Source organism: Lissotriton helveticus, chromosome 1_2 (genome assembly GCF_964261635.1).
Source record: "Lissotriton helveticus chromosome 1_2, aLisHel1.1, whole genome shotgun sequence".
NCBI classification, from domain to species: Eukaryota; Metazoa; Chordata; class Amphibia; order Caudata; family Salamandridae; genus Lissotriton; species Lissotriton helveticus.
In genome coordinates, this window is record NC_136058.1 from 349,350,851 (window position 1) to 349,422,939 (window position 72,089).

Below are 72,089 nucleotides of genomic sequence, written 5' to 3' on the forward strand. Positions count from 1 at the left end.
ATTGAACCCTGGTCCCGGGCTGACCTCTGTTTCCAGGTCTGCCTCCTCTAACCAGTGAGCCACACTTCTCCACTGCCTCTGTTCATCAGACCTAGCATGGTATGCGTGCAGCATGAGCTCTCAGCTCTGGTCGGTGTTAGCATGGGTGGGCAGCCCTGCAGTGTGCTTGGAGAACAGCAGTTCTGAAAACACCTGTTTGTGTATATGTGTACAGCAGGTCCAATGCTGCTTTATGTAAGCACGAGCTGTGTGTAGAGGGCAGCGGTGTGTGTGTGTGTGTATGATGCACAGCCCTGACCTCAGAGCATGGGAAACAAGCATTTGCAATGCAATAGGGCTCACATTTACGCAAGACCTGTTGCATCACGGACAACTGGAGGGGGGGTGAAAGCGCAGACAACAGGAGTGCGGGTGGGGAGGAGGGGGGAGAAAGTAGTGCTCACAGTCTAAATAACACTACCGTACTGTGTAACCCTCAAAGTAAAGAGGTCAGTAGCCATTGGGGTTTTAAATGACGACTTGGCCAAAATATGGAGGGACTAACAAGCCTCATAATCAATCAGACTGCAGCATTTACGAAAGACAATGACACAAGCTAATCGAAAATATGGGTGGAGAGTGGGCGGAGCTTCCACTCCATACTGTATACTGCATGCCTCACAAAGCAAGCAGCGCATGCAAGATACCACTATAGGTTCATCCTAAAAAAAGAGGGTCCATATGACCTGACAAATTAAATGTTTATCCCTTTTTAATGTGAAATGGTTTTCTCTCTCACCAAATGTAATTTATATGACATAATTTGAACTTTTTAGTGAACCTTTCTAATTATGTGTACTTTTAACCTGGACTGTATATCAATTATGACCGATTTTCGCGTAATGATCATGTACTATTTGGTTTTTACTCATTGGATAATTTTAATATACTTTTATGGTTTTAAATAACCAAATAAAGTGACTGATATCCAGAGAATCTGTTTTCTGGCATATTTCAAATCATATAAAAACTGGATTTGTAAAGCGTGGGTAATCACCCGTGACGCGCTGCTTCAGTACACAGTTACATCGGTACTATATACACAAGCAACCCCTTGTCAAAATAACTTCCCTTGCTTTTAGCTTACCATTAACAAAAGATTACGGTGCATTATAACTTCTCATTTGTTGTTTTAAGTGAAATCCATTTTTCAGAGAGATTGTATTGCCTTACAATTGAAGGCTGACATTTTTATTTGACTTAATAGCCATTTATCATGCGCCCTTGGTTCGACATTAGGTGCAGTCTTGTAGCGCATACTCATTGTTTACATGTCTTCTACCTCTGCATCTGGAGGTAGCCTAGAAGGTGCTTCTATTCCCGAGTCCCACATATTGTCAAGATGTGGTGGGTGCTGATCATTGTAGCACTTTACTGCAGTTATTTCTTCATGTAGTGTGAGATGAACAGTGTCAACAGCCTGTTACTTCCCCCTAACCAAGCACACTGACTGAGAGCCATAAAGTAGAAGGAAAATACGTTTTAGATCGAGCCGACTAGAGAGCGCATGCACTGGCTATTGTGAGGCATATTGTGACATACCAAGAATATGGCGGGCCTTGGAGCAAGCCCATTGCTTACCATTGGTTGGCGTTCTAGTCACTCATTTGTCTGCTTCTTATGCGTGTCCCAGTGTGCCAGTCTTGTACTTGTCCCTCCTATGGTGCATTCCTGCTTTACCGTCTCTTTAATTGGCTGCAATCTCTGCTTTTACTGCTTGTATTTCAAGCACTATTTTTTCTTTTATTAAGTACTTTATGAGTGTTTTCAAGCTGTCTCCTTCTGGAACTCCTCTCCCCCAGCACTCTGTGTTCTTGTCTGCGGCCATAATGCTTCTCCTCGCCCCATCCATGTTGTTTTCTCCTCACCTGTGTCCTTCTCCTCCCCCCTTTATTATTCGGCTCCCCAACCACACACTCATATTGCTTGAACCCAATCTCCATGTTGCTTTTTTACCTCTCCCACCCTTTTTTAGAGTGGTTTTGGTGTCGCCCCCACCCTCCAATGTGTTGCTTTGGTATCCCCACCCTCCATTATATTGCCTAGGCACCCTCTTGTGTTGCTGTTGCTTCTGTTTTTCCCTTCCTCTTCTGTGTTACTTCTGTCGCCTTATGCAACAATGGTGGAGAGATGCACACCTCTGTACTCCTTAGGTTTATGCTCACTTTACTCCACATTGAACATTGTCGGCGTGCTCGCTCTCCGCGCTCCGCCCATTTGCGCTGCAAATCAGTAAGAGCACAAAGGGAACTGCATTCTGGTCCCCGTCAGGCTGCACAGCCTATTATAAATGAATTTAATGAATTAAATTCCTTTTCGACCATTAATTTGTTCCACCATTTTAACCATTATTATTTTCCTTATTCTTAGTTGCTTCAATCCATTACACTCATTTCCTTTTCTTTTTCAAAAAACACAGGAGCATCGCTGATTCCACATGCCACGTTTTATTGTCAGTCACCCAATGCATTTCGGGAATCAATCCCTTCTTCGGGGGTTTCTAAAGTACAAAGAAATAATCCTGATCAGTTCCGTAATCCTCATTAAACACGAATATATGAACCAATATTCTCAATTTTGCAATAAGCACTAAACATAAAAGAAGAAAGAATAGCTCACATTGTCAATTATTTCATAGAATCGCGCACTTCCTGTGCTAGATATCTGTACTCGCAATCCCTTTACATATTAAAAACCGAACATCTGAGCAATTTAGTCCGTTACTAAGCATGGGCGGATTTTGCGGATTCGCAATCCGCGAATTTGCGGATTTGCGTATTCGTGGATTGCGAAAATCCGCAAAATCCGCGAACTCTCTCAGATTTGCGTATTTTTTTGGGGGTGTGTGTTCGCACGGGTTTCTGCAAGTTCGCGAGGGTTTTGTACAATTTCGCAAATTGCGAACTTACTTGTCGGGTCGCCAGTTTTGCGAACTTGTTGTTTCTACGTGCCCAGCCTGTTTGCAAGGCTTTCTTCATCACTGCCACCCTCTGTCACCACTGGCACTCTCTTTGGTCACCCATGCCACCCTCTGGCTCACCCATGTCACCCTCTGTGTCATCACAGCACCCTTTGGTTCACCAGTCTACATTATTGGGGCTAAGCAAAGCACTGCCATCCTCTGTCAACACTGGCACTCTGGTTCACCCATGCCACCCTCTGGCTGGCACACCCATGCCACCCTCGGTGTCATCACAGCACCCTCTGATTGACTAGTGAGTGTACATTATTGTGGCAAAGCCAAGCACACCTGCACTAAGTTTTGCAAACAACAACACCTGCCCTGCCCCAACTGACATTAATGAAGGCTGGCACCTGCTTGTCTGCTCCCTTTCCTTTTTGTTGCAATAACAGGATGCAATGGCATACTTGTAACTATTCTGTGACTGTCAGAGCAGGGTCACACAATAGTTGCAAGTAGGCAACCGGATTCTGGAGGGCCCCTTCAGGAAGCACTACAGGTAAATGGTTACAAATGATGAGCTCGAACTTTTGCACCTGCTCGTTGGTTTTGCTTTTGCAAAACTCGTTTTTCGGTAATTTCGCCCTATTCGCGAGGCGCGGCGTCGTGCGAACTCGACCGTGGAAGCCGCGAACTCGTGCGAGTTACCCCAAGGTTGAGTATGGGCGCCGCCATTTTGTTTGCGTGACGTATTTCCGTTTCCGCCCGCTATGTGTAATCTCGCGCAATGAGCGCATTGCGAATGCAAGTTCGCACGAGTTCGCGATAGAAATCGCGTGCGAACTTACTTATGCGCACGTGATCGGGCCGCCATCTTGTTTCTCATTCATTCCTATGTGTCTGGGTATGGTGTTTCTATCCTCTGTATATCTCTGCCATCCTTTGCTTGTTTTAATATTTTTTTGATCTATTTAACTTATTTTCTATCCCTCTATTTTTTAGGTCTATATTTTTGTGTTTTAGGCTACTTTTGTTTACTTTTCAACTACTTTTTTAAACTTTTATTTCCTTCTTCCCTACTCTTATTCTTTTTCATTTTGTCTCCTTACTACTAACACCTGCCCAGAACATGGTGAAGACAGCTGTCAAGCTGCCCAAGACGGGCACCGCAGCCCGTGCCCGGCTCCCGTGTGGCCGCTTGAGGGCGGAAATGATGGTGCCCCGGGAGATCTTCAGCCCTGAGGAGGTGGGCGCACTCGTTTTTTATGTGCAGCGCCGTCTCCCCAGGACCATCGCGGCAGGCGGCAGGATCGCTGCTGGTTATACCAACAGCCAGGAGCGACGGAAGCGGTGGGGGCAAGTGTGCCGGGCCCTTTTTAAGATCACGGGGGTCCAGCGCACCTACAATCAAGTAACCCACCGCTGGACCGATATCCTGGACCGGGAGCGCGACCTGCTCGACCTGCTGGGAGTGGAGGTCCCCGGGCTTGGTGAGTAGTAGTAGCAATTTTTTCATCACTCACTACTCTGTTTTTTCTCCTGCTCTGTGTGTTATATTGCAAATGTTTGTTTTAACTTTTTTACAAAGAGCAATAATGCTGCTGATTACATTGATAAGAGAGGTAAATTAATATTTCAAAATCTTCTGTGCATTTCAGGTGCACTGTTCTCCTTCTCTGTGGCGGTGCCACTGCTTATTTGTTTTCTATTTTGTGTTCATTTAATTGGGCTGAGTAATGTATGAGTGTATTTTACAGAACTGCGTAATGCTAGACACAAAGGGGCAGATTTACAAGCCCCTTGTGCCACGTTTACGCTGCCTTACCTGACGCACAGCGACGTAAACGTGGCGCATCCCTGCGAGTCATGTACAACGTGATGCATCTAAGGAGATGCGCCACGTTAAGGCCTGGGCCTGCGCCACAATGGGTGCGTTCCCACGCAGGGGGGGGTATGGGGGTGGGGGGTGGCGGTCAGGCAGCTGTGCGCCTCGTAAAAATGCCTGCGTGAAATCTACAAGATTTAACGCAGGCACTTCCGCGACGCTGCTACGTCAATTCTTTATGCCTGCTTGCTTGAAGCAGGCGTAAGGACTGATAAGGTATGTTGAGTATTGGGCAGCCCTGAGCATTGCTATAGTTGCATCGCGCCTGCGACGCGACTCTAGAGATGCGCCTCTCTTTCGTCACGAGATGCGTCACGCATCTGCCTACCCTTGCGCCAGGGTTTGCCGCATTGTAATTGCGGCGCATCTGCCGTGACGCAAGGTTAGTTTTGCGTTACGCATTTGTTCTGGTGCACATCTGGAGGTGTCCAGCTCAGAACTCGTAAGTATGCCCCTAAGTGTCAGATTAGCAATTACCTGCGCATCCCTGCAAAGTGTACGGCACGCCAGCACCACCCATGGTGCGCCGTATTTACAATGCGGCACACCATGGTCCCAAAACGTCACCGAAGCGTTACGCATCGGTGCCGTAAAGGCGGCTCATTGATGGAGTTGCGTTGCAACGATGGCGCAGCTCCAGCAATGCTGCGTCAAGCCGTAAGTCTGCTTCATGCAGGCGCAGGGTTTCAGTGACGCATCATTGTCCTAAATGACTGATTGAATTTTTATATATTCCCCATAGCCACTTTTAGCATGCGTTCCTGCGCAGGAATGCCCTCCCTTGCGCTGGAACGCTCTCTTATGGCGCAGGGCTTTAGAATGGGATGCATCTCCCATATGCGTCACGTTGTTAATATACGCCACACCATGGCGTCTCTCTTGTTGTGGCGCTGCGTCACAAAAGTGACGCAAGAACGGAGCAAAAGAGCTGCAAGGGGCTTGTAAATCTGCCCCTAGAGTAGAGGCTCAGGTGCAGTCCTTCCTTTGTAGCCCTCTTTTTGGCTGAAATAGTTGGTTCTTGTTCTTTCTAAATGTTTGATTTGGTTGACAAGGACATAGGCAAGCAGCAATCATCAATGTTTTCTGTTCATTCTTTCATGTTGTACGTCCGGTCCGCCCAGGGGCAAGCGGACAGAAAAAACGGATGCAGTGGCTCCAAAGGAGGAGGATGCAGGCCAGGGCGGCGAGTGCTCCTTTGCTGGCCCCAGTAAGTTTTCATTTAAATATAGAGGACATTTTGTTGTCCAAGCGTTCCTAATTTAATTTTTTCGAAATAGTGTTTAGATAGGAGCAAAATCAATAATACTACTGTTGCAGGGACAATTCTCCACAAACCGAACTATGGACACCAAAGACCAGAGTAATAATATTTCAGAGTGGTGTGTTTGGCACACTGTATAAACCTGGTAGTATCAGCGGCACGGACTCCTCCTTGCAAAAATTGCAAAACCTTTCGCTCAGTCACTCTAGTCTGGAGGACCAAAAACCACAGAGTCTATTCAAGTTTAAAAGCTTTATTAAAAGTTTAAGTAAACACATATATTAAAATAAAGTTAGTTGGAAATGGAAAAGTGCTTGGTGCTGAGTTGATGAGTAATGGAACACATTTCTTGTGGTCGAGCCGAGCTTTCACCTGGTTTGAAGTTGATGTTGCTCTTGTCCTTAGAAGTCCAGTTTCTGTCTGTTCAGAGAAAAATGGTGTGTGTTAAAATTAATCAAGCATTCATCAATTATGACAAAAAAATGCAGCAAGACAACAGCCTTCCCTGGAAGGAGGGACATTTTTACTTTAGACTAGAGTAGACAGTCAATTAATTTTTCTGTTTTCACATTTCTTCATTCATAGACCAAATACTAGTGAGTGGTGTAATCTAACATTCTTAAATCTACTTTGTAGGTGGAACATCTGGTGGCGGGGCCAGCTCGGATGTGGTGGTGATCATTGACTCTGAGTCCGAGGATCACTCTGGGGAGGAGGCGGCGCAAGAGGAGTCGGACCAAGAAGTACAGACTGTGAGGAAGGAGACAGTGGCGGTGGCGAGTACAGGTAAGCTGGATCATGGTACTATCTGACTCTTAGATAGGATATGATGTGTATCCAGTGGTGGCCCAGTGACAAATTACAATATGGTAATTACAGCAGGCTGGGACCGACAGACAGATAGAGGCAGAGACAGAGAGAGAGGAAGACAGAAGGAGAGAGAGAGAGGGAGGGAGCCAGAGGGAGGGTGAGGGAGGGAGACAGAGAGAGAGAGACAGCGAGGTAGAGGGAGACATAAAGAGGGAGACAGAGAGAGAGAGAGAGAGGGAAACAGACATATCGCCTGGGCTTCTGCCAGATCTCTTTCATATGAAAGAGCATCAAACCAAGGATACAAGTGAGTTGTGGGAAGGGAAATGGTGATTCAAGCGCCCCCCCTTGCCCCTCCCTGCGGACACCCATGATACTGGCCTGAATAGTTTTGTACTGCGCTGGCTAGTTGCTAGTTGTACTGTGACACAACTTCCTGCTGAATTATTTTGTGTTAATCATATTCTTAAAGAGCATTGGTTACATATTATGTCTTTCTTTCTTCATATAGTTGGTAATACTAAAACCTCAAAACCGACGAGGAGTATGCTGGCTGTACTGGCCCGGCAACGGAGGCTGGAAGCAACTGTTGCCCAATATCGGCGGCTGGTGGAATTGGAGGGGGACGACACGCAGTCCAGTGCATCAACATCTGCATCCTCCTCCGTGACCCCACGTTCTGCCGGTAAGCGCAGTGCTCCAGCCAAACGGAGCCGTGCTGGCAGACGCCACCGCCAAGCAGCAAAGGCTGCACCTCACAGCAGTGTAAAGGCTCGCTTGCGCCGAGCACTCCGCAGAGTGTCCGACCTAGAGGCGGAGGTCCAGAAATGGAAAGACTATCAGAATGTGGTGGAGGGCCTCCGCTTAGATCACGCCACCCTCCAGGAGAAGTCCGATGCCCTGTCCCTAAGGCATGATGCCCTGGAGGCCAAACTCAACACTGTGCATCCCTAGAGTGTCCCTTTTTTAGAGACTTTTGGGGGGTGGGAATTGGGAGTTGGGTTTTTTGGGGACTTTTGAATGACTATTTATTTGTTGGGGTTAGGGAGGGTCTTGCGGGAGATTATTTTGTTAGGGATATAAAAATATACTTTTTCAAACTTTATCTGAGCATATCTGTTTTTTTACTACTTTTGAGCTTGGTGGGTGGTGGATTTGCAGTAAGTTCATTTAACTGAACACTGTCATCGTGTTGGTTGACGTGTAATAGGCCAAATGTTTTCTAAAGTAAATGCCTGTCACAGAGTTTGTTAATTCAAGAGCCCTAGGACTTTACTACTAGTACCACTGTCACTCTCTCGCCTCTCCGAATACTCCATTATACTACCTCCCATCCAAACGCTTATCTTACCTGTAATTTGTGTTTGAGGGCTGGCTCCACATGGAATTCACAGTGTCCTAAGGCGTTCTGCAGCAGGGCCCCAACTGGAGTTTCCCGGCGTGGATTTTCTGCAAAACAAAAGCAATCAACATTAGAAATATGGCAGCGGTGCTCACAGACCCCAAAATCCTAGAAGCCCCACAGACAGCACCCCTAAGACAGGCATGCGAGCAATAATAAATAACGCCTAAACGTTCATGTGTAATTGGCCAAATGTTTTCCAAAGTAAATGCCTAACCAATTTCATCCCTTAATAGACCTTGCCAGCAATGGCCCAGCCAAGACCCGTAAACCCAAGCGCAAACAAGTTTGACACCCCCCAAACAGCCAAAAAGCAAATCGGGGAAAAAATGTATTTAAATGAGGACTCACTACTTCCAGTCCCTCTTTAGGGGACTCGTCAACGTAAGTTTCTTCATTGTGCAGATTCCAGGCATCAGCATTACGGGAAATGGATAGGGTGAGTCTGGAGGAGGAGGATAGATGACCAGGACTGAGTTCTTGTCAACTAACTGTTGTGAACCTGAGGAATGCTGCGGCATCAAAATCAAGACAGTTCTGCTGATGGGCTTGTTGTTGCTTGTGATGGGGTGATTACAGTTTTGTTGTGAATGTGATCAAGCACTTGCTAAAAAAAGAAAGACAGACACACAGGAATAAAAGTGAATAAGGACTAATGTTAAAGTTAATTAATTATTGACTCATTTTCAGAACTCGCTGTCAGGGAAGCAGAACTCGTCCTCATACTCTGCAAATTCAGTCGGTAGTACTTCTGGTAACTGAGGAGAACTTTCCTCAGGTAGGTCAGTGTCCTCTTCTTCCTGCGTGCATTCTCGTACTTTGTAATCTGGTGGTATGAAGTGCTGGTTCATCTTTATCATGGTGAGCCGCTCCACATTTGCGGGCAAGAGGCGGGACCTTTTGCAAGTCACAATGCCACCAGCAGAACTAAAAACACGTTCTGAAGACACGCTTGCGAGTGGGCAAGACAAGTAATTGATAGCCAGGTTGGTGAGCTCTCGCCATATGTTTCTTTTCCCATGCCAATACGCCAATGGGTCCTCAGTAATATTGACCGCTGTGGAGTCATCCAGATAGGCCTGCACCATAGAAACAATGTTCTCCCGGATTCCTGTACTTTGCACTTCTGTGTCCTTTCTGGGACAAGGAAACCCTAGCTCACTTAGCCAATCCGCTTCAGACATATCGCCTGGGCCTGGTGCAGATGATACGGTTGTTGGTGTGGTTAACGGCTCAGAGGAAAAGTTACTCACTTCAGCCACAGGCACAGATGCAGAAGTGTTTTTTTGGGACGCCTGATGGCCTGCTGATTCACTAGTAGTACTGTCTTCAAGTTCTCCTACAGTTTCCTTCCGCTCTCTTTCAAAACGAATGGCTGACTGAGCTAGCCAACCTTTGTACTCTGTAACATTTGATGTTTCAAAAGGAATTATTACTTTGCCAAACAATGGCTTTTTGTAACGTGGATCCAGAATAGTAGCACAAATGTAGTGCTGTTGTTTCTTGATATTTACAAGCCGTTTATTGCTAACTAGGCGATGTAATAATCTCTGCGCCAACTCATATGCTTCATTCTTTCCAGCATCTTTTAATTCTGAAGACACCACCTTGACTTGGTGCTCGAGCTTCAGCAACAATGGGATAGCTTTGCTCAAAGAACAGTCCTCCCTGCTGACGTCACGCGTGAAGACCTCAAAAGGACGAAGCATGTCTGTCAGGCTTTTAACTAGCTGCCATTGCTCCACCGCTAGCATCATTTCTGTCGTATCACCACCCAGGTTGTAGAAATACTCATTGACTACTGGAAACAGCTCATGCAGACGCTCAAGCATGTAGAAGGTTGAGTTCCAACGTGTTGCCACCTCCTGGATAAGTGCTTTCACTGCCATTCTACGTACATTTTGCTGGCGCCTCAGCTCCTTCCGGGCCTTAAAAGAATGGTTGAAGTGTGTGCATATTCTTCTGCAGATGGTCAGTATTTGGTCGACTGCAAGTTCTTTTTTCAAGAACTTTTGCACGACAAGGTTCATACAGTGCGCCAAACACGGCACTCTGAAATAGTAACCGTCCTCCATGGCCCTAACTACATTGCTGCCATTATCAGTTGAAACATAACCAACCTTGCAATTTCTTGGGGGCAGCCATTGCGAGACCTTTTTGTTAAAGTCATCCAAAATGTTGACTGCAGTATGACTTTTCTCCATGCCAAACATGGCTAATGTTGCATGTTTACGAGCACCCTTAAAAATCTCGACCAAGTCACCACCTGCATTTATCTGTTGTGCAACCCCTGAAAAAGAGACCCAGTGTGCAGTGATGCACATGTAATCGAGGGCTTGGCAACTGGTCCACATGTCTGTTGTCAGGTGTAAAGTGTGAACAGCACTCTTCTGCAAAGCTGCCCCAACCAACTCAAGCACCTCTTTATGTAGTGCTGGAACAGCAACCCTGGCAAAATAGAACCGGCTAGGAACCTTCCATTTAGGGGCCAGTGTTGCCACGAGTTCAAGAAAACCCACATTTTCGACAAACGAAAAAGGGAGAAGGTCCACCGCTAGCATTTTAGCCAGCTTAGTGTTATACAGGCGTACAATTGGGTGGTTGCGTTGAAATTGCACATCTAAGGAGAACATGGCTGAAATGGTGCGCTGGACAAATTTACTGGATGATGCTGATGCCTTCTTCGACCCACTTCTGCTCAGTGTTGACATTTTCCGCATTGGTGTGTCTCCCAGACTCTCAATGTGCCTCCTATGTGTTCCGGAGGGTGTGGTGCTGCCAGGGGTACTGGGTGCAACCGGACAAATGTCTGACGCTTCTTCTACCTCCCCGTCATCTTCAGATGAAACACCTAATATGGGTATATTTTGGCCACTTGCCCTTTGGGATTGCTTTCCCTTGATGTTTGCTAGGTGCCCAAACCATTCGATAGCGTGCCTTCTTTCAAGATGACCTATCTGGCCTCCGGTTCCATAGTTGGTACCAGTCTTACCACAGCTAACTCCAGTCTTACAAATGCAACAAACGGCTATGTTATCATACTTTGCATGGACACTAAAAAAGTTCCAAACTGGGGACGGGAAACTTCTGGTTTTGCCGCACAAGATGATACTGCCAATGCCAGATGAAGCAGTGGTGGATGAGCCTTGCAGACATCTACTGGGTTGTGCAATTATTGCAGCAACCCTATTTGAGGGAGTCGAGCTGGATGGAGTCCCCCTCTGGGGAGAAAATATGGGAGCTGTAGGTTTTGTTGAACTTGTTGTACTACTTGACTGCGTTGGTGGTGCTACCAGTGCCATGTCGCCAGGGTCACGCTCAGCATGACGTCGGGATAGGGTATAAATGTCTGTCTGCTGCATGGCCGGTGTGGCTGGAATGACGTGTGTGATGACTAGGTCATTGCTGTCATCCTGTTCAACAACATCAGAATGCACCACTTCATCAAGTCCGACGTTCGGATCCATAAGTATGAGCTTTCCGGGGCCCTTCCTTTTAACATTTGATACCTTTCGCTGCTCATGGTGTGTCTCCCTCTCAGACGTCAGAGATGGTTGCCAATCTAGATCCAGATCATCATCTGATGGAGCGGGGCTTGAAGAGGAACTTCTACACACACTCCTTGATCTTTTCCTTGGTGGGGAGCTGGGAGAAAATGAATCATCAGGAGGAATGCCTTCGTCTTCCTGACATGATACCCCGGCTCCAAAGTCAATTTCCTCCTGTGCCCCTACTTCTGGAAGAACAACCATTGTGGGCACTTGCACCGCTCCATGCGCCGCTACATGGGCCTCTTCACTGACCTCTACTTGCAACTCTCCATGGACCTCTCCTTCTCGGCCTTCTCCTTCTCGGCCTTCTCCTTCTCGGCCTTCTCCTTCTCGGCCAGCTCCTTCTCGGACAGCTCCTTCTCGGACAGCTCCTTCTCGGACAGCTCCTTGTGCATGTACTTGTGCTTGTACTAGTAGCCCATGCAGTTGTTGTTGCGGCTTTGGTTGTTGAATAGTACTTGTGAGATGAGTTACAACCTGTGTTGATGGTGTGCTGCTACTTTCTTGCGATGAGCCAACATCACTGGTCGTTGGTGATTGAACTACTAAACTGGCTACCTGTGCAGCACTCATGGTGGGCCTTTTTTTTTCCCCAAAATGTAGTGGTCGAGCCATCAGTCTCCTTGGTAAGTGGTGCCACTTGCTTCTTCTTCTCCTTAGTAGAGACATTTTTCTTGCAAGAGGAGCTACGGGCACCTCTTTTTGGAGCCATCTTCTTCAGATGTCGGAACAACAGGCCGCAGCAGGACTTCTTCCTGGCACTGATGCTCAACGATGATGCGGAGTTATTGACTTTGTGCACCTAAAAGCAAACGAAGACAGAGGAACATCAGTAAAGATATGTTGCATATGTAGCGCTTCAATAAATAGTTTGCAAGTAGGCATTTATGAATACACACATGCACACCACACAATATGGAAATTTCAAAATTAAGATTTGCTAAATTTTTGGGAAACAGGAATTTAACATTGCTCCAAGAGAGCACACACAGAGAGGGTTATAGTTTCATGTACCACTGACTCCCCCTGGGCTAAATGGGTGAAAGCAAGGCAAAATGGGTGCAGGCCTATGCACAAAGCTCACTGCCTGCCTTCAAAATGGCCACTTAACCCCCATCCACATGGCCAGGACCATGCCTCAAAATGGCCCCCACCAACATAGCCAGCCCCCAACCCCTACTCCAAAAAGTCAAAAAACACAACACCAATCAAATCACCACAATCCAATGCCATCCATCAAGTTTCAGAAGGTTTATGCTGCCTGCTGGTGGTTTTCTGATGCGAAATTGCAATTTCTGCAATTTCGCGAGTGCGAGATTGTTGCTTCACAACGCGAACGTGGCGAATAACCAGCAAAATCCGCGAACAGACGGATTCTGGGCCCCCTGGGCATGATAAAATCACAGCACACTGGGTGCAGGCCTATGGTACAAAGCACACAAACTGGCTTAAAAATGGCCCCTAAACCCCCACCCACACGGGACCAGGCAATAAACTGGCCCCCACCCACATAGCAAGCCCCCAACACCACCCCAAAAAGTCATAAAACACACAAAAATCACAACAATCCAATGCCATCCATGCCCTGGCCAGAATAATGTTAAAATTAAAGAAACCAGTTGTATCATGCATGCACCCATAACTAAGCCTGGTAGTTTTCAATTCATGTGCAGAATTGTAATTTTTACAATTTCGCGAGTGCGAGATTGTTGCTGCGCGGGACGCGAGCAGTGCGAACACAGGCAAACATTTTTTTTAAAATCCGATTTTCGGGTAAGTTAGAGGCCCCCTGGGCATAATGAAAGGAATCAGAGCAGACTGGGTGGGCATAGGGCACAAAACACACTGCCTGACTTCAAAATGGCCGATTGACCCCATCCACATGGCCAGGACCTGCAGGACCATGCCTCAAAATGGCCTCCCACACATAGCCAGCCCCCAAACCCACCCCAAAAAGTCAAAAAACACACACAAAAATCACCACAAACAAACAACATCAACTTATCAACTTACTTGTAAATCAAATTTCTAATCAAAAAGTAATCCAAAAGGCCTCAAAGCCAAATCTCCAGCAGCATCCACAAAAAGTAATCCTTCCCAGTCAAGATCGAATTCAAAGTGGCCAGGAAATGGACTAAGCAATGGGAGGAGCTTGCTGGACAGGAAGAGGAAGTTGGAGACTGGGTCACTTCCTTCACCCCTCCCCAATTGTAATTTTTGTAATTTCGCGAGTGTGAGATTGTTGCTGCCCGCGCCGCGGCCCGCGAGCAGTGCGAACACAAGCAAAAAATCCGCCGCGCGCGTATTTTCGCCACATCCGCGAGGTTCGCGGATTGCGGATTTACCGAAAATCCGAAAAATCCGCGAGCTGAACGGATTTTGCGCCCATGCTTATCCGTTACTAAACTATTCTGTTCACCCCTGAGGCTTCATGCCGCGCTCACCATGACATTTGGTATTATAATCCTCTCGTTCAGCCACTAGTCATGATTTTCGGCCAAACTTCACTGTTTTTCAAGCGGCTAAATTCTGCTTCCACTCTTCAGCCCAGAATGCCTTCATTTAAACCGCGTAAATGGGTAGTCGACTTTATTAACCCCAAATACCTGCAGCTGCACTGTCACTGGCAGATTGCTCCCACTCCATTTCGAGAACGGACTCCGAAAAACGGCCCCATCATTAATTCTGCAACTACTCTACCAGTGCACTACATTACCCAGAGAGCCTGAGTACACTGTGTCGCGAAACTCTGAAAAACCGGACTCCCCACCCAAACAGATATCCAATAATCTTAGACCGAAATAATTGAAATGTGATTTACAAAATTGGCAATGTTCACAAAATAATTCATGAATGCAAGTGCATTTCAGAAAGAAGCTGCAGAAATAACCAAGTAACATGCATCATATCACTCCTGCTATTGATGAAAGAGGTTTGTTTTCATTGCATCACCGACTGGTGCAGTTTTGAAGGGATTATTTGAATAACATTATTTTTATTAATCATTTACTTTCTTTTAGGTTGCAGACTTGCCCAATCTGGTCATAAATTGCATTTCCAGTGTTTATTAAATAGCACGAAAGCCCAACCTTGGATGTGTGTGGCCGTTCACCAGTGGCATGTGAAGTAACAGTAAATGTTGTAGTAACCAGCATAATATGCTGCATGGCTAAATAGACCCTAAAGACGAGACCTATTGGCTATGCCAATGCTTGTTCTTTTTTGTCAAAGGTTGAGCCTGTGGTTTCCGTGCTCCTGTCAACACTGGCACTTATGACAGTCTGCCACATGGTGGCGCTGTGTGATCAATTCTGAAATAAGCACAACAACTGTTGTATATTAATTCAATATACATCAAAAGGGACTCATACCTGGCGCCAACCTATTCTTATTGTGCTGGCCACCTAAAATAGTCAGAATTGTTACACTTGTAGGAGTGTGATTGTCAGTAGTTTTGTTGATATTGTCATTGGCAGCTGGCATCACAACGGTGATGCAAGATGCAGTGGCCTCCAGACAAGGGCCCTGGCACCATTTTTTTTTTACAAATTAAGCACTGTCAGAGGTCAGCACTGTGATAGGCCATATTTTTAAAGCGGCAAATGTTATCATTTTTGTGGTAAAGCTGTATATCTGTGCTAATTCAGTGGCCATTTCAATGAAAAAAGGTGGTGCATGTAAATGACGGTGTTCTAATGCACAATGCTTTAGTAAAATATTGAGAACAGTGAGCTCCAAAATGCACCACAAACTACATACTAAAATCTTATGTGGAAAGGATAGTTCTCACACGTGTGTGATGACAATAAGTTGTTTTATTTCCTTCAAGTTGAATTCAGTGAAGAGAAACGTCCCATCCACCTCTGAGACCACCAGACCACCTTCTACTTCCTCCTTTCACAGGATGCACATACCTGACCCTTCTCCAGCTCTCCAAGACAAGAGATAGAATCCTAAGGTAATCTAACCTCTTAAACCTATACTAACAGCTACACCACACATCTCCCCCATCGTAACAAAACAATAATAAAACATTAGAGACTTAAAAAACTGTAAACGTGATTATTGTACATTAGACATAATCTTTCATGAAACTAGGTTTCCATGTTACCCTCTGACTTTTTCAACCCTTTTTCTCTATGTTAATTTTTTCTTTCCTCCATCCTTCTGAACAATCCTCTCATCACCCCGACAATGATGAAACACCATTATCCTACTCATACTCCATGTTCAATTATCCTCCAATTTTACTGCATTTTGAAATAATTTGATTGCGCGAAGTGGACTTGAAAACGTAACTTTACTGCCTACGTTGGGTTTCCTTACTCTCGGAAGATTACCCACTGTTACTGAGGTTGAAAGCCCTCAGTCTTTTAAATCAAACCCTTCTTTCCTCCTTTCCACCCTTTCTTTTTGCTTCTTTTCCCACTCATCTTTTTCCATTCTGACACCTACCTCTTTATGATTCATTCAGGACGGACACATCAGGGAATTCGGCCTTCTACCTCTGAACCAACCAAAAGGCACCTTCCTCGAGGCTGATTGAGGCATCAATCGATACACCACCATCCTTTCCTGAAAGGCTTTGTTCTAATCAGTTTCTTGACTTTTAGCTATTTGAACAGACTCCTTTAACACCCTGTTAAACCCTTCTACAATACCATTAGATTCGGGATGGTAAAGGGAACATTTCTTACGTTCTAGTCCCTTCCTCCCTAGAAATTCTTCCATTTAATTATCTGTAACAATGCATCCAGGAATTCCTTCCCTGGCTATTAAATCTGCAAAGAAATTGTTATGTTATGTGTTATGTTATGTTATTTATTTTCTTCTAAGCGCACGGCTACTCAAAAGAGCATCCCGGCGCTTTGGCGAAGAGAACTGAGTACAGAGTAACAACACAACAGCTAAAAACTGAAAGGAAAACCAAAACTACTATTAAACAAAAAGCCAAGTTTTCAGTTCTTTCCTGAAGGCGAGAAGGCTGTTAGCCTTTCTTAAAAACAGAGGTAGCTCGTTCCAGCCCCGCGCGGCCAGATACCGGAAAGACCGGCCTCCAATTCTGGAACGCTTAATGACAGGCATAGCCACTTTAGCCAGAGAAGCTGACCGCAGAGCCCTGCTAGGCACGTAGAAAGAAAGACGTTTCCCAATATACTTGGGACCTACGCCATGAAGGGCTTTAAAAACCAAGGTCAGACTTTTGAATAAAATTCTCCTGGAAATGGGCAGCCAGTGTAAGGCCTTGCGTAACTCGGCGGCACTGGCCCGTCTCTGGAGCCCAAAGATGGCTCGAGACGCGGAGTTCTGCACCACTTGCAGGCGGGTCAAAAGATATTTAGGTAGACCCAAGTAGAGGGCGTTCACATAGTCCAAACGCGACCCTATCAAGGCCTGCACGATGGTTTTTTTGTGGTGGAGTGACAGCAGAGGAAGAAACTTCCTAAGCATCCTGAGAATGCCAAAGCATTTCCCTGAGAGCCCGATGATATGGGGTCTAAAAGATAAGTCAGAGTCAATCAGAATTCCAAGATTTTTCGCCTTAAGAGAGACATTGTCCGGAGGAAACATGTCCTGTGGCCACCAGGCCATCCAGCCGGAATCAGGGGCGCAGCCAAAAAAAAGCAGCTCCGACTTGTCGGAGTTGCATTTTAGGCCATGCCGCCGAAACCACTCGAAAACAGCACCTAGACAGTCCCTGATCCGTATGCCGTCGAAAGCCCCACCCCTGTCACACGTGAACAGAAGCTGGGTATCGTCAGCATAGGATATGATCTGGGCGCCGAAAGTTTCCGCCACCGCCGCCAGAGGGGCCATAAAGATGTTAAAAAGCATGGGGCTTAGAATGGAGCCCTGAGGCACCCCAACCTCTAGTGGCGACATATCGGCAGAATAAGGGGGCGCCCAGATCATTTGCCGGCGGCCGGTAAGAAAAGATTTAAACCAGCTCAACACCGTCCCACGTAAGCCAATTTCCCAGAGTCTTAAAAGGAGGCCTTCGTGGGGAACGGTGTCGAACGCTGCCGACAAATCAAGCATAACCAACATGGCCTTACCTCCAGAATCTAAAACCTCCCTGATGGCCTCGGTGACCTCGAGAAGGGCAGTCTCCGTGCTAAAATTAGCACGGAAGCCAGATTGAGACATGTGTAATAAGTCGTTCTCCTCGATGAAATTGGAGATCGACCGATGCACATGCTTCTCGGTCACTTTCGCCAGCGCAGGGAGGAGAGAGATCGGCCTGTAGTTTGCATGAATGAGAGGATCCAGGTTAGGCTTTTTAATCAGCTGTAAAATCAAGGCGCATTTCCAGGCCTGTGGGACCTCACCGGTGGCCAAAGAGGCATTAAGAAGTGGGTTCAGTAAGGTGTTGAGAACTGGCGCCACTCTCCCTAGACACTTCGCCGGACAAGGATCCAGCGGCGAGCCAGAGTTCAGCCGAGACAAAAGGTCTAAAGATATGGCAAGGGACATAGGGGGAAATTCGCAAAGAAAGGGGCCATTCCCATCCAAAGGAGGCAGGGAATGGCCCTACATTACTTGTTTCTATTCCATGTGAAATACATATTTCTGGCCATCTTGAATGAACATCAATTAACACCATGGAACTGACGAGCTCGACTTTGTACTGGCCCTAATATGTCCAGTGCAACATCCTTCCATGCTTTCTCCAGATAATTTCTAAGCAGCATAGTTTGTACCCTTGCTTTGAATATTTTGTCACTTGACATGCATTATGAGCATTCACAAATCTTTCTCTCCACTTGAATGTCAAGACCGCACCACCAAAAATGCAATCTAATCCTTTCTTTGGTCTTGCATATGCCTTGATAACCTACATGCGACAGCTGAATCAACATTTATCTGACCCACATGGGAGGTATGAGTCTTGTACCTCTCCACAACAGAGCCTGTCGAAGCGACAATTTATCACTCACATTCCAATACTTCAAACATTTCTCATTTATGCCTTTTCTTAATTTCCGCCCATTCTCACCTAAACCCACAACCTCTTGTAGACCCACATCATCCTTAACAAATATTTCCCACTCTTCATCATTTATCATTTCCTCTGTGATCTCACATACTTTAAAATTATCAGGGTCCCACTTCAACTCTTCTTCCTTTTCATCTTGTGTTTCTGTGACCAAACAAGACAGGCAATCCGCCGCTCTGTTTTCAACTCCTGGAAAATACTCCACTTTAATATGAAATTGATTCACCTGCAAATTCTGCTGGATATCTCATCTATCTAATTTTTGAAAACACTTCTCAAAACAGCGTGTGATTTGTTTGCAATACAAAATTAGTGCCACACCAAATGTATCGCCCAAAAAATACACAAAGCCTCTTGTTCTATGACAGAGTATCTATTCTACAGTCCTACTTACTGCCTTGAAATAAACATAATAGTTATTTATATGCCAGCTTTTCCTAATTTTAAATCAGCACCAAGTCCTTTTGACCCACATCTGTTACTAAGATTGAACTTTCTAATGTGTCAGAATTCTGTAATGATGGGGGCGTGGCTTAGCGAGCCATCATGTCGGACGTGTGCTAAGTGAGCTCCGTCCAGCCTTGACTTTTATCCGGCAATATCCTGCTTCTCTGGTCTGTCTCTGTGCCTCAAAGCTGCCCAGGAGGTGACACGAACTGGTGCTGCACACTTGGGCCGAGTCCCGACCAGCAATGTGGCCTGGAGCGGCAGTGTGGAGTCGGCCAAGGGAAGGGCTTTTTGGTGTTTTGGTCTCTCAGCCCAGTGTGAAGCCAGAGCGTCGATTGGGGCGTTACCCGGATCCCCCGGTTGAGGGCGGTGCTGCTGGGCTGGTGGCTGCGTGGGTGAGGCTGGTCGATTCCAGGAGGGTGCCTCCTGGCCGGGTGGCCAGGCATCTCCCACCGGGGGTTGGCTGTCCCTCCACTTCTACAGCATCCGCAGGGTGAGCCTCATTGATCGGCGGCTGTGTCGGGCCGCGGGGGAGAGGCGCTGGGAGTTCATTGCTGCAGGGTTGGTGTGCTGCCGGTCCTTGTTTGGGTCCCGCACCCTGCTGGTGCCTGCGGACCCATTGGGTTCCAGAGTGTGCTTACCTTCCCCCCCTGCCCAGCAATATCCTCACATCTGCGGCTAGGCGAGCCACGCGAGCAACCTCCAGAGCCCTCAGAGATCGGGGCCTTTCATTTGCCAGTGACCCTCCTGCTATCCGCGTGCCTCCGCCTCCCCCCCTCCCCCTGCACGAAACACATTGGGGGGTCCGGCAGCTTTGTCGGGCCACGGGGGGTGCCGCCTGGAGGTGCTGTTGGGTGGACATAGGTGGCCCGAAGGTAAAGGGCATGCCCGCTAACACATCCTGCTGCCCGTCGACAGCCCGACATTGCGCTCCCTCCCCCCTCCCGCTGCACGGATCGCCCGCTTCGGCGGTCTGTCGGACAGCGCGGGCGTCTCCTGGGGCTTCTGGCAGAAGACCTGAGCCGTTGTGCTCCTTGGGGTGCCTATAGATCCTTGGTGCCCTGCGGGAGGCCCTGTGCTCCCCTCCTGGATGGTGGTGCGCTCTCCTTGCATTGGTGGCCAGTCGGGCTGCATGGGCCCACAGCGGGTCTCCTATTTTCTCCATTGAGCCATCACAGTGCATCAGTTCTAGCATGAAGGGTCCACCAGGAGGTGGAGTGGGGCCGGTGGGGGTCTTCCCTGATTCGGCAGTGGTCCCTGGGGCTGAGGAGTGGACAGGTAGTTGGCGGTGCCTGCGTCCCCGGTGGACCTGGATTTCTTGACCCCCTCCTGTATTCCTTGCCAACGGTGTTGTGATTGGCAGTCTGGTCGGGCCGCTTGGTCTGTGCTACCCTACTCTTGGTGCTTCTGACCGGACTAGACAGACTCCCTTATCCTTATGATGGTACGCTGATCACGAGCAGGACATTGTCCAAGGCGGGGGCAGGTGCGCTGCCCGCCATGATGAGAGATAAGCCAGAGGGAGGTTTAGCAAGCAGAGCATGATTGAATAATTCACAGGGCTGGGGGCCACTGCGGCGGCATCAGGAGGGAAGCATAGCGATGTGCCCCACAATGCCACTCTCATGGCTGTTATGGCCCCGTCCAGGGAGGTTCTAGATGCCAAAATTGGGGTACTTGGCTCTGACGTCATGCTGTTGCGGCAGGACCTACGGAATGCAGTTGCACGCATCACCGAGACTGAGACAAGAATTTTGGGAGTGGAAGATGTCATTGCTACCCTGCACCAGCGGGTGACTTCTTAGGAGCCCACCCAACGTGGACTTGCATCTCTAGTGGGGAGAGCTCGGCGCAACAATCTACACTTCGTTGGATTTCTGGAGGGATGCGAGAATGGGGACATGAAGTGGTTCCTCACTCAGTGGCTGGAGAGCTGGCTTCCCCCGCGGTCATTATCCAAATGTTTTGTGGTGGAGTGCGCTCACAGGGCCTTAATGCAGAAGCCCCCACCGCAAGCTCGCCCGAGGCCCATCATTGCAAAGATACTTAATTATCATAATCGGGACGCTATCCTGAAGCAGGCTAGGGCCTAAGAACCGCTACTATTTGACAACACCCGTATCCTGATCATACAAAACTGGTTCAGCTGCGGAGGCAGTCCTTCATGGCCGCCAAAGCCCGCTTCCAAGAGCACAAACTTCCCTATGCTTTGCTTTCGATCGTTCCCGAACCCACTTCTTTGACTCACCGGAGGAGGTGTTCCTATGGCCTGATGAGACAGTACTGCTACATCCCCATACTCCACCCGCGAGAGAGTCTGACTCTTCCTCGAGCAGGACGGCCAGGAAACAGCCCAAATTGAAGGGGAGGAGTAGCAGGCGTTCCAGGTCTGGGCGGCGCTCCCAGTCATGCAGTGCCTCCTCTCGGGATGGGTTGGCCTCACGACAGCATGCGGTGGCGGACTAGCTGTTGGATAGGACTATGGTCTCAGGGTCTCTATTATGCTGCTTCGACTGGAGAAGAACAGAAGAAGGCCGGTATCTCCGTGTGCCCTTAACAAACAGAGAGAGGGCCAGCAGACAATGGGCTGTAAGTTGGGGATCCATTGGTGGGTGAGGGGTGGGACCTCCCATTTGGGTCTGCCTGCTCTGCCTGCCACGACAGGTACTTCACTGCTATTGAGGTATAGGGTGGGGGGAAATTGTTGGGCTGTGTTGGGGGTTTTCGTTCTTTGATTGCACTGTCTTACATTATTTCAGAGTCATTTTGCGCTTATTGTATGATATAATTTGTGTAATTGACCTGTATTGAGCCCTTCAATGGCGGCGATGTTGGGTAGTCCACAAATTCTCCCTGCGTCCCTTTGGATATTTATCTGGAACGTCAGAGGGGCGCTTGACAAGATTAAACGCGGGGCTATGCTTAAGCAGTCAAAGTGCACCCACGCAGACATTCTAATGCTGCAGGAGAAGCATCTCATGGGGACAAAGGCACTGTGCGCTCAACGTTTCGGCTATGTATGTCTTCCATGCAGGGCTTGTGATGGGGTCTCATGGGGTCACAGTCCTGATCCATCGCCGGGTTTCATACATGCATGTTAAGACATGGGTGGATACCTGTTCGTGCAGGGCAAAGTAGGTGAAGATACTGTGGTACTGGGGAGTGTATAAGCCCCCCCGCACCTGTCCTGGGGGTTGGTGGAGAGACGTATGACCCTGTGGGCGGATCTACTAGATGGCCTGGCAGTTGTGGGTGGGGACTGGAATGATGTGATGGACAGCCAGAGATCGGTGGAGGCCCGGGGGTTCACTGGAGGCCCGACACCCTATCAAACTATACTACCTTGCGATGGGCCTTGACTGGGTGGACCCTTGGTGTAGGCTACAGGGCACAACACAGGGATACACCTACCTCTCGGCAGTACACGTCTCATATTCCCGCCTCAACTAGTTATTTGTTCTCCAGGCGGTTGACAGCGGGGAGGTGGAGGCTGATATCATTCCATGGGGGCTTTCGGACCATTCTCCGGTGGCCATCACTATACGAGCGGGGATGGCACATGGGCCTTTTAGGTGGCGCCTTTCGGCCTGGAACCTCCAGAAGGAGGACTATAGGGAACATATGGAAGATGCCATCAATTAATATTTGGCATTTAATAATGGCTCGGTGAAGGGGGCTGAACCTCTTTGGGAGACAATGAAGCCCACAATTTGTGGGGTAGACATTTTCTTCTGTGCGGCAGCCCGAAGAACGCTAAGGGAGTCCCTCATACGAGCGGAGGCTGAAATTCTTGGGCTGGAGGCGGCAGTAGAAAGGATGGGGGGCGACAGGCTCACTGCCATCTACTAGTTGAGGCCCGCCAGGCATGGTTGGTGACCCGTAGCAGGATCTACCAGTGGGGAGATAAATCTAGCAAGCTGCTACATAGACTGTGTCAGGGGTCACTCCTCCCCCAGGCTCTCCCTAGTATTATGAGACCGGACGGGACACCCATTTCAGACTCCTCAGCTATTGTCGAGAGCTTTGCTATGTATTATGCAGATCTCTATGCCCCCAAAGAATGCTTATTGGCAGAGATGTTATGCCGCTTCTTAGATGACCGTCCACCTAAGGCCCTTTCAGACTCACGGAGGAAGAATTGGGAGCCGCCCTAGTGGACCTGCACCCCGGAAAGGCCCCGAGACCGAACGGTTTTCCGAACAAATTTTATAAACGGTATTTCCTGAAGCTGGGACCCCACTACTGCAAGGTCGTGGAAGAGGCCAGGGAACGTGGTCGCCTACCTAGTGACTGGAGATATGCGGAAGTGGTGGTGTTCCACAAGCCTGGTAGACTTCCCGATCAACATGCGTCCTACCGCCTTATCTCCCTCCTAAACTTTGAGGCCAAGATTTTGGCCAAAGCGTTGGCCAACCATCTCTGGCTGCATATTACCTCCTTAGTCCATCCCGATCAGACCGGGTTTATGCCCCAAAGGGCGACCCATCACAATATTCACTGGGCCCATGTTGCCGTAGCAACCATCCAGGGGTTGGGGGAGCGGGCAGCGCTCTTGCTGGCGGATGTGGACAGGGCATTTGATTTTCTAAGCTGGGTACCTATTCACACTTCTTTGCAGGTTGAACATAGGGCCTCCTTTCCTGTCATATCTAACCCTACTATAAACAGATCTAACCGCGTCTGTGCGCGTGGCGGGCTCTGTCACTTCCATGTTTCCCACTGGACGGGGCACCAGCCAGGGGTGTCCGCTGTCTCCCTATTTGTTTGCGTTAGCGATGGATCCCCTTGCTGTCTGGGTGCGGATCGACGCTCAAGTGACTGGTCTCGAATGGGCGCATGGACAGTCGGATCGTATTACTGTATACGTCGACCATGTGCTGTTCTTCCTCACTAATCTGGATGGGACGGGACCGTGGCTGCTACGCAACATGCGGATTTTTGACGAGACTTCCGGCCTGTACATGAACCCTCAGAAGTCTACCCTCTGGGCCCTAGCCGGTGAGGAGGATCTTGGTTCCTGGGCATCCTTGGGGAAGGTGGTGCATGGGGGGATGAAATACTTAGGAGTGTTCCTATCGGACTGACCTACCACTTCCTGGGATAGAAATTTGGTGCCTGTATGGGACTGTGTACGGGAGGATATTTGCATCTGGTCCCGCATGCCCCTATCTATATATGGCGGTTCGACCATTTTCAAGATGGTTTTGCTCCCGTGCTTGCTGTACCAATTGCAAAATCATCCATATCCAATTTATCACAAGTGGTTCCATCAGGTTAATGCAGCCGTCGGTCAGTTTCTCTGGGATGGTGGAGTGGCGAGGGTGGCCCTGCTGACCTGCTTACAGTCCACATACTGTAGGGGGTTGGCAACCTCTGATATTCTGTCGTACTACCGGGCCTCGCATTTGCTAGTCCTTAACAAATGGCGGTATGGGGATAGGACTGATCCGGCGTAGGCTGTTGAACTGAGGTGCATGGGGGAACACACCTTACACACAATTTTCTACTCTGCACAGTTGAGATGCTCCCTGTCGTCTGCCATGAGGATTGTTTTCCAGATCTGGAGGCAGGGGCTACGGAGGATGGGTTGGTTGAATAGATTGACTCGGGAGACCCCTCTGTGGCATAATGGGCGCCTGCCACAATTTGTGGCTCTGCCTGGATTTCACGATTGGGACAATATCGGGTAGCTACCCTGGCTGATGTTATGCGGGGGCCTGACTTCAAAATCTTTATATTTACAGTTCCGGCTTGCCATTTTCCCTAGCATTGAGGGGTTAGAGATGCTGGCACAGTCTAGTCCGGTGGAGGCAAAGGTGTTTATGGGAGATTTCCAGGATCACAAGATCTCCAAAATCTACCAGTCCCTGGTAACACATAGTTCCCCCTTGTTGTAGCATCTTAAGGAGACGTGGGAGGGAGATGTGGGCCAAATGATGGAGGAAGACTGGACAGAAGTCCTAGCCTCCCCCTGAGGGTCAGCTATTGCAATGAGATTAAGGCTTATCCAGTTCAAGTACTTCCACCGTGTATTTTATGCCAGGGTTATGCTGTGGAGGGCGGTTTGGTGGCTTCCCCTGTGAGCCTTCGATGTGAGCATGAGGAGGGTACCCTGCTACATACTGTCTGGCACTGCTACCCACTGGCGCGATTCTGAAGGGGGGTAATGGCCTGCCTCTCTGAAGTATTGGGTTGCGACCTTCCCTGTTCACCAAAGCTGGTTCTCCAGCACGTTATGGATGGAATTGGGGGCAATATTTACAAACGCCATTTCATGCTTCTGGGATTTACCCTAGCTAAAAGGGATATTGCCCTCCGTCTCTGTATGGAAGCTCAGTCTGGGCTTCTGTATGGGCCTGGAGACTCCAATCTTTGTGGCCAGGGGGTGCCCACAAAAGCATTTTAAAATTTGGAAGCGCTGGGCAAACAACTGTGGCCTGGAGTTAGAGCCTGCTCTGCTGGCCCGGCACCTTGACCAGGTTTAATCTCCTTTTGCTGGTGTGCGGCGGAAAAGTTGTTTCCTGGGTGATGACACATCATAACTGTATAAATAAAGATATTGCTCTGTTTTGTTGCTTTGGAATAGACGACAGTGCGATGGAGGGTGGGTTAGGGGGGTTATAGTTATTTGGTTAATATTTCATTTGTATTGCTTTTCATTTTCTCCTGTTTACACATGAAAATAGTCAGTCAAAATGGTGTATGTTGATGCTTCAGAAGTTTCTGGGGCACAGAGCTCTGCTTTATATGTGTTATTTGACAAATAAATTGTTAAAAAAAATATTCTGTAATGATAGAGCAACCGAGAATGCACTTTTTATGTCTTCCAGTTCACTATCACACTCAGTGGTTCACAAATACTTTACGCCTTTTTTAATAACCCTCTTAAATTGTTTGTACAATTGGCAAACCCGGAAATAACTTTATCATAATATTCTGTCATTCCCAAAGATTTGACTAATTCCTCTTTTTTTCAGTACATTGCAAATTCAGAATGGTCCTTACCAGATGTTCATTCAGTTTCACTCCTATAGACAACTTGTGTCTAAGGTATGTTATTTCTTTACTTCCAATTTTGCACTTCTCTTCCTTTAAAATAGGACCTCTCTCTCTCTAAATCTTTCTAAAAATGTTCTCAAGAACTGATCATGTTCTTCATTTGTCCATCCAAAAATTAATAAATCATCCTGATATATTTTTACATTTGCTATGCCTTTCAATATGTCCTCCATTGCCCTTTGAAATACAGCAGCCGCTGATATTAGGCCAAAGGGCATTCTTGTAAATCTATATAAACCTAATGGGGTGGAAAGGATAGTCCTCCCAGTGTCCTCCCACGTGTGTGATGAAGGAAAGTTGTATTATTTCCTTCAAGTTAGATTTAGTAAAGAGAAACACCCAATCCAACTCTGAGACCACAACCAGACCACCTTCTAACACCTCCTTTAACAGGACGCACATTCTGGATCCCTTGCCAGCTTTCCATGACAACATATATGTTAGACATGGGGGTCTCTAGTTGGCAAGGACTTGCACCTGTGTCCAAGTAGGGACCTTTCTTCCTAGTCAGGGTAAGGGAGTTACACTCCTAAAGTTACCCCTGCTTACCCCCTTGGTAGCTTGGCTCGAGCAGTAAGGCCTATCTTAGAGGCAGTTTGTAAAGCATTTGCACATAACCAACAATAATACAGTGAGAACACTACAAAAGCCAAACATGATAAAAATACACAATACAGTACTTAAAAAGGTATACTTTGCAAAAATACTTACAAAACCCAGTTCGTACGAGTCAGTGGCTCCGTCCGGGGCTACCACGATGCTGAAAACATCAGAGTATAACAGTTCCAGCCGACCACGTTGGTACGGGCCAGAAAAAGCCTGGACAGACTCAGTAACAATTCCTTTCTCGTTGTGGCTGACTCGTTGGTACAAGCCAGTCATAGCAAAATGGAAGCAGTGCAGGGCGCAGTGTCCTTTCGATGCGGTGATGGCTGCGGCTCGTGATGATTGTTCAGACGGCATCGGTGAGACCAAGGCTTACGGTGCAGGGAGAGACAGTGCTCGGTGCGATGCTGGCAGGTTGCAGTGCAGGCGACAGAGCCGGTTAGCGGAAGCTGGCGTCGGTTGACCCAGACGGTGATGTCGGATGAGGCGGTGCATTGTGAAACTTACGAGCGGTGCCCCCAGCCAAAATGCGGTCACAGGTGTCGAAGTCAGCAGCACCGTCTGCGTTGGTGAGCTCAGGATGGCAAAGTGAAGCGAGGCGGTGCGGATTGCGGTGCCTAGAGGTCATGTGCAAGCAGTGGCTCAGTGGCGGTGTTCTTGGTCTTGTTGTCAGTGAGACCAGGGTTGTGGTGTGAGATGCGGATGGTGCGGTCTGCGGTGCAGTCAGGACACAGAGCCAGCGACAGAGTCGGTCGCGATTCTCTTTTCTGTGGCAGCTGAAACTGCGGTACCAGAAGCGTTACCCAGAGCTTGGTGAAGTCTTTGCAGTCCCTGAGACTTCAGAACAGGAGGCAAGTTCCATTTCAGGCCCTTGGAGATACTCAATAAAGAAGTTGCAGAAAGTTCAGTCGAGTCTTTTCACTGCCCAAGACAGAAGGAGCCACTGCAGGCCAACACAGCAAAGCACTCAGCAAAGTGGTAGTTCCTCCTCACAGCTTCTCCATCCAGCTCTTCTTCTTGGCAGTCTTCGTGGTCCAAATGAGTTCGATAGTTTAGGGTGTTGGGACCCACTTTTTATAGCCCAAAATCCCTTATTCATTAGGGGCAGAGAGTGTCTGTGCCCAGCCAGAACCAGTTCCATCCTCTCTGGTGCAGCTTCCTTGCAGGAGGTGGAGACAGCACTGTCAGAGGCAGTCTAGGCCCATTCAGGTGACAGGAAATCTCCTCCCCTACTCTAAATGCAGCCCAAGCCTATTCAGCCCATCCTTGACCCATGTAGACTCTCTGGAGCCACTGCTGCTCCCAAGGCCATGTCACTCCAAAGCCAGACAGTCAATACACAAACCCAGCAGAAGCCTACAGGATGGCCAGGCATCAAAATATCTACTTTCTAAAAGTGGTATTTTCAAACACAGAATGTACAAATCACTTTTACTAAAAGGTGCATCTTTAGATTCTGAGTTCAGGCATACTAAACTTTATTTTTCTACCTTGTTCCCAGGGGTAGTTATGTTTATAAGATGTTATAAACAAACTCCCTATTCTGTCCTATGGGGATTGGTAGCCTTGCACTAGTGAAAAACAAAATTAGCTGTACTTCACTATCAGGACATGCCACACACACCCGGGCATGTCATTCCTTTCACATACACTGCACCTTGCTCACAGGAGTACATTGGGGCTACCTCAGGGGTGACTGGTATGTATGGAAAGGGAAGGTTAGGTCCTGGCAAGTGGGTACACTTGCCAAGTCAACATGGCAGTCCCAGACTGGCACACAGGCTCAGCACTGACAGGCCAGTGTTACATTTTCAGGGCTACTCATGTGGGTGGCATTTGATTTACAGGCCCTGGCACACCCAGTGCAATTTACTAGGGACTGACTAGAAAATCAAATATGCCAGTCATGGAAACACCAATCCATAATAACAATTTACAAAAGGAGTACCTGCACTTTAACACTGATCAGCAGTGAGAAAGTGCGCAAAACCAGGAGGTCAGGAAGCAAAAAGACTGGGGAAACACGCCACAAGATGCCAAGTCAAACACGTGTCCCCTCCAGCTTAAAGTAGGGAGAACTACCCAACCTCCTGGGAGTTCTCTTCACTAAGGTGGAAGAACCTGGACAGACCATCTGCATTGGTGTGTTCTGGGCCAGGGCGGTGTTCCACCATAAAGTCCATTCCCTTTAGGGAGATAGACCACCTCAACAGTTTTGGGTCCTCACCCCTCATTTGCATCAGCCATCTGAGGGGCCTGTGCTCTGTCTGAACTCGGAAGCGAGTCTCAAACAGGTAGGGTCTTAGCTTGTTTAGTGCCTAGACCACAGCAAAAGCTTCCCTTTCTATGGCACGCCACCTCTGTTCCCTGGGGAGTAGTCTCCTGCTAAGGAAGACTACAGGCTGGTCTAGGCCCTCTTTGTTCAGTTGTGAGAGCACCGCTCCTACACCATGCTCTGAAATGTCGGTCTGCACGACAAGTTCCTTGGAGAAGTCGGGTGCCTTGAGCTCTGGCGCTATGCACATGGCTGCCTTCAGGGCCTCAAAAGCTTTCTGGCAGGACTCAGTCCAGATCACCTTCTTGGGCTGATTCCTGGAAGTCAGCTCTGTTAAAGGGGCAACAATGGTGCCATATCCCTTGACAAATCTCCTGTAGTACCCAGTGAGTCCTAAAAGGGCTCTTACCTTTGTGTGGGTCTTGGGTGGTTCCCAAGCCAGAATGGTGTCAATCTTGGGCTGTAGGGGCCCCACCAGGCCGCTTCCTACCTGGTGCCCCAAGTACACCACAGAACCCTGCCCGATCTGGCACTTACTGCCCTTGATCATGAGGCCTGCCCTCTGCAGAGCTCTCAACACTTCCCAGAGGTGCTGCAAGTGTTCTTTCCAGCTGGAACTGAACACTGCAATGTCATCCAGGTATGCAGCACTGACATCCTCCTGTCTAGCCTGTCTAGCCAACACCCAGTTGACCAACCTCTAAAAGGTGGCAGGGGTATTCTTCAACCCTAAGGGCATCACCCGGAACTGGTAATGTCTTTCAGGGGTTGAGAATGCTGACCTCTCCTTGGCTCCATCGGTTAAGGCAATCTGCCAGTACCCAGACATCAAATCAAATGTGCTGAGGAACTTGGCGTCCCCCAACCAATCAATAAGCTCATCAGCTCTGGGGATGGGGTGTGCATCAGTCCTGGTGATGGTATGGAGCCCCCGGTCGTCCACACAAAACTGCAGTTCTGGAGTGGCACCGGGTGCAGCAGCCTTTGGGACCAAGACCACTGGGCTGGCCCAAGGACAGTTGGAGGGCTTGATTACCCCTAGACCTCCTCTTTGATGCTGGCCCTAACTCGGTCAGTCAACCTATAAACATTGTGTTTTACAGAAGGGCTGTCACTAGATACACCAGTGAGTAACACCTGGGGTCGGAGAGAGCAGTGGGATAAACTGTCCCAACAATCGGTGACAGTCACCCTGCTGCTCTGGGGTCAGTGTAGGGGAGAGGATTACACCTTCTACTGACCCATCATGCTCCTTGGTGGACAGGAGGTCAGGGAGAGGTTCACTCTCCTCTTCCACCCCATTATCTGTTGCCAAGAGCATGTTCACATTTTGTGCCTCTCGAAGTGTGGCTTGAGGCGGTTCACGTGGAGGAAGCCTCAAAGGGTTCTTGGGAGGCTGCAAATTCACCAGGTAGGTGACATCACTTTTGCGCTTCAACACCTCAAAAGGCCCAGTCCACTTGACCTGCAAGGCACAAGGTTCCACTGGGGTCATGACCCACACTTTTTGTCCAGGTTGAAATTCGACCAATGTGGCATTGTGGTCATATCACTTTTTCGTTTCTTCCTGGCTTGCTTCCAGGTTCACCTGGTCGAGTTCCCTGAAGCGGGCAATTTAGTTTCTGAAGGCCAGCATGTAGCTAAACACATCCTGGGGAGTTTTCCTGTGAGCAACCTCCCAACCTTCCTTTTTTAAACTCAGAGGTCCTCTCACAGGGTGACCATACAGGAGCTCTAAGTGACTGAACTCAAGACGCTGCTGAGGCACCTACCTTATGCAAAGAGAAGGCATGGCAAGAATATGTCCCACTTACGCCTCATGGGTTCTGTTAGACCTTTGATCATGCCCTTCAAAATTTGGTTGAATCTCTCCACCAAACTGTTACCTTGGGGTTGGTAAGGAGTGGTGAACTTGTAGGTTACCCCACACTCCTTCCACAGGGATGCCATAATATGAAATTGGTTCCACAGTCAGAAACCATCTCTCTAGGTACCAGGTGGCTTGGTTCACCAAGACCATAATGTACCTGTTGCCCATGCTGTCTTGAGATCCAGTGGCCCCACAATGTCCACCCTGGCCCTTTCAAAAGGGGTTACAATAACAGGAAAAGGTTGGAGGGGAGTTTTAACCTTCCTCCCACTCTTACCACTTGTCTGGCAAGTTTGGCAAGCCCTGCAATGTCCATCTGACTGTTTTTGAATTTGGGGCCAAAAGAAGTGGGTGTCAAACCTGTCAATGGTCTTGTCCCACCCCAAATGTCCTGCCAAAGGCACGCCATGAGCCCGACCCAGTAGGAATGTTCTGAAGCCCTGGGGTACCACCAGCACACGGGCTGACCCAGGCTCAGTGACCTTAGGCTTGCTGTACAGGAGAACATCCTCCCAGTAGATCTAATGTTATCCAGACTGACCACCCGCTGCCTGGTTTGCATCCTATTGCCGCAAACCCTCTAGAGAAGGGCGTTATTTCTGCTTCTTGCAGAACTCCTCCCTGGTGGGATCACCTTCTTGCTGCCAATGGGTCAGCTTAGAGATGTCCCCAGTTCAGCTACCTGTTTCCCTGTAGGTACCAGGGCGTCCCCCTCAATGTCAGCCTTCTCCCGGACCATGGGAACCTCAGGGGCTGGTTTCCCATGCCCCCAGCCCTTTCTCTTGGCAGAGACCTTGGCCACTATTTCAGGCTCCAGGTCCTTCTGATCATCCTTACTGTCCGCCATTGACCAAGTGGTCACGCATGCCCACTCTGGCAACCCAAGCATCTCTAAGTGAGACCTGAGCTCAACATCCTTCCACAAGGACTGCTCCAAATCGTTACCTAGCAGACAATCTACAGGCATGGTAGGGCTCACAACCACCCTCAAGGGACCTGAAGTCCCCCCATTCAAAGGGAACCTGTGCCACCATACACTGGCACTCTGAGTTGTCCACAGCAACTACTTGGTGGAATGCTCCCGGGACGACTTGCTCCTCAGAGACCAGGTGAGACCTGACTGAGATCACGCTGGCTCCAGTGTCTCTGAGAGCCTCTACTCTTTTCCCATTGATGGTCACCCAGGTGCTGTTTTTCTTTGTGTTAGGGGGCACCTGCATTCCTGGGACCATCTCACTGTCCTCTAGTGAGACGAGGGTCATTTCTGCGGGATCCCCGCCCTCCTGTCAGCACCCCTCCTCCCCAAGCGCTACACTAGCCAACACCTTGGTCTGCCCACCGGTGAGTGGCTGTGCCCTCTTGGGACACTTGGGGTACCCCTTCAAGTGACCAACCTGGTCACAGGAAAATCACTTGTGGGCCGGTCACTGCAGATTTTCCTGAAGAGACCACTGCTTTTTTGTCTCCTTGGGGATGAGAACCTTTACCCTGGGTATTATTTTGGTGCCTAAACTTATCCCTGTACTTTTCAGCAGTGAGACCATACTTGGTGAGAAGGGTGAGAAGGGCCTCCTTCATGTCAGCATAGTGTTATGACTGCCACTCACCTGTGTTCCAGGTCATTCAACTTTGGTGAAGATAAGGCCCTAAATCCTCTGGGGCCAAATGGAAAGGCAGTAGGTGAGCACACCCGGCCAAACCAGGAGACCCCACGGGGGAAAGGGAATGGGGACGAAATTAGAGAAAAAGAAATGAAGGTGGCACTGCCGGTCTTGCTGCACAGGGTGTTCTCTCTCTGGGGTATCGGGAACTGTATTTTCTCAGGAATAGCAAGGTTGTATGATTTTGCCCTGTCCTAGTTATGTGCTGATAAACATGACTCCTCTAGTCATCACTAGACACAAATGAAAAGAAGAACACCAGCTTTTACAATATTTGTATAGATAATTCTCAATTTCACTGTACCCTTATTTCTTTCATACCTAGAATCTTTGGGTTCCGATGTAAATAGTAATTGAACCTTTTGGGCAATTTTTCTTTACACGAATAATTACGTTTTTTCCTAAAAAAAAAATATTGCAATTTAGTTGCAACCCGTATTCGTGTCGTAGAAAGAATATCTCTCGACTTTGTTAATAAATATGTTTCAACTTACAGTGTTCTTTCTCCTTTGTTTATCCCTTAACTACTATTCTCCAAATAATTCAAATCACATACAATATTTGTGTGAACAATACATATACAAGTAGTTAAATGAGAGACCATCACATGGGTCCTTATTCAAAGTCTCTGAAAACAATAATTGTCCTGCTTAGATTCTGTGTTTTCTAACCGCAATTACTTCCTCTGCAAAATGTCAAGTTATTATAACAAGGCATCCAAAAGGTTCCTTGTGAATCAACGCTTTCACAAATTCAAACAAGCTGCATTTTGTAGTCTCTGAACAAATAAAGTTTTAAAATAAACTCACCGTAAACGTGTTGAAATAAAATGCTCGATCTTTTAACTTACTTGGATACATGATCTATTGTTATCGTTTTTTTTTTTTTACACTTTTGTGCTTCTGTTGCAGGTTCTGGAATTCCGAGCCGGGAAGGAGGAAGTAGCTCAAGGAGGACCTGCCGGAAGTGCAGTCAGGCCAAGAAAAGTGGAGTCAAGATGATGATCCGGAGGGAAAGACACTGCAGACGAGGGATCTGGAAACAGGTGAGTGACACGAGCAAATAGGACTAAGCGAGTCTCAATAGGCAGCTGCGGTTTAAATACCCTACTTTGCATCCCGCTAGCTCTTCCACACGTGTAGCACGTTTTGACAGTTGACACGTGCGCGTGTGTGGAAGAGAACTGCTGGTGACTCTTTTATTTACATACACGTGTTTGCCGACGGTGCCTCCTCTATTTACATACTCGTACCAAATGCTCACATTTTTAGGTCGAGCTCTCTCGACCTATTGTCGTGGAGATGGGCTCTCAAGGGAGATAGACGGGGGAACGCGCAGATTGTGGTCTGTGGACGCGCACGTCCAGCCACGTGCACAGCGCCTGTCCCGCTTTCGCTGGCAAGCCAGCATACATAGCTGCCAAGGTTTCAAATTGCCATGTGTGACATTTTCATACATTTCTACGAATATGAGTGACACTTTCTCATACTGCTTATGGGACTCAGGGGCCTCTGAGAATGACACACAAGTCGTGACGATGGACTCCGGGCCTCCCACCCCGCCCCCACAGAATGAGAGAGAGCCTGGCAAAAACAACACGCACCAGTCACTTAAGATCAACGGGAGTGCCTGCTGTACAGTAGTACTTACTGTTGTGAACTTCTTCTGTACCGGCCGTGTCCGATTTAGGCAATTCATAATCGTAATGAATAATGTATTAAATAAATGCACCTGCTGCTGCAGATCCATGACGTCTCCTCTGCCCGGCCCCTGCATCTGCGCGCGGCCGACAATCCGAGGTGTAGTTCACCTCTTAGGGTGGGGTCTGGGTGTTGATCATGCGCATTGAGGCTGGGCTCGCGCAAAGTGCGCGTGATGGTGAGGCGAGGTCAAGGAGGCAGGCATCTCGTTATGTCAGAGACCAGAGAGAGACGAGTCGACGACGGAGAAAAAGAGCGAGGCACAGCATTTAATTGTTTCCAGCCCCCCCCCCCGCCCCCTGTCTGCAGGTAAGTCTAGTCAGGACCGTCCACTCTGTCCAGTCGTTTGAATTGCACGGCACTGTCTGTGCTGGGGCGTGGCACCGTCACAACTGGGCCGGATTAGAAATTAAAAGTGAAAGGCCCGGTGACACACAAACACGCGGAGATTGCACGCAGGACACAGCGCAGATTCAAGTGTAATTCAGAGGTGGTGGGGTGAAGGTCACACACATACCAGAGGGAGTGCGCAGGAAGGCTTGGGTGCAGGGAGGTACAAATGGCTTTGAGGGGTTGTGTGATCGTATTTAAGGCCAATTTTAAGTTAAAAAAAATCCCCCTACCCTGGGCCTGGCACAGCGCGCAGGAGCGTTATTTCTCCGCAGAGACAACTCACAAAGATGCCCGTTAGAAATGCGTGTGCTGCCCCCGGGGTCTTTTTCTCGGCTGCCTGCTATGGGAATTTGTCATCCTAGCAACCCTGAAACTAGGCCCTAGTCCCAGCCCGCTGGTCTACCGGTGTCCAGTAACTCCCCCCACCTCCGTAATAAACATGACCTATACAGCCCTTATTCACTGAGGGGTCGGTGAACCCGTGAGCTCTAGAGAAGTCACATATGTAGGGGGCTGTTGTCCCTGCCGCAGTGACCTTGGGTGTTCTCCAGTGACCAGTTAGGCCCCTCCAGTCCGTCTTCTGGAATGGGTTCTGTGGCTAGGAGCAGTCCTGCTCTCTACTCCACGCTCGTCCTGGGCCTGGTGCTGCTAGGAGCGGCAGCCCAGACCACCGAGCGCGCTGCCCAGGTTCAGCACCACCACCCCCGTCACTCGAGGGGTCCCTGAGGAGATTCTGGACTTGGGACTAGCCTGAGCTCTGGAGAAGTCCACTTTGAATGTGGTGTGAAAAGATGGGGGTGGTTCTATTAACATGAGTCCCAGGCGCATTGATGTCTCTCCAAACGGCCTGTAGGCCCGGGCCTTCCATTTCTGAAGGGTACCTGTGGGCCGGAGCAGCCCGGGGTCCACAGGAATCAGCCAGACCCCTGGAGCCCTGCTCGGTGCAGGTGAACCCTTCAGGAGGCCCCATTTGCGCCCGAGGCCCTTAAAGTTCAGTGAGGACACATTCTGGGGAGGGTGGGGCATATGTTTGTTTTACAGCGCTTAAATAACCTGGCCGTCTACTCTGGCTGCACCCTGAACAGGGGAGTGGGGTGATCAGCAGACCTACGTGGACCCTGTCTGTGACCCTCTGCCACCTAGCCCGGTCTCTGCGAGAGTTTCAGGGGATGAAAGCGGTCTGAGCTGTGGAGAAGGCATAGAACGGATATGCTTTGAGAGGGGAGGGACGGGCCCCATTTGGAGTCACCAGTTCATGGGTGGCGTCCCCAGTGACAGGCAGACCTCCAGCCCTCCTCTGGGGGCTTTCAGTGGGCTGGAGGCGGGAGCAGACGGGCTGTGTGTGTCTGCCCTGAATTGGGTCTATTGGCATGTCTGGCTGGTGCTATTGTGACCAGCGCCACCTCGAGCGCACCGTGCCCTTTCCCTCTGCCGAGCAATGGCCCTCCTGCCCAGCTCATGTGGTTTCTAGTTCTGGGGCTCCAGAGCAACCATCCTGTGAATCTAACTGCTCCGAGGGTCTTGGGGGCTCCGTCTGCGCCCTGTTATCGAAAAGTCTTTGGGGAGAGTGGTTGCACTCTGTATGTTCGCTCTTCATTGTAAATTTGTATTTTTTCCTGTGCATTTCTCACGCCCCTGCGTGCTGTGTTGCAATTTGGTCTTGTGTACCCTTCATTCTCAGGCCCCTCTTGGAATTTCACTCTTCATTGTAAATTTGTATTTTTTCCTGTGCATTCCTCACCCCTGGGTGCTGCGTTGGATTTTGTGTTTGTATACCCTTCATTTTTAGTCTTTGTAATGTTCTATTTTGTACCACTTTTCTCTTGTAACATAACTAGCTCTACTGTACAGCGCTCTGACACCTTCGGGTAATGTCCACGCTTTAAAAAAATGCACTAAATAAAATTAAAATAAAAGCGGGGGATAAGGGATGAGAGGAGGAAAGCGGACCGGCGGTAGGCCCCCGGCCCAGTTCCGCAGCGCAGAGTGTTTGCATTATGGTAGTAAAGTATGCAGTGGTGTGTTTTACACACTGAGGGGGCAGAGAGAGGGGAGCAGGAGAGGAGCTGTTATGTTTCCAGATGCCAAAGGAGCAGTCAGTCGTATGTTTTTGCCCCTTGGTTAGATAGTCGTGTGTCTTAACTTACCGAGAGAACAGCCGTGCATTAAATTCATCTTCAGCTTAGAATGATGACACTGACACATGATGGTTGAGGGATGAGGGAGGAGGGATGGCTAATGAGGGTGATCGAAGAGGAGTGATGATTCAGGAAATAATAAATGAGGAATAGCGGATAATTGATGAGGATATCTTAAAAATTATGCTGTACAATTCTGTCTTTTTTTGTTTCTGACGGGGCAGTCCTTTGCAACCTTTAGATGTGCAGTCATAGGTTTAAACCTGCAGGGGATGCAGTCACATGGTTGCCCCCTGCCTGGCATTTGTATGTTATATGTACTCACAGTATGGATACATGTGTACATGGTTTGTAGGCAGTTGTATGTTTCCACACATCACAGCTGCCAGACTGATATTTGGCATGCAGAGATTTGATAGTGCCTATGTGCAACTGGTAATGTTGGCTCCCAGTTAAGAAAAGATGTTGGTTGAAGGCTCTCTGCATCTGCCACAAAGCCATTTATCCAGCATCTCGAACCAATTCCATCTCTGGCATGCTTAAAAGGCAACCCTCTTCTAGACGCTGCGCTCGGCCTCCGCCAGAAGATGACAACACACAACTGCCCACAAGAGTGAAGAAAACACACAACTTTCTCAGCAAACGAAAATAATTCTTCCTCTTGTGGAAATAAAACATAAATATCTCCTGAGCAGGTAAAAGCAAGACTGCCTGCTCAGCAGGTGAGAGTACATAAATGCGCTCTCATCAGGTTAAAAACACGAATGCCTACTCAGCAGCAGAAAACACCCAACAGTCCCAGTAACAAGTAAAAGAATATGATTACCTCCTCAAAAGGAGAGAACATAGGGGCATATTACCAAGCAATAGCGATAATTATCGCTATTGCTTGGTTAGAGACAAAAATTTACCGCTGAGCTGCGGCGATTTTTATCGCAGATAAACCTTGGTATTACCAAGGTTTATCGCAAATGCGATAAAAATCGGCCGCAATGCATGAATATCGCTGAAAAGTCAGCGATATTCATGCATTACCGAGCTAATGCTCTTAGCCATGTTATCCACCTCCCATTGGATAACATGGCTAAGAACTGCTCAGGGCAGGTGTTAGCTTTTGGAGATATTCGCGCTTAGCGCGAATATCTCCAAAAGTTGGTAATAGGAGATAGCGTTGTTAGCGACTGTTTCCAGTCGCTAACATCTTGGCATGCCCACTTTGCATGTCATTAGTGATAAATATCACTGACATGCAAAGTGGGGCCCAAGATGGTCGCTATCTCCTACTAGGTAATAGGGAGATAATGTTATCTCCGCTTTCTTGGCTTTTAAAGCCAAAAAAGCGGAGATAAACCCCCTTGATAATATGCCCCATAGATCTGCCTTTCCAGCATGACAAACCCACCGACATGCCCACCAGTACCAGCATGTGGATAACCATAAGCAGACTATAGAGGTGACTTCTGTCTTAGCAAGTAAAAACCTCACTAAGCCTTCACCAAATGGAAAATAACCTCCAGCTCAGGAAGTGAAATGGCATTAATGGCTTCTCAGCAGGTGATACATGCTGCTAGTGTACAGTAGGTAAAACTCAAAACTGCCTCCCCAGTCTCAGCATAAGATAGGCAGGGAGACCAACATACAATGCATTGCAATAGTCCAACCTGCTGAGAATCAAGGCTTGTATTAAGAGCTGCTGGAGTATTGAGGAAGGAATGGATGAATCTATAATTTTTTTATGATTAAAAATACAAGTGGCCATTAGCTTTTTATATGGTGTACATATTAAAGTTTCCAGGTAGTAGTTGCCAATTTAGGGCACTCCCCTTATGCCTGGGGCCACCGCAGGGGGCACCAATCTTAAGGATTACCGAAAATCAGCACCTCTGTCTTGTTTGAGATGATCTGCGTGCCATCAGCATAGCCATAAAATTAGAACCCAGACTAGGTGATCTGATACGCTTATGGAGCAACATATATATTAAAGAGAGTTGGACTGAGAACAGATCCCTGAGAGATTCCACAGGGCGTACCTTTACAATCTGCACGGAATAAAGCCCTCTGAACAGCCTGTGTTCAATTTTACAATAAAGGATTCAAACCATCTTAGAGCGTTGTCCCCCAAACCAATAACGTTTAATGGTTCTAGCAGTACAGCATGTGAGATCTTGTCAAAGGCTGACAACAGATCAAGGACGAGTAGAGACTCAGGGCTCCCTGCTTCAAGATCATACAGATGTTACTGACTGCAGCCACTAGCACTGTTTCTGGGCTAAATGAGGGCCTGAAACTGGACTGAAATGCATTAAGGACACTGCTTTCCTCAATATAAGAAATGAGCTGTGTATTCATCCAAATATTTAAAATGTTAATACAAAAATGAAGAATGGAAATAGGATAGTTGGAAGAGATATTAGGTTCTTAAGTATCCTTTTTGAAGAGAGGGTGACTAAAGTTGTTTTACAAAAGGAGGGAACAATACCATTCGCCAGGGAGTTATTACAGATTGTGATCTCACCAGGCAGTTATTATAGAGCGTGACGCATTTCACCTTTTCAGAAGTCAGTCGTGTTTTGTCTGAAAAGGAAATTGAAAGCCTTTTAGCCTGTTGAGGAGGTAATTTGGTATTTTCACTTACTGATGAGGAAGTTGTGTGTTCCTCTTCGAAGGCAGCGGTTATATTGTTATCCCTCAACATCTGAGTCATCCTGTGTTTTTCTTGCTAAGGTGGCAGTCATGTTCAACCTGCTTCATGGCAGCTAGGACTTCACTCTTGCAGAGGAAGCATTCTGGGGTTTGTCATGCTAAAGAAAATGGGATCACAGGGCAATTACTTTTCACCTAGTAAAAATCAGGCCTGTAGTGATCACCTGTGTAGGTGGCAGTTGTGTGTTTTCACCTAATGTGGGAGGAAGAGTTGTAATTTGCCAAATAATTGGCATTTGTGTGATTTTTCCTATTGAGGGGGCAATATTGTATTTGGCAATACTGTGGAGGCAGACGTCAGTTTTCAGCTGTTGAGGGAGCAGATGTTGTTTTTAGGTCTCGCCCTCGAGACCTATTGTTGCCGAGATACTTCTCAAGGGAGACAAACCAGGGCACTCGCAGCAATTCGGGTTTGTGGACGCGCACGTCCAGCCCGGCGCCGTGCACATCTCCTGTCCCACATTCACACAGCGCCTCTCGCCTCTCTCAATCACGCGCGCAGCCACACTAACGCATGCACACACATATGCACACACTCCCCTCCTTACCTCACCTCACTTCTAAAGTTCCCTTCTATACCCCCTTCTGTTGAATTAAGACAACTTTTCATCTCTTCCAAAGAGCTCTACTGTGAACTTGATAGTGCCCTCCCATCTGCCCTTGCAAAGTGCCCTGCCTGCTCAAGTCCCAAGCGTTGGTTGTCTTCCTCAGGGTGAAGCAGTGCAATGGTTTAACTTGGTCCTGAAAAAGAGCCAAGAAATAGGATTTTTCCTATGTCCTACCTCGGCGCTGGGCACTGCGTGTGTGCGTGCGCTCCGCCCCTCCTGGCATTGGGTTCCTTTATGTGCGTGCGCCACCCACGTGGTGGGGGCTGCCTCCCAGTGTGCGCGCCGCTGCTCTCTCGCTCAGTGTCTCGCGGTGGTTCGGTCCACTCTGTACCCTCTATTCTCCACTCCCCTGAAGGACTAGAAGTGCAGGAGGTAGAGCTTCCTAGATGCCTGCTCAGCAGCTATATAAGACCATCAATATGGCGCCCCCAAAGCATCCCCAAAAGGCATTCCGATAGCTTCCACCATCCCTACAAGAATTACCCTGTTCACACGCGCACACACACCGGTGCTGGGGGTGCTTACCTGAGCATGGCCTCTTCTTTCTCCTCCTCCTGCTTCTGCCGGTCCATGACTGCCATGATGATGCTGCGCTCCTCCTCGGTCAGGTGGCTCAGGTCAGGGATCTCGGGGGCCGCGCGCGGGCCCTAAACCAGGGTCCCCCAGGGACGAAGACATACTGAGCGCGGCTGCCTCCGCCCTCCCCCAGTGGGAGCTCTGCTCAGGACGCTGGGCTCCCGCTGTGTGGCATCTCTGCCGGGCTGCCTGTCGCCCCTACGCTCATACTGACCCGCCGAGCACAGCCTCTAGGAACGGTAGCCCCTGAAAGTGGGGCACTGGTATAGCCCAGTTCGAGGCCGCGGTGGCTATCCCTTGGCCTTTAGGGTGCGAGCGGTGGGTTGTGATGCTGTGCGGGGATACTGGCTATGCCGCTTTTCGCATGGGCACCGCCTCCACCCGCGGCCTCTCAATGGGATCCACCAGCAGCAGCGTTCCATCCGCCCGCCCCACCGGCTCTGACTCGAGACCGCGGCTTTACCGCGCGTGCCAGTTGACCGTTGTCACCCTCACAGAGAGAGCGCGCGCGCCGTGTAAGGCAGCCACGGAACGCGAGTTCACGCGCCTTGAATTACAACTGTTCTCGGGCGGGGCAGTGACCTTGCTGCTTTTGTTTATTATTATCACCAAGTATTATGGGGAACCCTGTGTACTTTGTTGAACCCTGTGTAGTACAAGGAGTGTGAGGCTGTGTTTCTGCAGGTCACCATCAACTTCAAACCTTCTCTTAAACTCTGCAAACCCAGGGGAGCGCATCTCCACTTCACAAACATCAAGGCACCAACCAAAACAAGAGACATAGCTTCCAATTCCAGGTATGAACAGTCATGCAAAAAAGTCCAGAAATCACCATTGCCTGACCTACTAAGCATCTCACCATCAAATCACACCTGCTCAATTACCATGCGTCCATGGCATATTCTCGCTGCAGCCACGCGCACCTCCCTTCTCCCATACACTCATACGTCTCACTCTTTACCAGTAGATAGCACAAGAAAACCTGACAAGTGCCTAATCAAAAGGGTTGTGACCTATTTACCACGAGAGGGAAATTGCGCTCCTATTTCCACAAGTGGTCACAAATCTTGGAGTTGGCACAACAATCCCAGCAGAAGCCTAATTTGTTCGACCCACAGTCTCACATGCTTCTGCTCAATGTTTGCTGAATCTACCATTGACAGCGCTTATCACATGCAATTCGGGGCTTTTCATCAGAGTTGCACTCTTCACTGTATGGGTATTGCCAACATGTCACAAGGATTCACAACCTTAGCTATGATAGCAGCTTTAGCTATTTAGTCCTCAGTGACTCCTGGCTAACCACATCTGGTTCTATACTCTCAGCGCTACCACTTTTTAACTAGAATATCCTAAAAAAATATAGAAAAAAAGCTTAATCTTACCCAGTTCACCTGAAAGATGATGCACAGTTTACATGACACCTTCTGGTAAAATCTGTCACCTGTAAGTCAGCCTATATTCCTTCAACGAAAACGCATTAACCTTTTACCTCTAACCCTGGCAGCCTAGCAGATGATCTCATTCTGCTGTCCCTGCTCAGCAAACTCATCACCTGACCTGACACACAAGAGGCAAACAAAGATATGACAGCACCTTTAGATTTACTCAAGTGGTCAATACTTTCACCAGTGAAGTGGAAGGGCCCTGACATCTTAGAATTCCAGATACCCAATCTTCGCCTCTGGGACTGGCAGCTCTTCGCATGGTCTGTCCATGTCCTCGTTTTCAACATTCATGGTGCACGCGGCAATGAGGCCAACCCTAACTCTGTGAGGCCCACCTCACTGTGGGCCAAGAGGAAAATACCATCAATGCTGATGCTCTCATGCAAAACGTCTCCAGCCTTAAATTTCACCACATCCCAAGTGCACACCTTTGCATCTCCTAGACCAAATATAAAATGGTACACACGCAGCGTTGCCCACATTGTTCAATTAATGATACAGAAGGTCAAATTGTCCAATACTCTGAAAAATAGGTCATTAAAAATTGCAACTTACAGAACGATCTGGCAATACTGGAAATAAAGCAGTTTGGATGGTGTAAAAAACACAAATTACCTCACCGACTGCAGTTGCTGTATGCTTACACTCAGTCCTTCATCTCTGACACTAGCGATCCCTCCCAATATTTGCAGTAAAATAATTTTATTTCTCACAACAATCATCCTCTTCAGTACCCCAACAGTACCAATAAATTCCGCTTGAGCCATTCTTCAGCCTCATGTTTGTCATATTCTTAACCAGTCTTGGGTCAATCTGCCTCGGGCTCTGAAGCTTTTAGGGGAGGGTTCCAGAGACAAAGCCCGGGTACGGTAGGCAACTAGTAGATTGCACAAGACCACACCTAAGCTATAAGATGGATACTGCTTCATTAGCCCTGGTTCAGTGGTCCAAAGAAAGAGGTCCTATTCCTAGGCCCTGCTTATAATTGAGATCCTTCTCCTGGGTCCTGATGACCCTTCCTTCCAATTTTATCTATTGACTTTGGATTGGCTTCATCCCACTCCATCAAAAAAACAACTCAATCTCTGAGTCTTGTTCTAACCGTAGGATTTACAAAAGCGCCAATTCATTGATAGTGACTCTATTTCATTGCCGACTTTGTGTTTACTCTTTTCGGAATTTTCGACTCCAGTTCCTCTTTAAACCTGCATACTACTAAAGCAAAATATTTCCTTTTTTTACCGTTGGATGAGGTTGGTTTTACAAAAGCGACTGTTCATTGCTGGTGACTCAGGTAAGGGACATTTTTGGTGATAACAAAGATGTCATAAATGTTACACTATAGTATGTTTAAAAAATACTTGTAAGCGCGATTTAAAATTTCTTGCTGTACGCCGCTGCTCGTCGCTCACAGGCATGTGCTGCAGTACCTCCTGCTTACTCTGCTTATTAATCTACTAGGTCTGTACTTTTCACTGTAAACAGCTAGTATTTTTCTTGTCTCTCTCACTACCTTATAATTGTTGCTCCGTACAAACATTGTCACTCAGCACCACCACATTATCACTCAGCGCTACCCCAGCATCACTAAGCACCACTACATTTTCACTCAGCACCAGCACATTATCACTCAGCACCACCACAGCACCACTCAGCACCACCACAGCATCACTCAGCACCACCACATTATCACTCAGCACCACTCAGCACCACCACACCACCACAGCACCACCACAGTACCACTCAGCACCACCACAGCATCACTCAGCACCATCACAGCACCACTCAGCACCACCACAGCATCACTCATCTCACTCTGCAGCACCACAGCATCACTCAGGGGCCAACAACATCACTATGCGCTACAACAGCATCACTGAACGCCACAGCATCACTCGTCGCCACCACAACATCACTCTGCGCCATCACAGCATCAATCTGTGCAACCATTCAACAACAACTGGTTCAAATATGTTCTCTCAATGTTTCAAGCTTTATTACAAATGTCACAGAAAGATGTTAAAATTTCACTTCTGTTCTTGGATTTTCATCACAATAAAATACACTGAACACAATCTTCACAAACGTTATTTACAAAAGTTTAAGCTATTGCTATTATAAATTACAATAACTTTTATTTAAGTATTAATTATTTAAAAAAATTAAAAGCCATTGTTATTTGTAATATCAATACATCTAAGTCACGTAAATACAACACATATTGCATTACAAATGCTATAGGTGTCACATTTGCGAAAGTTAAAACTATTGGCATTGTAAATGACAAAGCTATTAATTTAACTATTTTCAAAACCAATACAGAAATAAAAAATATTGCCATTTACAATACCAATAGCTCAAACTTTCCTAATGCGAGACCTATTGCATTTCCAATGCTTGTTTCTCCTTGTTACACAAGTTTGTTCACACAAGTTCATTCAACCGTTTAATCATAGGCACTTTAAGGTAACATGCACATTCTTTTAACCCTCTCAATGTCTTGCTTTTGTTATTGAGCTGATTAACAGTGTATACTTACCACCTCATAATCATTTAGAGTGGGGAATTGCCTCAAGGTGATTTTTTTTTTGGGGGGGGAATTTTTATTGCAGATTCACAGTGATCCAGAAACAAACACTCAGGTACTCCCAACAATAGCCACGAACAGCGCATCTCACTATCAGCAGATGGATACACAGCCATTTAGCCCACACCCCGGAGGTAGGGCAGCAAGTTTTGGTAGAGCGCTGTTTGTGCAAACCAATATACATGTTTGAGCCTTCAAGGGGCATTCCGCGCATCTGCATTTTTCTCTTTTGCTGACCCCCCCCCATGAACAATAAAACACAGGGTATTTACTTCCATCAGATTACATACAAAACTCTGCAGCAGCCACACTTCCCCACCCACTCCCCCCCCTCCCGTGTCAGTGAAGCCCTTCACAGTTCTGAATCACAAATCGCAGGTATCTTACGATAGTCCACAAGTGCAGTAGTGTTTGACACCACCTCAGTGTCAGTGACCCATTCGTCCTGATAACCCGTCCCACACCCATCCAGGGAAGCCCTCCCTCACAGCCCCCCATCCAGCCCATGGTAGTGTCTCCACTTAGACCAAACTCTGCGGAATTTTTTGGGACATCCCCTGGCCTTATAGGTTACCCTTTCGGCTGCCATGTAGAGATCAAGCCCTCTTCTCCATTCCTCCAGGTCTGGGGGGTCCGGCGCTCCCCAGTGCTTTGCAATGTCCCTTTTCGCCACTTCCAGTGCTAGGACCAGAAATATAAGAAGGGGACGTGTCAGATCCACCTCGTTGGTCATGCCCAACAGTGCTAGTTTGGGTTCCTGTGGGATCGAGGCCTCTAGGACCTCCTCTAACTCTTTGAACACCTGGGTCCAATATGTTTGTATGACATTGCAAGACCATATCGTGTGGTAGAAATCCCCTACTCCTTGATGACATCTAAGGCAACTCGGGTCCTCTATTTTCCCCATTCTGCATAGCCGCTGTCTGTCATAGTAGGTTCTATGGAGTACCTTCAACTGAATCAGTCGCAGTCGGGACTTGATTGCCACCTCCCGGGGATGCATCAGTACGGTGTCCCAGTCCAAGTCCTCCATCTCGCCTACCTCTGCCTCCCAGGTGGCCCTGAGCTTTGCCAGATCCCCCAGCATATGGTTAGTTAACGTTTTATATATCAGGGAGACCGCCTTTTCCGTTATCTGCTCTTGAAGGAGCCTCCCCTCCAGAGGTGCGTATTCAGGAATATCTATGAGCGCGATATTTTGGGCCTTCCAGGCGTGCCGTAGTTGTATATATTTAAACTGTTGTGTGTCATGGAGCCCGAAGTCTGACTTAAGTACCTGGAAAGATTTGAACTCCCCCTTGGCAATTACATCCCCTATAGTAGAGATGCCAATGTCGTCCCATCTTTGGAAACCTCGCAGTTTGTGAAGTTCCGCCAACCACTGGCAATGCCACAATGGCGTTTGTCGTGTGGGCTTCTTATCCCACCCCATGCGACGATTGGCTTTCGTCCATGCAGATAGTGTTACGGCCGTGGCCGGGAGGAGGGAAGTTCTTCTAAAGGTTCCATAAAGAAAGCATAGTAAGTTGTTGGACGACATTATCGCTCTTTCCAGAGCGTATGTCGGGTGGTCTGCCGGGGCATGGAGCCAATCGTTTATTGGCGTTAGATGTTCTGCCCAGTAATAGGCCTCTAGGTTAGGAAGTGAGATCCCACCACTGTACTGATGCCTCTGGAGCGTGGACAAAGCCACCCTGGCATGCTTACCTCGCCAGAGGAAGGATCGCAGGTCCGCATGGATCTTGTGGAAGACCGATGCCGGTATCGGATAGTATTCATTTTGCAAAGCATATAGAAATTTTGGCAATGTGACCATTTTATACATGGCCGCCCTACCCAGGAGCGTCAGCGGGAGCTGTCTCCACCGGTTCATATCTGCCACCGCATTAAGCATGATCCGTTCTAAGTTCCTACTGAAGGAGAGGGTCTCACTCACGGTAATATAGATCCCGAGGTATTGGAAACCCTCGGTGGTTGTCAGTAAGTTTTCTGGTAAGCTCCCCCATCGGTTGCGACCCCCGGGGTCATAGAGTACTGATTTGTGCCAGTTAATTTTGTGTCCGGCCATCCCGCCGTGGCATTCTATTTCTCGGAAGAGCTCTGGGATCGAGGTTTCCGGTTCGGTTACATAGAGCAGGACATCGTCTGCGTATAGCGAGATTTTTTCTGGCATCAAGTCAGCGTCGCTGCTCGTAAAACCGCGAATGTCATTGTTTTGCCGGATCCTGGCGGCGAGCACCTCTATTGTGAGCGTGAACAGGAGGGGGGACAAGGGGCACCCCTGTCGAGTGCCTCTCTGAATCTGGAACTCGCGCGATAGTGTCCCGTTCACCCGTACCCTGGCTTTCGGGGCAGTGTAGAGGAGCCGTACCCACTGAATGAAATTCGGCCGAAACCGAACTTACGTAAAACTGCAAAGAGGAAGGGCCAGTGCACCGCATCAAATGCCTTTTCGGCATCCAGGGAGAGGAACCAATGGGGGTCGCTGCGGTCTCGTACTTCTTGTAGCCAGTTATGGGTTCTACTAAGGTTCAATTTAGTGGCTCTATCTGGTAAGAAGCCAGATTGGTCTAGATGAACCAGACCTGAAATAACTGCTCTTAAGCGGGCTGCCAAGATGGTGGCTAATAGTTTCACTTCCGTATTCAGTAGGGAGATGGGACGGTATGAGGCGCAAATCTCTCGTGGTTTGCCCTCTTTATAGATTGGGACAATCGTAGCCCTAGCTAGGTAAGGGGGTAGCACTCCCTCCTCAAAGGCACCGGCAAAGAGGCCCCCAAGGTGACGTGACAGTAGGTCCGCTGCTCGCTTAAAGAGCTCTGCCGGGAAGCCATTAGGGCCCGGGGTTTTGCCCGGTCTCAATCTGGCAATGGCTTCGGTGATGTCATCTACCGTTATGTCCGCCTCTAGGGCTTCCATGGACTCGGGGGGCAGGGTCGGCAGGACTGCAGCATCCAAATACTGTAGTGCCTCCTCTTGAGTAGCAAGATCACGGGCTGCATCGAGCGCTTCAAAATGCGTGGCACAAGTTTCGGCTATCTCCGCATCGGTGTTGACCGTATCGCCATCTCTGGCTTTTACACTATCAATCCACCTCGCCGCCCGTTCTTTCCTGCTGAGCCACGCCAGGAGCTTCCCCGACTTGTCCCCCACGTCGTACAGCCTGTGAAGGGTGGCAAGGGACTGGGTCTTCGCTTCGTCGGTTACCAGTTCCCTGTATTGTTTCTGAGCATCTAGAAGCCTTCTAAGGGTCTCGGCGTTTTTTTGGGCCAAATAGTCCCTTTCCCTCTCTAGGATAGCCTGTTCCAGGGCGGCCACCTCAGCCTGGAGTCTCCGTCTTTCTTCACCCAACCTAGAATTTATCCTGTCCCTAAGTACCGGCTTCAAGGCTTCCCACAGAGTAACACTTGAGTCTACCGTACCCTCATTTTCTGCCAGATATACCTTAATGTCAGCCCGGATGCCTCTAAGTATGGTCGCGTTTTGCAAATCCCAGGCCGCCAGACGCCAAGATCCCGCGTGTCTACCCTGGTCCCGTCCTACTCTCACATACAATGGCGAGTGATCCGATATGCCCCTGGCCCTATATTCTACAATATCGTCTGCTCTCAGGTATTGGCGGGACATAAAAATGTAGTCGAGTCGCGAGAACACCTTGTGCGCCCCCGAGTAGTATGAGTATGCCCGTTGTGTCGGGTGAAGCCACCTCCAGATGTCTGTAAGTCCTATGGCGGGCATCTGGCTGCAGAGTGTGGTCTGGTGATCGCCTCTAGTCATGTCCCCAGATCTGTCGCGTCCGGTGTTCATAACATCGTTAAAGTCTCCTCCCACCACTTGTATCGTATCAGAGGTCTCTAAGAGTATATGGGTAAGCGCTGTGAGTGTACGGGGCTGCAGTTTGGGTGGTGCATAGACCGAGACAAGCGTGTAGGTGCGTCTGTTCCAGGTGCCCTGGACTCCGGCGTATGTTCCTTGTGGGTCAAGCCAGGTGCGGGTGATTCAGAATGGGGAGGCTTTTTAACGAGGACTGCCACCCCTCTAGGGTCAGAGGTATATCCCGCATGTGCTAAAACCCTGTGTCTCCCCCGAGTGATAAAGGCGCACAGGGTACCCTTGAGGTGTGTTTCTTACAGGAAGGTAAAGTCTGGGTCCACCCTCTTAATGTAAGCGTTCACCAGGCCTCTTTTGATTTTAGAACCCAGACCATTGACATTCCATGTCAGGATGCTCAATCTACTATCCCCCCCCTCGTGGAGTGTCTACGGTACTTGCCATTGGATTACGTGGTAGCTGCATGTGGCCTGGCCCTGGCATGTGTAGGTGATGCGTGAGCTCAGTGTGCGTTGCTGCATGATTTCAGTGAAATTATACCCCCCCAACTTTCCCCCCCCCGGACCATCATCCGAACAAACTTGAGAACCCCCTCTCCCACCCCACTTCCCACCTCCCTCCCCTTCCAGTCTTATCCTTGTACAGGACATAACTTTCCGTAAGAGTAGGCCTATCGCCCACCCACAAACACCCTCCCTATCAAGCACCCAGGTAACAAAGAATCAAAGAACAAGAAAACTTGTAAAACAAGGAAGCGTGTCAACTTGCGTGCTCTCCACTGTCTGGCTGCCATTCCCATGGCCCAAGCACACCGCCGTTCAAAGAGCGTGTCACCGTGGGGACATCTGTGAACCCGCCACGTACACTCAGTGGTCCACATCCCGGCTGTTCATGATTTGGAGTCTTGCGTCTCTGATTCAGGCGCACTTAGGTGTCCAGAGAAGTCCTGTACCATCACTCGAATCTCTTCCACCAGAGGGTGTGCGGATTGACTTCCTTCATCTACTTCCTCCTCTCCAGACGTACGGCCCACCGGATCATCTTCATCTCCGTCCTCCGAACGCGCAGTCGATCGTAGTCCAGCAAATCGTGAGCCCGTCCCGGCAGTACCTGTCGGCGAGGCCGAACGCCCTTTCCGCGAAGGTCCCATATCACGGCCATGGTAGGGTGTCGTCTGGATTTGCCTCCTCGACCTCCTCGACAGTCTCAGCCTTTGTGCTTTCGTTAGTTCCCAGTTGGTTGCACTACGTAGGGATCTTTCTGACGTGTCTCGGCTGACTCTTTCCCTGCTGTTTAGTATCGGGCGTTCCTCCAGCCATTGCCAGGCGTCCTCCGGGTGGGTGAAAAAAAGTGACTGTTCCTTGTATATCACCTTAAGTTTTGCTGGGAAGAGGAGCATATACGTGATCTTTAAGTCTCTGAGTTTCGCCTTCACGGAGTCGAAGGCGCGGCGTTGTTTCTGTACCTCCTGACTGTAGTCCGGAAAGACCATGATATGAGCATTTTCCAGACGTATCTCGCCCAGTTTCCTTGCCTCGCTCAGGATAAGGTCCCTGTCGGCGAAATTAAGAAAGCGTGCTATGACTGGTCGCGGTCTTGCTCCCTCCGGAGGTTTCGCCAGGAGGGCCCGATGTGCCCTCTCAATAATGAAGCAGGGGGAGAATTGCACCGTCGGGAAGGTCTCCGTGAGCCACGTGCGTAGGAAGGAGACCATATCAGTTTTCTCAATTCCCTCTCTAAAGCCAACAAAGCGGAGGTTGTTCCGTCGTGCTCTGTTTTCAGCGTCGTCGACCTTCCATAGAAGTTGGCGATGGGATGCCTGCAACTCCGCCATGTCCTTGCGCAGGGTAGTGATCGAGTCTTCCGCCTCACCCATCCGCGTCTCTGCAGAGTTAACCCTGTCGGATAGGTTCCGGAAGTCCTGTCGTAGAAGCGTCACCTCCGAACATACTTCTCCTATTTTTACTTCCAGGGCAGCTCTAGACTCCTGAATATCTGTTCGCGAGGCCTGGATGGCCTCCATCAGCAGCGCGGTGTCCGAGCGCACACCTGACGTGTCGTGGGGGCCCACCGGCACCGTGCGCGGGGCAGTGAAATCGTCCATGGTCCCCTGTTTGGGCACTTTCGGTGGGATATCTCTCTTCCCCATGGCACGCTGGGTCAGGTCGTCGAGTATCTTGGGCGGACCGCGAGGACCCCACATCCCGGGCGCCACCCACAGCCTGGAGGATGTTCCGCCGGCTCCGCGTCTGTCCAAGGGTGTCGGGTGAAGGAGCCTCAGCTCGCTGTTCACACGGGGCGCGGGGTCTCCTTCTTGTTTGTCCAGCTAGCTGGATCTCCGGCGGGTGGCGGCAGGAAGGACCGTCTGTCTCCGCTGTTGTCTGTTGGCCGCCTCTAGCAGTCCCGTGGATCACGGCGGTGGGCCCCGCTCCCGGGCCAGGTAATAGCAAGGGCAGGCGGGCGCACGCAGTCCTGTCAAGCGTCACGCAACTGGTGTGACACTCACGCATATCAGTGCGGTGATCCGCTTCACCGCACTGAATGCATTTGTCACGCATTTTGCCACCTGTGCCAGCGGCGCGCCAGCAGCTCCTGTGGGCCCGGGCTCTCTAGTTCTGAGAGTTATGCTGCCTGCGCAGCTTTGCCGACTGTCTACAGAAACCACAGACACTGCAGCAGCTCTGAGCTGAGCTCTCTGAGCTCGTGAGCGCCGCCGCCGCGCTACAATGTATCTCTGCTGCTCTGCCTGCAGTGCTAGAGTCCGACGTCGACTCAGTGTGTGTTCCATTGCCGTGGAAACACAGTTAAATTCTTGTGCCCCTCAGCTCTGGCTGAGTGAGTCACGAGAGTGCTGGCTGCATAACTGACTGCAGCGCTACAATGTTACATTGCGGCCTCAGCCGCCTGCCAGCCTGACTTCATTTATTAATTAATTTACGGGCCGCTCGCGGCACCGCGCGCCAGGCTGTCTTCCAGCCCACACTCTCTGCTCCTTAAACATGGGAGGGCCAGATGTGACCTCACGCTGCTCTGCAGCAAGTGAGGTATCCTGAGAAGAAGCGGCGGGGGATTTGTAGTGCACACATGCCAATAGTAGACCCGATTCCAGTGTGCTGCCTCAGTTGCTGCTGGCTGCGCATACATTAATAATTCTAGACCACTCAGCCGGCCGCAGCATGCCGAGGCATTTGTCGCACACTAGAGAAAAAGACAGCAATTTGGGTGAGGCATTGGGTTGGAGCAAAGCCGGTAGGTTGCTTCCTTCCGTGTTTATCTTGTCTTTGGTGTTACGTGAGTGCCCATATTTATGGGATTTACATTAGTGTATGCACTGGCATCTATAAACAAAAGCGGAACTGTCTGTGGCTGAGTGCAGAGACTTACAAGTACGTTGTTTTTTTCTGGGACTGTGAGTTTGGGCCCACAGCCACTTACTTACGTGTTTATTTGGAAGGTTGTTCAGGTCAAGGAGAGGCGCCATGGGAGTCCGTTCTTATTTATTTGAACTGTTGTGTTTCGAGTGAGCGAGCCGTTTTATATTCAGTTCCAGCTGGGCCCACCTCAATTCCTCACGCCGTCAGCTATGCTTTTGTTCAGGTGTCCTGACTGCTGGATAGGTGCAGCTTAACATCCCAATGTCAGTGTCTTAAAAAAAAAATCAGCTATTCACTTCTACACAAATTTCAACTATGTTTTTTGAGTTTCCATAATCTATTTGTGACCTAAATGAATGCCTCCTCTGTCAGCTTTCCAGTGCAGCCATACTTACTGCTCATGTCACCAGTGGCAGACTAAGTATTTTCTTATACGTTGCAGGAGTTAACTTTGAGTTTCTCTTTGTTCAAATGGATGTAAATTTGGATATTTATATGTTTCCCATATCTTCATTGCTTGATTTTGCCTGCGAAAAAGTGTCACTCATAGTCGTTGAAATGTCACTCATGATTACACTGAAATTATGAAAATGTCACACATAGCAATCTGAAACCTTGGCAGCTATGCGCACGATGGGAAGCCACCTCGTCAGAGGGGGGGCTGCTTCGGAGCGTCAACAGGCCCTCATAAGTCCGTCGGATAGTTCTGGGCATTCCCTTTCCGTACCCCCAGGAGCGACTCTCACCGGCGTCCTCGACCCCCCCCCCCCGCGGGGCTCCCCGTTCCTAGATGGCTCCCCCCTAAGCAGTTCCAGCTTCAGGTGGTGTTGATTTTCCCACTGCAGAAGGGCGGGCGGCAGCCGGCCAGCACACCTCGGAGCGCCACACACTACCCTGCGATAACGGCTGCCCTGTTGGTTAAGGCGCCGGCAGCCAGAGGCCGTCAGGAGGCTCCCCGCAACAGTCTCTACTGCCCTCGGGGTCCACCAAGCCGTTCCTACCTCCGCGACTGGTGCTCCACAGGATTCGCGCGCGCGGCGATCTCCAGGACAGCCTCAGCTCCTCAGCGCCGGGACCGCCGCCATGTTGGTAAAGGGTACCGGACCCAGCGGGGCCTCCCGGCACCCCCACCACGGCTCCCAATGGGTCCGGATCGCCGTATGGTCACCTGCAGACGAGCCAGGAAGCGGCGCCACACGCCAGTGTGAGTCCCTCGGGTCGAGGGGTCCCGGGCAGCGCCAATCGCGGACCCACGCTTATGCCGCCACCATCTTGAGGACCGCGGGGTTCCCGGGGGTCCGCCTTCCAGTCGGCGCCGCGCTGTCATCTGTGGCCAGTTCCACGAAACGGTGTGCTCCCCCAGGTCAGGCCGGTCAGGGGCACCTCCGGTATCAGATTGGTGTGGTTTGGAATGGTATTAGTGACGGATATTGAGGCAGCCAGCCGGAGCTCCAGAGAGTCACGTCCTAGCCAGTCATGGTGCTGGCCACGCCCCCCGCCTCAAGGTGATTTGAGCAGTGGCTAGGCCTATGACACATAGGTGAGGCTCTGCCCCTTACCCGAAGCTATCAGAGTATCCCTTGCTTCTTCTGGGAAAGAGGCCACAATCCTGGCCCCCAATTCTTCCCAGGGACCCCATTCATGTGTATAGACGCCTCATAACCTTTGTATGTCATCCCTCTTCTTGAATTCCCTACCTACATTCTTGGGGATCTGCACAATTCTGTCTGCTTGTCCTGTAGAATTTCTGCCACCATCTGAGCTGGGTCTACTCCTCTGATCCAGCTCCTTTATCCTGATCTCATGGTCTAACATCATCCTTTTCTCCTCCATGGCTAACTTAAGTTTCTCCAGTTCCATAGCAACTCTCCTTGCTTCTTGCCTGTCCTCCAGCTCCTCTGGGGGCAAGCCACTGCTGTCTGGTTTAGAGTGTGCCCCACCCTCCCAAAAGCACAACCATCCTTGCCATTGGCTCCTCTGCCTCCATAACAATTTTCACTAGCATGTGTGGCTGCTACCCAGGCCCTCAGCACCTTTTGTAGCTCCTCTTTTCTGGTGGGGCCCCTGATTTGGACTTTAAGTTTTTGCAGACCGCCTTCAATTCCTCGACATTGTAGTTTTCTAACCTCTTCTCCTCAAAGGCCACTTCCAAAGAATGCAGCAGATGATGCAATTGATTCAGGCATGTTGTACTGGAAAGTTCAAGTTCAAGACTGATGGAAAGGCAAAAATAGACCACCAAAATCAGTGTGTGGATCGTAATAGTCTGTGATATGGTAGTAGTGCACACCAATTACTGCAAGTCAAGTGCAAATATAAGTCCTATCCTCACCGCTGACAACCAATGTTAGAAATGGGGGTCTCTAGTTGGCAAGGGCTTGCACCTTTGTCCAAGTAGGGACCCTTCTTCCTAGTCAGGGTAAGCGAGTTACACCCCTAAAGTAACCCCTGCTCACCCCCTTGGTAGCTTGGCACGAGCAGTCAGGCTTATCTTAGAGGCAGTATGTAAAGCATTTGCACATAACCAACAATAATACAGTGAAAACACTACTAGAGGACACCACATCAGTTTTGGAAAAATATCCAATAATTTATATACTTAAAACAAGACCAAAAAGATAAAAATCCACAGTACAGTACTCAAAAAGGTATACTTTGCAAAAATAATTAAAAAACACAGTTCGTACGAGTCGGTATCTGAAAACAACAGATTCTAACAGTTCCAGCCCACTGCGTCGGTACGGGCCAGCAAAAGCGTGAATAGACTCGGTAACAGTACCTTTCTCTTTGCGGCCGACACGTTGGTGCAAGCCAGTCGTGGCAACCGTCGTAGTTGCATTGCAAAATGGAAGCAGTGCAGTGTGCTGTCTCCTCTTGATGCGGTGCAGGCCTCATCACAGTGACGATTGTCCAGACGGCGTCAGTGAGACCAGGGCTTACGGTGCATGGCGAAACGGTACTCGATGCGGTGCTGGCAGGTTGCTGGCAGGTTGCTGTGCAGGCGACAGAGCCAGTTAGTGGGAACTGGCATCTGTCAGCCCAGACGGCGATGTGGGACGAGGCAGTGAGTCGTGAAACTTACGAGTGGTGCCCCCAGCCACAATGTGGTCATGGGTGTCGAAGTCAGCAGCAGCGACGGCGTCCGTGAGACCAGGATGGCGACGTGAAGCGAGGCGGTGCAGAGTGCTGTGCTCACCAGGTCACGGTGCAAGCAGCGGTTCGGTAGCGGCGGCGTTGGTTGTCATTGTTGGTGAGATCAGGGTTGTGGTGCGAGATGCGGACGGAGCAGTCTGCTGTGCCATCAGGACACATAGCCGGTGACGGAGTCAGTTGCTTTCCCTTTCTCAGTGGCAGCTGAAACATCAGTTCCAGAAGCGGTACCCAGAGCTTGATGAAGTCTTTGCAGTCCCTGAGACTTCAAAACAGGAGGCAAGCTCTATTTCATGCCCATGGAGATACTCAATAAAGAAGTTGCAGAAAGTTCAGTCCAGTCCTTTCACGGCCCAAGACAGAAGCAGCAACTGCAGGCCAACACAGCAAATCACTCAGTAAAGTGGTAATTCCTCCCCACAACTTCTCCATCCAGCTCTTCTTCTTGTCACTCTTCTTGGTCCAAAAGAGTTCTAAAGTTTAGGGGTTTGGCCCCACTTTTTAAAGCCCAAAATCCTTTGTTCTCTGGGTGCAAAGAGTGTCTGTGCCCAGCAAGAACCAGTTCCGTTCTCTCTGGTGCAGCTTCCTGGCAGGAGGTAGAGACAGCATTGTCAGAGGCAGACCAGGCCCAAAGTGCATTTGCAAAATACTGAAGTACTTAAATGTGGGGCAAGACAATGAAAACGTTTAACTCCCATTTTATTCAAAATGTACAGCGTGTACCCCTATATGTGAATAATTATATCCATGTGTCAGGACTAGAATTATTGTGGTAAAGATAATTCTCCATATGCCATGGGCACTCTGTTAATACCAATATTTATATACAGTATGCCAGTGGCAGACTGTTGCCATTGACTGCATCCATACATATGTGATGGGTGACCCAAAGGTCAAAATTACTACTAGAATGTCAAGGCCAGAATTTTGCTGTAGTTGCCTGCGTCCCCCGCCCAATATGCCTTGGCTGCCCTGACAAATTTCCAGAATTATCTTGAGTATTGTAGCACCAGCATTTTGCTATCGGTGTACCATATGCCACGAATGTTCTCCAATTTGTCAGTGCCAGCTTTTTACCACTGGTGTTCCGTAGACAACAAACTACCTCTAGTGTGCCAGCACCAGCATTTTTCCCTGGGTGGCGCATCCCATACGCCAAGAATTACCTCCAATATGCCAGTGACTGCATTTTAACATGGGTTTCCCTTGTACCAAGAATTATGCCCAGTATGTCAGCAAGAGCATTTTGCCACAGCTGTTCCATACGCCAGGAATTACAGGTTGTGCTTGCATTTTACCTAGGTACATCACAAAGCAAGAACTACCGCCTTCACTCTTCTTTATTCTCACTCACTCAGTCACTCTAACTCACACTCACTTTAACTCACTCTCTAATTCTAATTTAGTGGCTGATTATGATGACGGTGGGACTGCCACCGACAGCCTGTTGGTGGCGGCCCCACTACTATTGGAACCATGCATTCTGCCTGCCATATTTCCATGGCTGGCTGGCGGAAATACCGACCACCATTCAACCGATAGGCTCTTTGAGCCCGCCGGTGCGTCAGAGGGAAATCAGATCCCTACAACGGTGACAGTGCCTGCCAGGCATCGCCATAGGGATTATGATGTCCCTTTCAGCCCGCCTTTTCATGATGGTTAATGCGCCATGATAAGGTAGACATAAAGGAACATTGGGGGCCTGTAGTGGGCCCCCCTTTCCCTGGCCCTAATCTATGGGTTTTGGGGGGGCACATATCCCTGCACCATGTGGGTGGCATGGTGCCTGCCATGCAATGCAGGGATATGTAAAGTGTCCCCTTTTTGTATTGCGGCGTGTGCTGTAGCCAGCAGCACCCGTCGCAATGCAAAGCATAGGCATTGCGACCGCTGTGGTGGCATTCGCATGCTAATGCCTCTGTTGAGACTGCTGACAGCTTGTCGGGCGGTCCTGTTTAGTATATGATGGCAGATGGACAAAAGTCCGACCGCCATCCTCATCAGCCCTCTCATCTCACTTATTCCCACTCCCTCTAACTCACTCAATCTCTCTCAGTTACACTATCACTCATATACCCGGCACACATACACTCTAACAGAACATTTCACAGCGTTTTATTTTACTTACCTTCAGCTACCTGACCTGTTGTGTTTATACTCTCAGGGCAGGTACACAGTTTCTTCCAGCCTCAGGAACTGAAGCACACAGTGATGCTTAGGCTACAGCTGTCAGTTTCTTGCTTTTTCACCTCATCTTGTCATAAGGTACGGTGCTGTGAAGGAGGCTCTTGCCGCCCCCTCTCCCCTTGATGAGATGGCAGAGGATGAGCTGGCAGCATGACTGATGGGTAGCCTAAGGCACGGTAGGGATTACCAAAAGAGCACCCAGGGCTACCTGTACCAGTGCCACCACTGCATGCCACTAAAGGGAGGTCTTAGGGCTTGGTAGGATCCAGAGGCCAAGGCTAGGACTTTGATAGTCCTGGTCAGTCTCGCTGATGACTGTTGCAGGTGCCTCTATGCGCCTTTGCCAGCCATGATTTACTGCCTCAGGGGGCAGCAAGGGTGGGCATATTTGTTAGTATACGAGTGAATAAAAAGATATTATTAATTACTGGTATTATAAAAAAGGGGGCTGAAACAAGGGCCAGCGCTAATGAAAATAACAGGTTTTATTCTATGAAACCAGTATGTAGTGAATCAAGAGGAGGAATTTCAGAGCCGCTTTTCTCTTTCATGTGTCATTGTAGGTTCTTTTCCCAGGGATCCTGACTCAACCCCTTTTGCCCCTTCGATTTGTACTAGATTTCTGATTGATATTATGATCAGAGTCGATGACCTAGTTATTTGAGAGCAGGATTCTTGCAACCTTGTACATGTCGTGGAGACTGAAATAAGTATTCGGTTTTTACAGCTGCAGTGTTTCCAGTCTTCACCAAAACTTTTGACCCTTCAAGCTTAAAAATGCTTAATGAACCACAAATTTCTCCAAAAATGAGCCTCCTGATGCTAACCAAGCAATGTTTTGTGAAAAGTCGCGTTCCTTAAATGTGGGACACTTTTTGGGGCAGCCTGGGCCCATTTGTGGTCCCAATCCAACCCTGTTCCGTACCTATATGGTCAGTATAAACTAGAATATAAGCTGACTTTCGTTTCAATGAAAGCATGCAAGACAACAAACTGTAGCACAACCAGGGCTTTGTAAACTTGCAGCTTCACTGACTGACACGCAGGGGTGTACACGGCATAGTGCCGGGACCCTCCTCGTGAGTAGCCATGCGCTTTACAAATACCCATTTTCATTTCATTTCATTTCATGTGCCCTCGCAGTCCCTGCAATGCTGGCATTAGGGTGGTGAAGGGTTCCTCGCTTGGGGCCCGTCTCCCACTCTGAAGGCCTTTCTATCGCTGTTTACTGCCGGCGTAAGGGGGGCTGTCGCAGGGTCACCAAATTGCCAGCATGATCAGGGTGGGGAGATCATTTCTTGTTATGTAATTGGACACAACTGATCCTAATTTATATTCCAAATGTATGTTCCACTGCCATTTCAAGCTTTCCAGCGCGAGCTGCATGGTGACTGGAAAGGAGGCCCGCGAGGCACCTGTATTTGAAGCATACCTTACTGTATTAGTGATCTTACAAGATATTTAAACCCCTTTCCCCTTTACAGAGAAAACAGTATCCTTGTTCCCGCCACCCTCCCACCACTGCACCATGTTGCTCGTGCACGTCTGGCATGGAAATTCCCATATATCACTTGCTCCAGTTAGAATAAGACACAATGGGGCACATTATCAAGGAACAGAGTTAAAACTGCTGCTAAAGCGGCGATAATGGGCTTGATAATACGCCCTTGTGAATTCCAATATAAGGCCATGTTCACAGCAGAACATGGGTTTCTATTGGAATTCACAAGGCCATATTATCAAGCCCATTATCGCCGCTTTAGCAGCAGTTTTCACCGCTAAAGCAGCAATAATTGTAACGCCGTTCCTAGATGATATGCCCCAAAATTACCTTTTCTGATCATTGTTGTTTTGAGGGGGATAATAGTGCACCTGGTTAAGGGAGGTCGGTTGGGGGCTGTTGCCTTCTCTGACCATCCTACAAGAGGGACGCTGCTAGACCAGGCTAACATTATGAATCACATATTTCCCAACTGAAAAGAGAAAAAGTATAATCTGTCTTGGTCCAGGCTAACCTCGTTTGTGCACAGGCGAGGGAAAAACTAGGGCAAGCTTCACAAAACCCGATAACTGTGCCCCGGCCTCCTGCTCTGATCTAGGAGCCGGGCATGTGTTTATTTAAATCATAGATGGTTGATTTTGATGGAGCAGGATTTCGCAAAAATGAAACCTGCTCGAATTGAGTACCCCCATATTATGTACTAACAGTAAGTAGTAAGTGGACTAAGGTACACCTGACACAAACGCGTGGGAAATAGCTTTGCGCAAGTATGCATTAATATGAAATAATATGTGAAAGAACTAAACGCATTGCAGTATGCTTTAGAGAATAAAAACTAGGCCGCATGAGCATCTCTGTGAATTGCATGTTGCATATTGCTTTAAGCAGTGAATAATGCTGCTTTGTGCTTAAAGCTTATGCTTTAATAAGGAATGGTGCAATGAAAACGACATTGTCATATAATTAATAAATGTTTGTTTGCATTTACTTTAGTAAACGGGATGAGACTCCATCTTGATTTAGAAAACTAACCCAAGTGGAAGGGGTATGATGAGGAGTGCAACAGAGCTGACTGAAGTGAGGCAGAAACGCTGTGTCCAGCAGAAAGATTGCCTGAAGTTGAAGACCACAGTAACGTACAACTGCCAAAGAATGAAGTCGACCGTGGGACCAGAGTCATGTTCTACGGATATTGTCTATTTCTGTGAATAAAAATATTAAAATTGTATCTTGTGAAAGAAATGTGAACACGTGTTAAGGATGTGAATTGTGAGAACAAAATGAACAATAAAGTGACTGAGATGTATATGAAATCACCATGGTGTGACAGAAACACCCTCGAATCCCACCAATCATTTGTTTAGATTTTAGAAATGTTTCAGCTTATGTGGAATGGACATGTAAGTTTGAGGGTATAATTGGGATGCCTTTAGCGGTGTGGTTTAAGCTTAGACTGGCAGGAGAAAAAGAGGGGAGATGTGTCGCTGTCCATCGGTTTGCAGAGAGGCCTAGCTGTTCCAACCCTGTCCTTTACCTGTCTCTTTTAGACTTTGTTCCCTGATTCACCCAGGCCAAAGGGTAAATTTTCTACACAACAATAGGTTTGTATTTCTGTCTCTGTTTCATTTGTGCAAATTATTGCAAATGTATTTTATTCCTGAAATCTTTTGTCTCTCTACCTATCCACTCCATTTGACTCATTGAAAGTATTATTTTAGATGAAACTTTTGTCTCTTCATCTATCTTTTCCGTCAGGTAATATTCAGTTTTTGCATAATATTTTGCTGAAACTTCTGTCTCTTAAACTACCCACTCCATGCAATATGTCAAACGGCTATGCTCTGGGTGGTGCCGTGATCTGGGCCTGGGTGGCATACGGGGAGATAAACTCCACAACCCGTTGGCCTGACCTAATCGGACAGTGGCGTGGCGAACTGGGTCTGACGCCTTTAGCCCAAGTGTTAAGTCTACCCAGCACAGCCTTCCCGAAACTCCCATTGATACCCCAACTCCCCCCACAGACGGTAGGGCAACACTCATTTTGGCCTGGTTGGGTGTTGTATGCCCCACAGTGGGCTAACCCCCTCGCCACCCTCGCCTGGACGCTCTCCCTGCTTGCCCCGCCCCCAACCACCTCACCACTATATTTAGAACGGCTGATCCCCGCTAAGCGGGACGCGAGCGGGACGCCCGGGGCGAAGCCCGGGCAAAGGGCGGGCCCTCTACGGCCCTCATCGGCCAGAAGAGGCTGGGCTGGGCCGGAGGTCTTGGTCCCTGTATCCTGTAAGTTGTGTTTTACTTCTTTATTGACCCTGCCTTCATTTGTGCACGTACGATGGCAACAGCTGTTACCAGCCCTGCCTCCGTGGGATTTGATAAAAATGTGGGCCACTCAAACCGAACCCTGGACGATTACTTCCTGAAACCAGCCCCCGAGGGTAACAAGGGGCTGCTGCTAGCAGAGAGGAGGGCGGATCGCCGCCGCTCAATAGAGCGTATGAAAAACAGAACTCTCTCTGAGCCCATCATGTCTGTCTCATTGGTTGATGATTTGTTCATTACTTCAGCTGACAATTCGTCACCAACAGGCAGCGTGCCCTTGCTCCTTCAGGATTGTTTAGCTCCAGCAATATCACCTACCCAATCTCAACAAGATCTATTGTTTGTGTCGAATGCCCCCAATAACACTTCCAAGATTTTGATTTCACCCACAATTAGACCTGGCAAAGTTGTAAGAGGGAAAAGTTTAAGGCCACTGCCATCTAAAATGATCGGGCCTCCACCACCTAAAAGGAGACGGAAAATAACAACTGCAAATAAGTCCAAATTAAGTCATTCAGAGTTTGGCAAAAAGGCGAATATTGACGCTATAACGTCATTGGGAGGTCCCGCCATTAAACAAGTACTGGTAGCTGTTTCTCCTATCCCAAAAACTTTAACACAAGCAACTACAGAGCCAGATATTGCCTATACTCAATTGGAAAAAGACTTACAACCGGCTTGTTTTAAGCCACTTCTGGACAATATTGAGTTGATCGTACGTACTTATACGCTCGCAATGGCAGAAAGATTCAAAGGGTTAGAGACAAGGTTGGGAAAAATAGAGGGGGACCTGACTAAGTTAGGGGATCTTGTTCGGTCAGAAGGGCCCTTAAAAGTGCAACAACAAAAAGTCACAACAAAAATGTACCCTCCCTCAAAAAAAGGTTCCACCCCTACACCCCCTGTATCCTCTATTGGAAACAGTCAGGCAGCAGCAGCAATCCCAGTTACCCTTAACCGACCACATGCGGCCGTGAAAATATCTGACGGCAACAGCTCAAACAAATCTTTGCCAACAGATGTAGCAATAGTCCAGGGAAAATTAACTGCTGCTACCTCAGACAGTAATGCTGCCACCACAGTCAATACTCTGAATAGGGAACCCAGTACCCACCCGGACAGACATCTTAGACCCAATGGGAATGTGAACAGCCGGGGGAGAGGTGATCAGATCAGGATACCGCCTGCGGAACTTCCACCAGAAGCTTTGCCGTACGTGGTTGTACTCACTGGGGTTCCAGAATTGACCAATGGTAAAAGGGAGGGATACTTCCAACTAAAAAACAAAATAACGCATTAGCTCTCTTTGTATAGACCTAAACCCAACCCGGTAAATGGCGAAATAGTTCATGTTCGGCGCCTGTCCTGGTTGGGGGGCCGAGCGAAGGATATAGGGGGTGACGTTGTGGTGATAAACTTTAGGGACAGAACAGCAGTACAACACATATTGAATTGGCCTTATGCCAATGAAAATAGCTGTATTGTACCACGCCCTTTGACGTACTTTTATCCCAGATCTGCCGTATTCCCCCCACAATATCCAACCAACAGCACCTACTTCACCCCCCAGTCCCTAATCATGGAGTCTGCACTGAATCCTGCCTATATGCCTTATTTAGCTCCGACACCTGCAATACAGGGGTGGAATACTATACCATTAATTAATAAAACAGAAGTAAAGGGTAGTATGTCACATCTGATCCCATTTACTCCCCTAGAGCTTTATAATAGGTTCGAGGCCTTTAGCGGCCTGGAGGAATGCGACTGATGTTTAAGGTGTGCAGAGGGTATTGGGGAGGGTGTAAATGTTATCAGTAACACAAGGTTACAGGAAGAGAGGGGTATCTGTTGCTACGAAATAGAAACGCACAGTGCTGTAACTAATGTTGATATGAATAGTAGTTCACCCGTTGTTTTACCTACAGTGTCCTTTAGGATTAACGAGGTGTCTTTACCATCTTTATCTGCTAAAATGTCTAATAGCAGTGTTTCTGTAAGGGATGATGTTAAGGGTGTATGTACGACGGGTTGCCAGGAAGATGATTTTAGCTTGCCATTTGTATCTTTGGACCATTCACAGTCACTAACTCTCCTGTCCCGTATGGGGTTCACGTTACTATCCGGGAGCAATTAGATCTGGTTGTAGCAAGCATTGTGGATACAAGGAGCCCACATATTGAGATACCAGCCTCAACACCCGCACCATCTATTAGTGACAGCCTTATTTGCCCAGTATTAGCCGAATGTGTGAATCTAATTTCGTGGAACATAGCTGGATTGGCCGACAAGTTATGTGACCCAGTCTGGATATCATTTATTAAAAATTTCTCCATTGTGTGTCTTCAAGAGACGTGGCTGGAGGACAAAAATGTCCATATAGAAGGGTACTTAAGCTTTATTATTCCAGCGGTCGCCTCGAGCAGGGGTCGAGCAAAGGGGGGCCTGGCCACCTTTATAAATATGGGTTTGCTCTGTAAAACCAACATATGTTATAATGATAACTTGAATATTCAGATGCTTGACCTAAAAAATGGCAAGAATGCTTTGACCCTGGTCAATTTTTATAATGCTAATAACAGTAATGGTGGTTGCAACATCATATCCCTAATAGAATTCTTGAGAAAAAACGCACACACTTCATCCCGGAACCTGTTGATAGCAGGTGACTTTAATGTTCACCCATGCGGCAATCCAGGCTCTATCCCAATGGGCTCCTTGGGATGTAATAGTGTTGAAGGCTTTCATTTTTCTCACACCAGGGGTGGTAAGAACCTAAATGACTTAGTGAGTGAAAATAATTTAACAGTAGCTATGTCCATGGTTCCCGATACTAAAATTTTTGACACTCCGACCTTTAAAGGACATGGTCAGGGATCCTTTATAGATCATATATTTCTATCTTCAGATCTCGTACAGTGGGTTTTGCAATTTACCATTCTCCTTAGTGTATATAGTGACCATAACCCCCTAGTTATTAGCTTGGGTGGGTTTTTACTCACCAAACGACCGTCTCGCATTGATCGAGGCACTCTGAGCTGTATAAATGGCAGACGCCGTATTAAATGGACAACGATAAATAAAGACAATTTATATTCTAAAATTAATAGTGCATGTGAGGAGGAGCTGTTAGCATGCTCATCTTTTGATTCATCCTCCACGAATATTTTGTCGGGGTTCATGGGTCTGGTTTCTAAAATTGGCGCTATGTTAACAGCACCAACAAAGGGGCAAAGCAGTACACATGTTAAATGGTTTGACCACAACTGCTCAAAGGCAAGCAGAGACTTGAAGAACGCCCTAAAACATAAACCTAGAGACCCTGACTTGATAAAAAGTCTTCGTATGTCCTATAGGAAAGCAGTAGCCGTAAGGAAAAAGGAAATCAAGGCTAATATGATAGAATCTCTCCTAGATCCCACAGTGCTGGGGAACAGCAGCAAGTTCTGGCAACTTATCAACAAACCCTTGTTTGATAACCCAAATGACATAGCCCTAGGTACAAGCATTTCAGAAGGGGAGTGGGTGTCTCATTTTAGTACAATCTTTAAGAGTAATGAGCATAGGGTAGAAAACGCCTTTTTAACATTACCTGTAACCCCTTTACGTTTTACAGTAAATGAGGTTGAGAGGGGGATCCAGGGCCTGACCAGTAACAAGGCCCCGGGCCCTGATGGTTTACCACCAGACCTATTTAAGTCTAGTATCCCCTTTTGGGCTCCCGTCCTCACGGCGGTAGTTAATGCAGCTGTGACAACGGGGTGCCCAAAAACGTGGGGTCTATCGACTATAGTCCCCGTTTTTAAAAAGGGCGATCGCAGCAGTCCATTATGTTACAGGCCGATATCTTTAATAAATTCAGTAGTTAAAGTGGTAGGGGGGGTAATTCTTAATAGGTTATCTACATGGGCTAAGGAAAAAAATATTCTGTCACCTATACAATATGGGTTCAGACCTGGCCACTCGACCATCACACAATGTCTGAACCTATACTTGATTTTAAGTAAATATACCCTGGCTAGACAAGGAACCGTCTACATGGCATTTATGGACTTGTCGTCCGCTTTCGATTGTGTGGACAGAAGTTTATTATGGGCCACTTTGTTGAGAATGGGAGTAGAGAGGAATCTTGTCAACCTCCTAGCCGACTTGCACTCGGACACTAAAGCTAACGTCCGTTACACTCAAGATCTTAAAGTAACGGACGAATTCAGAATAAATAGGGGAGTCCGACAGGGCTGCATTTTGGCCCCATTTCTCTTCAACTTGTATATAAATGAACTGGAGGAATTTCTTCTAAACATAGAAGCAGACTACCCCCTTGTTGAACGCAAGGGGGTGCCTGTGCTACTCTATGCAGACGATGCCGTTCTTATATCAAGGACGGCAATCGGTCTCCAAAAATTATTAAACTCCTTCTTTAAGTTCATGGAGTCACGTGGCCTTAGCATAAATAATTCCAAGTCCTACGTCATGAAAACAGGAAAGGGTTCTCGGAAAACTGACTCCTTTAGTATAAATGGAGAAAAAATCCCTTTAACTAACTCTTTCTCATACCTTGGGGTCCTTTTAGATCATAAACTAACGTGGGGCCCCGCAGTGTCCAAAAAGAAGGGCGAAATAACAAGGGTAAACTCGGCCATTCTTGGCTTTGGAAAAAAAGTTGGCAACTGCCCTACAGCCGCACTGCTGAAACTTTACCAGGCAAAAAGCGTTGCTGTTGCCTGTTATGGTAGTGAGCTCTGGGGCTATCGTAGGATAAAAGACCTAGAGGTTGCAGAAAACAACGTCCTGAAAAAGATACTGAGGCTACCAAGGGGTATTGGGAATTACTCTGTACACGAGGAGCTGGGGGTCCCATATCTAGGTGACAGAATAGCAGTAAATCCGGTTTTGTGTTGGCTGAATTGTTGGCTTAATACCGACATTCCACTCACACATGCCTTACTGAAAGAGGCCTTATTGTTAGACGATAGGTTTAAAATTCCGTGGGTAAAATATATAAAGGATTGTTTGTCGGCAATTGGCCGCTCTGACTTGTTTTATGCCCCCAACTTGATTACAAAACCTGATGTTGTTTCGGTAAAAAACGCCATATTATTGGTAAGATGTACTGACAGAGAAGAGGTCGAGATACAGAAGGACAGTGTTAGGAAACACTTATTACTTAAAACCTGTCCTCATACGGAGCCTTATTTGACATGGCCTATGACTAGTTATGAACGGTTTTTGTTAATAAGGTTCCGTTTCGATCTATATCACCTTCTACTAGCGGTACCAAGTGGGGCTCAACGGGGTGAAGTGTTGCCAGCATGTGGCTGCGACGGTAAGTCTCCTCAAGACTTGGCACACTTTCTTTTCATTTGCCCTTATTATTCTATCCCACGGAAATTATACCTTAAACCGTGCCTTATAAAACTGAATTTCTCCCAAATCAAGCCCGCACTTTACTATCTACAACTACTGAATTGTGATTGTACTTTATATGTCTGTAACTTTTTTTAAAAAGCCATTAGTTTTAGGAAAAGTATGGACGGATAATCTTGCTGTGAATGTTTTAGGTGTCTTTTTAACCAATATAGTAATTTATGTATTTCTTTTAACCCTATATTGCTCATGCCCTTAGTGCCCGCTGTACCTTCTTTTTATGTACTGTATATTGCGTCTTTCACTTGCCTTATGGTACGTATTGTTTGGTATTGTTTTTAAAAATTGTGTACTTATGAATTGTACTTTTATGATTGTAAAATCTACAATCGAATAAAGATTTTTGAAACTGAAACCCTCGCCATCCTCCACTGCCTCAGTGTAGCAAAAGGGAGTGAACCGCGGGCAGTGGCAAGGTGCCCCCCATGGATAGGGTTTACACAATAGCTGCTTTTCAAGTTGCGGGCTGGGGGGGGACAAAAGAGCAACATAAGGGGTGCAGTAATGGAAGCAGGAACGGGGGGCGATCCCCCACACTGAACGTGTAATTGTGCCGTATATGGGTGACTCATCCCCCCACCACCTATAGCATGTCTGCCGAAAGCTCAATATCGGACTGCATGGTTCAAAGGCAACCTGTGAGCCACCTTGTGTCTCATCCTGTCCCTGGGTCCGGGTATTATTTAACAAACGTATAAAGCGTAGCTGTCACCATTGCAGGCATCCTGGCGCTGATAAGATCTGATGAGGCGGAAAGAGGAACACAAGGAATCAGGGCGTCAGACAGTTACCTTGGGGAATAGCCAGGTTATAATCATTTTTCTAAAAGGCAGGAGTTCAGTGATGTGTCTAATCTCAACCGGGAGAGTATTCCAAAGTATGGCGGCTGCCACTTCAAAGGATCTCCCCCCAGCTCGGACCTTCCTGAATCTGGGGACCACTACCAGCCCAGAGTCTGAAGATCGAAGTCTTCTGGTTGGAGAATACCATGCAAACTTTGATTGCAAAGGGGCAGGGCCAGATCCATGAAGAGCCCTGAAGACTATGCAGAGGGCCTTGAATTGTATCCTCTGTCTGATCGGCAGCCAGTGAAGTTTGCCCAGGGCAGATGGTCCATGAGCTCTTCTCGGAAGCCCTAAGGCCAACTTGGCCGCCGCAGATTGGACCCTCTGGAGCCTGTCCAGCAAAAAACTAGGAGAGCCAAGCAGGAGGGCATTACAATAGTCCAACCTGCTGAGGATGGTACACCTAACCACTTGGGCATGAGTATGGATAGGTAGGAGAGGCAAAACTTTCCTCAAGGATCGAAGAATGGCAAAGCAGCAGGCGGACGTCTTTTGCACGTGCGTCTCCATACTAAGCCTTTGGTCCATCATGACCCCAAGATTGCGGACTGATTTCACAGGTCTTACTTTGGACCCACTTTCCGGGGGCCAAAAGTAGTCTGGGAATGGCCGGGAGATCTTAGTTCCGGCGCTAAAGAGCACCTCCGTCTTCCAGCATTAAATTGGAGGGAGTTGTCCTTTAGCCACCGAGACGTGACACGCAGGCAGTTGTGGAACATCTCCACAGATGTAGATTCCTCCCCTTCTAAGGAGAGGATCAACTGCGTGTCATCAGCATAGTTGACAATCCTGATATTAAAGCTTTTAATCAGAGAGATCAACGGTCTAAGATACAGATTAAAAAGAATCGGGCTAATTGCCGAGCCCTGGGGTACCCCATGTGATATTAATGAAAAGGCTGACTGAAAAGGGGGCATGGATACTGCCTGCTGCCTATCCTGCAGGAATGATTGGAACCATTGCAGCGCTGTTCCTCTCACTCCTGCCTCGGACAGCCGACTAAGCAGAATCTTATGATTCACCGTATCAAAGGCGGCAGACATATCAAGCAGGATCAAAAACGCTGCCTGACTTCTGTCTGCCTGCCTTTGAAGCTCGTCCATAGCGGTGATTAAAGCTGTTTCGGTGCCGTGAGCAGGCCGGAAGCCGAATTGATCCCTATCCAGTAGTTGTTGACATTCCAGGTGTTTAGACAGAGTGTTACTGACCAAACGCTCGACGATCTCAGCCGGGAAGGGTAACAGGGAAATGGGCCTAACATTTTTCGAGCAGTCTGGGTCCAAGGAGGGCTTTTTTAGCAAGGGAGAAACTAATGCCCGCTTCCATTGAGCTGGGACACTACCAGTCACCAGAAACTGGTTACAAATACGATGGAGTGCGGGGAATAATCCTCCCTCGAATTCCTTCCAAATTTTAGGAGGAACACGATCCAGAGGAGACCCAGAGGAAATCCCTCTGGCTAGCTTTGAAAAGGCCTCATATGTCAGGGGCGGGAACTCACATAAGAAATCTATTGTGGTCATGTCCGGGCCAGACGCCCATGCCGTGAGAGGCCCTGATCCTGTGTCTAAGGATGGAGTACAATCTGGAGTGTTCAAGTCCTTAAGGATAAGGTCAATTTTATCCTTAAAGAATCCAGCAAGATTGTCGCAAAGATCTTGGGAGGGGACAATAGCGTTTCTGGAGCACTCAGGATTAGTAACACTGTTAAGTATATTAACAAGCATTGGAAATGCAATAGGTCTCGCAGCATTAGAGTTAGTGCTTTTAGAATTGTTTATGGGTTTTTTTGTAAATCTTTAGCATTTTTGTTTCCTGTAGCCAATGCTAAAGAATTAAAAAAAAAAAAGCCATAAACATTTCTAAAAGCTCTAACTCAAATGCTCCGAGACCTATTGCACTGTGTGAGGGTGAGGGGTTGAGGGTGAGTGAGGGGTTGAGGGTGGGTGAGTGAGGGGTTGAGGGTGAGTGAGGGTGAGGGGTTGAGGGTGAGTGAGAGTGAGTGAGGGTGAGTGAGAGTGAGTGAGAGTGAGTGAGAGTGAGTGAGAGTGAGTGAGAGTGAGTGAGAGTGAGGGTGAGTGAGGGTGAGTGAGGGTGAGTGTGAGGGTGAGTGAGAGTGAGGGTGAGGTATTGAGGGTGAGTGAGAGTGAGGGTGAGGTATTGAGGGTGAGTGAGGGTAGAGGGTGAGAGAGGGTGAGGGTGAGTGAGTGTGAGGTGTTGAGGGTGAGTGAGGGTGAGGCGTTGAGGGTGAGTGAGGGTGAGGTGTTGAAGGTGAGTGAGGGTGAGGGTGGGTGAGGGAGGGTGAGGGGTTTAAAATGTTACTCAACAAGTGATTAAATTGCATCCTAAAGTACGTAACAGCTTTTTACTAACAGAGCCCCTTCTATCACTCAGAGTAAAATATTTATTGAAAAGTTGCAATTTGCACTTAGCACAAAAAAGTCTATGTGCACACTTATAATAAAAGGTGCCCCTCTTTTATTATGTGCATTCCGGTGATGATAAGGTTTTTGTTTTAAGCACAGCAGTGAACTGAAAGAATTTGCTGCAGTGGTGTGTTTACCAAAACATATGGTAATAGCATGCGAGATAGTTTGTTTAAACGCTCTCTCCAAATATTTGTAGGTGAAAGGTATAAATCCATACAGGGCCTGCCTAGCATTCCATCCTTTTGAAGTAGACAAACAAGAACCACGGCGTTGGCTAACAAGCCAGTAGATAAGTAAAAAGCGCTTGTGTTTTTTTGCAGTGCTGTAACAATGGAAACGATTATTCCACATTACATTCGTACAGAATTCCACCCTAACAATTGTCAAGCAAAAGCTTAGATTATGGAGTGGCGTGTGTAAAATCATCTGTAATCAGGCTTATTACAATACGGAAGTTAAGCTCTTTCTTTCGAAAATGTAGCCTACTTTAAAGCTGTTAAAAAATGTAGCTCATGTCATAACAACAAACGTAACTATAGACTGCTTGGGTAAATTAACAAAAGGCACATCGAGTTTTCCCGCGCTCACTTGACACAGTCGATCATCGGACAGAGTATTCTGAAATAGGACAGCAGTTTCTACCTACGATTCTCAGGAAAAAATATTTAGGCCCAAAAAGAAATCCACTGAATTATCCATGAACTGCGTGGACGCTTCGTCCAAAAGGGGCCGCGATATTATCAGAGGAAAAGATGGAAGCCAGCTAGTCATATTATTTATGACAAGCCGCACGTGACAAGCTGAAGGGCAGGTAGAGGAAAAAAAACAATATCCCAACTGGTAATATTTAGGAGACAATTAAGTATGTATGCTAAAAGCATTACTAGTACCGAAATAAGGAGACTGAGAACAATTTAAGGACTTGATTTGTTATTCATCATATGTTAAACAAGAGGAGGGAAAAAAGAACAAATAAACAATTATACAGTTATGGCAGCACTGTATGAACAAATCAAAAACAACCCGATTGTACTTGGTGCTCAGGTATGTGCAGGTGACATAGGTGGCGACGCAAGTAACAGAAACGGACAGCGTGAGCGGCGCAAGGTGAGTGATAGTGTCAATATATACAGTGAAAAAAGTGGCTCAAGAATGAATTACAGAGGTGAAAGAATTTAGAGAGTTATTGATTTGAAATGAGTCATCATGGAAAACTGCGCCATGTCTTGCGCTGTGTTGTCGACGACGTTTCGATCCTCGTCAATTGGGATCGTCTACAGGACAAGATTGTGTTGTTTAGAGGGTGCTGTGGGAGGGAAAGAAGAGGTGAGGGAGGGTAGGAGGTGCGTGCAAGACTATAGAGCGGCTCCTAGGTGGGCCGTCTAAGAGACTGCTGCGCATAAGAGCAGGGGGCATGAACACTACCAGGGTGGTGAAGTAAGAGCCTGGACATAAGGTTGTGTGTCAATTCTGGGGCATCTGGGTGAGTAGGCAATTGGTAGGGGAGCAAGGGCGGCCAGGTGGGGGGAAGGGGTGAAACACAGAGTGGCGAAGAAGCTCACGGTGGCTGTGCAGTAAGCGGGAAGAACAGAATGAAGAGAGTAGCCTCAACGTCTGCAATCACGTCATGGTAATGGGCTAGGAAGCCGGCAGGTAGGTGAGTCTAGAAGAACATACCGAGGCGGAATAGCGAGAGGCAAAGGACCCGAACTCGCGATGTGCAATTAAGTCAGACTAAGGGTGACAACGAACAGTTTCAAGGTGGGGGCCAGGAATGGGAAGTACAAAAGCCGTGGGTTAGTAAGGTCAAAGTGCAGGAGGAGGGATGTCGAAATCCTGGGGCTGATTCACTCGCGTAAGGCATAGTATCAGTGTGGCGGCATCTGGAAGTAAGCGCTCAAACCATGGCCAAGTTGTCGGACCGGGTGGGGTGACAAACCGGAGCAGTGCGAAAGAGAAGTGGCCAGATGAAGCGCTTAGGCGGCAGAGTTACCTGGAAAAACAATGTAGATCGGAAGATCAGTAATTAAGGTGCTTCCAGTCGGATGGGCAACATCTGTAGTGGGGGAATAAAGGAGTGGAATGAGGGACGAGGGAACATTGGTGAA

At 48.3% G+C, this 72,089-nt stretch overlaps 1 long non-coding RNA gene across 1 annotated transcript; it reads left to right on the plus strand.

The window, feature by feature from the left end:
• The first annotated feature begins 15,692 nt into the window (after window positions 1-15,692).
• Window positions 15,693-60,189, plus strand: LOC144807905 (uncharacterized). Its single transcript, XR_013606515.1, has 3 exons — window positions 15,693-15,808; window positions 33,677-33,810; window positions 59,955-60,189. It is a non-coding gene; the product is annotated as an uncharacterized LOC144807905 (long non-coding RNA).
• Window positions 60,190-72,089: the final 11,900 nt, after the last annotated feature.